Source organism: Aegilops tauschii, chromosome 6 (assembly GCF_002575655.3).
Source record: "Aegilops tauschii subsp. strangulata cultivar AL8/78 chromosome 6, Aet v6.0, whole genome shotgun sequence".
Taxonomy (NCBI): domain Eukaryota; kingdom Viridiplantae; phylum Streptophyta; class Magnoliopsida; order Poales; family Poaceae; genus Aegilops; species Aegilops tauschii.
Genome location: NC_053040.3, coordinates 79,205,542 through 79,276,039, shown reverse-complemented (window position 1 = coordinate 79,276,039; position 70,498 = coordinate 79,205,542). Strand labels below are relative to the sequence as shown.

The 70,498-nt window shown below is 46.6% G+C and overlaps 5 protein-coding genes across 8 annotated transcripts; 3 read left to right on the top strand and 2 right to left on the bottom strand.

Moving 5' to 3' along the window:
• Positions 1-29,276: 29,276 nt before the first annotated feature.
• On the top strand, positions 29,277-33,337 carry LOC109767052 (wee1-like protein kinase). The gene is made up of 9 exons (XM_020325803.4): positions 29,277-29,821; positions 29,920-29,980; positions 30,050-30,113; positions 30,266-30,529; positions 30,816-30,880; positions 30,976-31,085; positions 31,166-31,352; positions 31,619-31,972; positions 32,722-33,337. The coding sequence occupies exons 1-9, from the start codon at positions 29,478-29,480 to the stop codon at positions 32,818-32,820; spliced, it is 1,548 nt and encodes a 515-aa protein (XP_020181392.1). The 5' UTR covers positions 29,277-29,477; the 3' UTR covers positions 32,821-33,337.
• Positions 33,338-33,598: 261 nt separating this feature from the next.
• Positions 33,599-40,883, top strand: LOC120970791 (triphosphate tunnel metalloenzyme 3-like). Of its 3 annotated transcripts, XM_073501047.1 has the most exons (15): positions 33,599-34,223; positions 34,995-35,048; positions 35,150-35,176; positions 35,288-35,415; positions 35,524-35,559; positions 35,666-36,073; positions 36,394-36,519; positions 36,918-37,009; positions 37,091-37,202; positions 37,390-37,453; positions 38,345-38,532; positions 38,653-38,771; positions 39,218-39,357; positions 39,539-39,809; positions 40,795-40,883. In XM_073501047.1, the coding sequence occupies exon 1, from the start codon at positions 33,602-33,604 to the stop codon at positions 34,217-34,219; it is 618 nt and encodes a 205-aa protein (XP_073357148.1). In that variant the 5' UTR covers positions 33,599-33,601; the 3' UTR covers positions 34,220-34,223; positions 34,995-35,048; positions 35,150-35,176; positions 35,288-35,415; positions 35,524-35,559; positions 35,666-36,073; positions 36,394-36,519; positions 36,918-37,009; positions 37,091-37,202; positions 37,390-37,453; positions 38,345-38,532; positions 38,653-38,771; positions 39,218-39,357; positions 39,539-39,809; positions 40,795-40,883. The 3 variants fall into 3 exon arrangements, with proteins under 3 accessions (XP_073357148.1, XP_073357146.1, XP_073357147.1); XM_073501045.1 differs by having other exon boundaries at positions 38,351-38,771; XM_073501046.1 differs by lacking the exon at positions 38,653-38,771.
• A 3,915-nt stretch (positions 40,884-44,798) lies between these two features.
• Positions 44,799-47,108, bottom strand: LOC109767053 (zinc transporter 2). 2 transcript variants are annotated; one of them, XM_020325804.4, is made up of 4 exons: positions 46,409-47,108; positions 46,114-46,175; positions 45,840-45,984; positions 44,799-45,444 (listed from the first exon to the last, which is right to left on the bottom strand). In XM_020325804.4, the coding sequence occupies exons 1-4, from the start codon at positions 46,905-46,907 to the stop codon at positions 45,050-45,052; spliced, it is 1,101 nt and encodes a 366-aa protein (XP_020181393.1). In that variant the 5' UTR covers positions 46,908-47,108; the 3' UTR covers positions 44,799-45,049. The 2 variants fall into 2 exon arrangements, with proteins under 2 accessions (XP_020181393.1, XP_020181394.1); XM_020325805.4 differs by having other exon boundaries at positions 45,840-45,978; positions 46,409-47,103.
• A 4,099-nt stretch (positions 47,109-51,207) lies between these two features.
• On the bottom strand, positions 51,208-51,654 carry LOC109767054 (non-specific lipid-transfer protein C6-like). Its single transcript, XM_020325806.2, has one exon. It carries the CDS (start codon positions 51,652-51,654, stop codon positions 51,208-51,210), a length of 447 nt encoding a protein of 148 aa, XP_020181395.1.
• Positions 51,655-52,980: 1,326 nt separating this feature from the next.
• On the top strand, positions 52,981-53,639 carry LOC109767055 (histone H3.2). The gene has a single exon (XM_020325807.4). It carries the CDS (start codon positions 53,038-53,040, stop codon positions 53,446-53,448), a length of 411 nt encoding a protein of 136 aa, XP_020181396.1. The 5' UTR covers positions 52,981-53,037; the 3' UTR covers positions 53,449-53,639.
• The last annotated feature ends 16,859 nt before the right edge of the window (positions 53,640-70,498 follow it).

Below are 70,498 nucleotides of genomic sequence, written 5' to 3'. Positions count from 1 at the left end.
TTGCATGTGGGGCACGAGAACCTTCCATGCACACACCAACCAACGAATAGCGCATACGCCGGCAAGTCATGCGTCGAGTACATGTACCAGACACGCATTATGAAGTTCCGTTTGCTATAGGCATCGTATGTCTTGAACCCATTATCCCAGGCTTCTTGCAATTCGTCCTTAAGCGGCTGCATGTACACATTCATATTTTTCCCCGGATAGTTGGGCCCTGGAATTATCAACGTCAGGAAAATGTTCTTTCTTTGCATAATCTGTCCGGGGGGGAGATTGAGTGGAAAGACAAATACGGGCCAACAACTGTATTGGGTTGCCGTCATACCAAACACACTGAACCCATCCGTGTTGATGCCGACTCGAGGATGCCTCGGATCTGCCACTTTGTCAGCATGTAATTCATCAAACTTTTTCCACGCAACACCATCCGATGTGTGTACCATCATCAGATTCCCATCTGCATCTAGTTCGGTTCTTTTGCCTGTTTTGTGCCATGTCATCTGTCTGGCCGTCTCTTCGACCATGAAAAGACGTTCAAGTCTTGGTACGATAGGCATATACCGAAGAACACTAACGGGGATTTTGGTATGCGTCTTCTCACCCATACCGTTGTCTACCACAACATACCTGGAAGACTTGCAAATGGGACAATAGTTCAAGTCCGCATAGTCAAGCCTAAATAAGGCACATCCTTTCTCACAGGCATGTATCTTCTCATAGGGCATCTTCAATGCACGGAGGATTTTGTCCGACTGGTACAGGTTTGCAGGCATTACATGGCCTTTGGGTAGAAAGCGTCCAAATACTGTCATTATTGCGTCGTAGCATTCTCTGCCCAAGTTGAACTGAGCCTTTAAAGCCATTACTTGTGAGATGGCATCCAACTGACAAAGCTCAGTGTGCTCGTGGAGCGGACATTTTGAAGACTCCAACATTTCATTGAAGGCCTTTGCAGATTCCTCCATCTGCTCGTCTGAATCCCGAGCATCATCATAGTCTTGCACCATGTTTTCCATCCCGGTACCATGCTCGTCGGTGCGACGACGATCCACCTCAGCTCTGTCACGTTGGGCAGACTCACCATGATATGTCCACACCGTATAATCGGGCGTAAAACCACTCTTCTGCAGGTGTTTGCCCATTTCATCCTCTGTCCTCTTTTCCCAATTGCCGCACCGGAAACAGGGGCACCAGGTTTTCCTCTGGCCATTTGCAAATGCGGCTTGCACAAACTCCTTGGTTTTTGTGAACCATTCAGCGCTCCATTTGTTCAGACCAGTGTGACCGGTATACATCCACGCACGATCACTCATCTTGACTTTCAGAGCTACTGGACACACAACAAATATATATATAATTCACCATGTATATATTCATCAGTTGATCTACTTTGTCAATTTTATTATGTCCATGCAACCTACACTCTAATAGGTAATGATAGGTCCTAATCCCACCTGAGTATGTGTAGATTGGGTTCATTTTCCCATGCTATGCTCCGGATCCGACGCAAAATTTTGGCAGCACCTCCCCGCTGTTCTCCTGATACACGTCTCTGTAATAAACAGAGAGGATGTGTACCCGGAGAACAACAGGGGAGGCACTAACAAAATTTATGCGTTAGATCCGGAGCAAAGCATATGGGAAAACGAACCCAATCTACACATACTCGGGCTGTCCATGGATAGCGTTGGACAATTCGAAAGAATCAAGGTTATAAATATGCAAATGCATGCATATTTATAACTATAACGCTTTCGAACGGGAGACACATATTGGTTACGCATACTGATGATTCAAGACACATATATAGCTAGCTATCAAGTTTCATCGGCACGAACACTGGAACAGAGCAAATAATTAATGGGGGAGGAGGACATGTCATTTGTGCTCACCCACGAACGAAGGGGCAGAGCTCGTCAAACGCACGGCGAGGTCGTCGAACACCAAACCTCGCAGCGATGAAACAACTGCACATTTAAATCTACCCGATCAACACAATTATATATGATGTTTTTCATAACAAAATCGAAAAATATATGACCTAACTCATAATTCAGAAATATATGACCCCGTCGGCCTCTGGACGGCCAAAGAGCACCTTTTCGGGAGGTGTCGGGGGTCGGGGTGTCGTGTCGGGGTTGGGTGCTGTTTCGGGGTCGGGGTGTCGTGTCGGGGTCGGGGTGTGGTATCGGTGTCGGGGTGTCGGGTTCAGGGGGTCGGGGTGTCGGCGTGTCGTGTCGGGGTTGGGGTGTCGGGGTGTGGTGTCGGGGTCGGGGTGTCGGGGTGTGGTGTCGGGGTCGGGGTGTCGGGGTCAGGGGGTCAGGGGGTCGAGGTGTCGGTGTGTGGTGTCGGGGTCAGGGAGTCGAGGTGTTTCCTTCTATCCTTCTTCTTCTTTCTTTCTCTTCTTCTTCTTCTTTCCTTTCTTCTTCTTCTTCTTTCATCTTTTTTCTACTTCTTTTACTTCTTTTCGTTTCTTCTTTTCTTCTTCTTCTACTTCTTCTACTTCTTTTCTTCTTCTTCTTTTTTCATCTTTTTTCTACTTCTTTTCTTCATTTCTTCTTCTTCTACTTCTTTTCTTCTTCTTCTTTTTTCATCTTTTTTCTACTTCTTTTCTTTTCTTCTTTTCTTCTTCTTCTACTTCTTTTCTTCTTCTTCTTCTTTTCTTCTACATATTCTTTTTTCTTCTACTTCTTTTCTTCTTTTCTTCTAACACTAACACTATATAACACATATCTAGCACTAAATCTATCACTAACAATTAAACAGCAAAAAAATGAAAAAACAGAAGAAAAAAAAGAAAAGAATAACTCACCGGAGCAATGGGACGGTCGGGGCAGTGGGGCGGGTGGGCCGGCGACGTGGTGGCGCGCCGGGGCGCCGGGGCGCCGGGATGGTGGAGCGACGGGGCGTCGGCGGGTGGGGTGGGGGCGGCGGGGTGGTGGGGCGACGGGGCAAGCGGGGGCGGGGGCAGCGCCGGGCGGCGGGATGGTGGGGCAACGGGGTGTCGGCGGGTGGGGTGGGGACGGTGGGGTGGTGGGGCGACGGGGCAAGCGGGGGCGGGGGCGGCGCCGGGCGGCGGGGGGCGGCGGTGGGTGGATCTGGTGGCGTGGCGTCGGGGAGGAGAGAGGAAGAGAAACAGAGAGGAGTAACGGGCGGGGGGCTCGATCGGCCGTTAGTTAGGTTAGGTTAGTTAGCCTTTGCCGTCGGCCAAGCCTTTGTCGTCCGCTTTTTTTATCTTTGTCGTCTGCTAGCAGACGGCAAAGAGGGGGGCCGTTAAGTTTTTTTTAATCGGCTCGTTACTGGGGGCCACCTCCCTCTTTGCCGTCAGCCAGCGGACGGCAAAGAAATGACAGATGGCAAAGACCTTCTTTGTCGTCTGCCAGTTGTTTGCCGTCTGCTTTTTGGTAGCTGATGGCAAAGACCTTCTTTGCCGTCTGCTAGCGGACGACAAAGAACTAGCAGACGGCAAAATCCCTGATTCCAGTAGTGCACCAGTATATATGTGCGTACACGTTCGCGACCAGAATGACAACGCTACATACGCTTCGACCAGGTGGGTCCCGACTGTCAGGCACTTCCTTGCCTGCGAAGTTGTAGCTGGTGGGTCCCAGCAGTCAGGGGCGAATCGTTTTTTTTTTTTTGCCCGGACGCACTTCCTTGCGTCCGAAGATGTAGCTGGTGGGTCCCAGCAGTCAGGGGGAAACGTTTTTTTCACGAAATACAGTGGCCCGTCCGGTGGGTCCCAGCTGTCAGGTGGAGGAATCATTATTTTCCGCGTAATAATGAGGCACTTCCTTGCTGCGGCCGTGGACCCAGCTGTCAGCCTCTCCACGTACAGTCCACGTCCGATGGAAGTCGTTCCTTGACCACGTTGACCACGCCGCGCTGAGAGCACCAGGGCGATGGACGACGGCGAGGCCTAGGAAGGGGACGACGAGAGCTGGGGAAGACGCGGCAGTGGAAGCCCGCGCGGAGAGGAGTACGAGGGTTCACTGGTTCGGCTGCGGTGTGAGGTTGTCGTCGCCGCAGGGCCTGGCCAGCGGTGGGAATAGTAGGGGCGGTGAGGCCTCCGCGGCAGCACAGCCGGCCACGGGAGGCAGGAGCATGCGGCACGACCGGCGCTGCTTTGGGCGGCTGGAGCAAGAAGACCAGAGGTTGAAGAAGCACTACGGCCGTTGGATGGACATCGTACGGTCACTGGAGCTAGAATCGTTCATATTGACTAAAGTTGACAAAGGCCCCCGTCCCAGTCAACTTAGTAGGCCCACAAGTCAGCCTCCCACCATGGTGGGTCCCAGCTAGCAGGGGGAGTATTCATTTTTTTGTGCGTAATAAGGAGGCACTTCCTTGCGTGCGAAGATATAGCTGGTGGGTCCGAGCTATCAACGGCGGTAACCTTTTTTCGTGAAATACAGAGGCCCTTTCGGTGGGTCCCTGATGTCAGGTGGAGGAATCATTATTTTGCGCGTAATAAGGAGGCATTTCCTTGCGTGCGGCCGTGGACCCAGCTGTCGGCCTCTCCATGTATAGTCCACTTCAGATGCATGTCGGTCGTTGACCACGTTGACCAGGCCGCGCCGAGAGCACCAGGGCGGTGGACGACGGCGAGGCCTAGGAAGGGAAGGACACAGAGGCAGGGAAGACTCGGCAGTTGTTTCCCACGCGGAGGGGGGGTACGACTGTACGAGGGTTTACTGGTTCGTCTGCCGTCGCCGGAGAATAACAGCAGGTGTGGGTGAGTAGAGGGATGGCTAGGCCAGTGATGGGAGTACGATGGGGCGCTGAGGCCTGCGCGGCAGTAGAGCCGGCCGCGAGGAGGAGGGAGCAGGCCTAGACGGGGCAGCCCAAAACCACGTCCAACACTTGCCAAAACTTCGTCCCTCATTTTCTCTATGTTTCGCACACTCGACATTGTGTGGGCATTTTGACTGTGCATCATATGAAGATGTGCTATGCATGAATGTTGATCAGCATGATGTTAACTGGCTGGTAGTTCCATTTTTGACCATGAATAAAACTTCCAACATGATGTTAACCCTGTTTGAAAAGGCCGTGTTAATATAAATGCTCTGCCTCTGAAAGTTGCAGTTTCTTATCTGGAACTGAAACTTGCAGTTTCTTCTCTGAGAATCACATTGTCTACACTTTTATACTCCTATGAAACTACATTTTTTTAAGTGCTAAAAATAGATCTCTAGAATTCATAAAATACTTCATATGCTCAATACTGCAAATCTGAAATTCAAAAGACATTCATATCTGAAAGTACTCCCAAAATACACAACACAAAACACAATTCACAACCTGCAAATACTGACAACCCTAAGCTCCTCCTAACAATTCACAACCTGCCCGACTATTGGGCTGGGGGGGCAGCCCCCTCCTATTTTAGAAAAAAGTACTCCCTAGAAAACTGCCAATATAAGCTACTAGTATTTGGTTAGATGATTTGCTGCCGAGAAAGATCCGTCCACAAAGAGCGCCACACATCCCACTGGTGGTGGTGGATGCCAATGCGTGCATGCAGCATGGTTGGTGTCGGTAATTTTTACTTGGCACACCTCGCACTCTGCATATATGCCGGTTCCATACGTACATTTGTGCAGTTCCACCAAAATGCAGCTGAATAACCCTTTTTGCACAGATAATGAAAAAGCGTGATTACATTATAGTGGCACTAGTTGATGAAACACACAAAATAAATAGAAGAAAATATTGCGATAGTATCATAGTATGCCATGCTGCAAGGGCGAGATGGGCCCTGCGACGCCTCATACAGTACGCCTCATACTGGACATCATCCCAAGTCTCCCAGATACACCTTCTGCCAGTGATGAACATCAGTGTACAGCGGTAGTACAAGGAGGCGCCTTGAGACATTCAAATCTCTATTTTTGTACATATCAACTAAAATTAAGCACCCCAGTTTGCAGAAACGCTTAAACATTAACAATGGGACTAGTTGATGAAACATACATTAACAAAGAGAAGCACTTTCTTTATCTACATTGGAAATGAAATGATAGAGATGACACTCGCTCTATTTTAACTGTATTATTACTTCATTTTATCAGTGACACTAGGGTCGAGCAGGTGGCAAACGAGGTGTACCGTGCGTCGCAAGGATGGAGGCCGGGGGTGCTTAGACTGGGATGCTGAAGCTGGCTCTTTCAGTCACCAACATGGATGATTCAATTCATGGGACCTTTTGGTGCAGTTCACCTAAAATGAAGCAATGTCCCGTGAGCTAGCAGCTTCTTCTTCAACTTTTTTAAGAAAAGGGCTCCAGCCCCGGTTCCATTTCCATCAGAAAACGAAACCCACAGAGCTTCTTCTTCATTAGTTGCAATAAAATTGAGCAACATCAAGGTTGGTTGTGAAGCTCCTGGAATGCTCAACTATAATTTGGATATCATTTGTGCAGTTCAACTAAGATCGAGCGTGAAATGTATATCTCTGTTTGCACAAAAAAGGTGGAAAGGAGGGTGACTAACAAGTGATGAAACATGCATCAAATGAAAAGAAGCATGTTCCTTATCTGAATGGCAATCCTACAAGGACAGTAGCAATTTCTAAAGCACTGGCATTGCTAGATATTAGTGTGGGCATTAGGATTAACTATGACAACCGTTAAATATGACATTACTTTGGGCCCGGGAGAGTAGGCGGACCAGGACAGTTGCATTTCTAACGAAAAGAACCAACTTATCTTAATGGGAAATTTTAGCAGGACATGTAAAGAAGTGCCATTGATTCATATTACTGGAGGCATTACATTGAAAACAACATTGGTTTAACGTGTCCTTACTTTTAACAGTGCGACTGCTACATTTTACCAGTGGCATTACATAAGAGTGGCTCGGGGCAACAAACATCAGAACAGGATATCTGGTTGGTCCCATTTTTGTTCGGTATAGCCACCTTATACTGTGTGAGGCTAGCAAATCTAGTGCTGGACTTACTCTGTTGACTTGTCCCCCAGTCCCCACTTTCTTTCCTTTTTCAACCAATAGATCGGGTTTATATTGAGTTTGTACTGCGTTTCCCTTTATTTACCTATTAGACCTAGAGACCGGTTGGATAGCCAGTCTCTGCTACTTTTCGCCCCCATTATTTCCTCTTTCGACCAAGTCCTAGATTCAGGTAACAAATCCTCCCCCACCCCCACCCCCTTTCTTCCTTGTTTGAACCAAGTAGTACTAGATTCGAGTGCATGAACTAGTTTTACCTCTTAAACTAAAAAAATAGGTGGTTTTCGAACAGCCGATCGATCCTATCTACGAGGGGGCCTAAGAAATAGTAAAAGATACAAATGCAGCGACGTCAGGAGCTCGGGAAGTAGATCAAGGCCGGTTTCGAAGGAAGTTATACCTGATGGTCGCCGGGATGTCGCTAGGTGGGCGGCGGGAGGCCGGATCTGCCCACACTACGGCAGCAAGGAAGAAGGGGTCGGAGGCCCTCCCTCGCTAGCGGTGCTTGGGAGAGAACGGCAAGGCAGGCTGATCAGGACGCGCCCAGCAGTGGTAAGAGCCGTCGCCGAGGACGACCGCGTGAACGTTGCACCTTCTCACCTTCCCCGGCGGAGAGGATCCAGCTGGATCTGTGACCAGCGGTGAGCAGAGAGAGAGAGTGTGTGTGGCCACCGCTGTCGTGTTTAGATCTGGAGAGGCCGAGACAGTGTGAAGAGAGCAACACTAGCAAGCAAGCGCGGAGGCTCCTGCCTATATAGTGGAGTAGTACTAGTTTTCTTTTGTCTACCGGAGCCGGCTTGACCTCGTCAATGACTGTCAAGAAGTCTTCATGCACGTGGCCCGGAGGCGCAGTTGTCGTCATTTTGATCTGAAGCGCCGGATTATAACATATAACACGAAAAAATGCCACATGACAAGAAATCATAACCTCACTGCCCAAAGGAGACAACATGAATCCCGACGGACAAACTAGACGAGGAACAAAGCTCAAATTAAAGATAAACTCGTAGAAAAGGGGTCCGTCGATAGATGTCCTAATTAACATAGCCGGCTTGGCCTAGATGGCAGCCGAGTAGTCACTGTTCGTCCATGTGCCCCCAATGACTAGCCCAACTCAGTTGTCGCTGTTTAACCCTCGCAGTGATCCGAAGCACATGACACCTAATTTTGCGAGATGACAAGAAACCTTTTTTTAGATTTCTCACCACAACTACAGCCATGTACAACACAGCCTGCACGATATGTAGACGATAGCCAATCCAGGCGTGTCTGCTGGAGTCTAGTCACATGCATGGACGGACTGATCTTCCGTGTCTTGCAGGGATCGTCCAGGCACCAACGTAGTACAACACTTCTCTAGTACTATCGCTCGTCTCCCTCTTCTATTAAGTCACCCGACTTGCTGGGCCGGGGAGTGTGCCTATGGTCGGTTCTCAATTGCCGTCCCACATGTGTGTGAAAACGCAATATGACGCGCGTTCCATTCAGAGAGCAGCGTGCCAGACCGACCGACCGTCTGGGGTGCGACGCGAACGCGACGGGCGTGCTGTATACTCCGTACATGTGTACCGCCGTTTTCTAGACGCTTTGCTCCATGGCGCGGGCGCAATCCATGGATACAAAATTAGTATAATGTATACTATTTAAAAGTCGAGGGCAGGGCTTTTCCTGCGCGGTAGGCGGGGCAGTTCCACCTAGTCGGTTCGACAGAGACGCGAGAAGACGAGGGAGTAGGCTGCTGCAAACGTAGGGCTGTGTGATTTGACAGCGAGTTACTGCTGGACAGGTGGGGCCCCGTGATTTGACTTGCCATTATCATTTTAACTGCGGCGCTACGACCGGCGTGAGTCTCCCGATTCCTGACCACCTCCATACAGGTGCCTCTCCCAATGCTCCACCATGTAGTAGAGGCTGGCTCTTGCATGAGAGCCCACTTCTCCACTTTTTCCTTGCCTCTCTTTCCTCCACATATGCAAAAATGCCATGTAAAGCGCACTATTGTACTTACTTTTACTTGCTCCTACAGGTGCTTAAGCTTGCCACATAGGCATAAAGTCTGATGTGGCAAGTTAATCAAGAAGAGAGAGACTAGTTTGGTGACCCAAGGAAGAAACGGTGCTAAGCGCGTGTACCTAGGTGAAAAGACAATTTTGAGTCTATAGCTAATTAAATGAAGCAAACTTAGCAACACCATTTCATTGGAAGAGGTCACTCCTTGGCAAATGCAATAAATACTAGTACTCCCTGTGTCCCATAATATAAGAACGTTTTTGGCACTACACTAGTGTCAAAAACGTTCTTATATTATGGGAGGAGGGAGTACGAAGAAAGAGATAGATAGGAGTAAAAAGAATTACACTTATAGCCAACCTTATAGCCAACCTTGTTGTAGTATGAGTGACTAAGTGATGACTATGTATGACATGCCAACATTAGATAGCCTAACGCACCGTGTTAAATCTCCAAGGGCGCGACCGCGCGAGCGACGCGACGGTCGTGGTAGGCGCGACCATGATACGGGCTGCTGGCAGCCCTTGGATCTGAGATCAAACGGTCGCATGCTAAGTTGCTGAAAATTTGCAGAATAACCCTCCAGGATAGGATATTCACCCATAGGTCTAGAATCACGCCATGCAACCGTTCGATCTCAGATCCAAGGGCTCTCGGAAGCCCGTATCATGGGAGAATGGAAAGCCACTACCCTGCCGTTCGCACGCTGGCAGTTCGCTCCTACTCGTCCCCGCGCGTCCTTCAATACTACGGCGGTTCGCTCCTAATCGTCCCGTCCATTCACATTACGGCAGTTCCACTAATCCTAACCCTCCTCCCAAATCCATGGCGTCCCAAATCTCCACGATCGGCGGTGAGTACAAGGTTAGAACCATCACCGGTGATGAGTTCGACGTCATCTACACCCATTCTTCCGCGACGGTGAAAGGATGCCTTTCTCGCTTCAGACGCATGTTCGAAGACTCAGATGATGAGTGGGTCGTTGGGCTAGATGTTGAGTACACCACAGTCCTGGGACGAGAGAAGGATCTAAAGGACGAAGAGAGGAAGAAGCCCGCCGTGATCCAGGTTTGCGTGCATGACTTATGCTTGGTCTACCACATATGCCATGCCGACGTTGAGTGCCAGGATTTTAAGGACTTCCTCAAGAGCAACCTAGTCAAATTCGTTACTGTAGACTTTGGTAATGACAAAGAAGTCCTGCGTCGGATAGGTCTCGTCGTAGGCAACACCTTCGACCTCCAGAAGAATCGGCTGGTGTCCTCTCGTCAGCCTTCAATGCTGACCCTGGCAAGAGCCATGGTTCATCCTTCGTACAGTAAACTGGAGAAACCTCCATACACGTTTTTTAATTTCAAGTTTTGCTCCATGGCGCAATCCATGGATACTACTGCTGTACAAAAGCATACATTTTTAAAAGGCTAGAGGGCGGGGCAGTCTAGCTTGGTCGGTTTCACGAGAGGTGAGGGCCTTTGTGATTTGACGGCTCATTACTGCTAGAAGGCGGGGCCTTGTGATTTGACTGCTCGTATAAATGCGCCAACGACCTGATCGAGGAGGAGCAAAGAACCGTGCGGTATACTCAAGTTTTCCACTGGAGTAGTACTGCGACGGAGGAGCACGAAACATGGCAGCCCACTGCCAAATGGCGATAAAAATGATCTAATTTGCTAGTCATCTCATTGTTAGCATTGTTCTATTCATTCCCTCAAAAAAAGCATTGTTCTATTCATGCCTCGCAAAGAACGTGACACGTGCGGCGAAACACCCGAAGCAAAAGATGAAACACAGGAGCAAAAGAAGAAGGAAGATTATGACCCCAAATGATCTAATTCGCCGCGGAGTCGTAACTGCTTCTTCATCGCCTCCACGACCTCCATCTCCTTGCGCGTCTCCTCCGCCAGCTTCTTCATTCTGTCCATACGCGGGATTTCTCGACGCGAGCCTTCATCATCTGTTCCACGGCCGCATTACGTACCTTGACAGCAGCCGGGTGCTCGATGCGGAGCTTCGCCAACTCCTCCTTCTGTTCCATGACGAGGGCCTGCAGCATCTTCATCGAGGAACTACTATTCTCATGCAGCTTCTTCCAGCCGGCGTTCTTCTCCTTCAACAGGTTGATCTCGTGGCAGAGCTTCGCCTTGTCCTCCTGAAGTCGCAGGATTTTGCCGGTCGCCCTTCTTCTCTGAGGCAATGCTCTTCTTCAGCAGCATCACCAACCCGGCGGTCAACTCCCCCTGCTGATTGAGCTCAGCGGGCATGTCGTCGAGGCTCTCCTTCAGCAACTCCATCAAGCCTTGGATGAACTCCTTCTGCTTATTGAGCTGATCGGGCATGCCGTCGAGGGATAACGACTCCAGCTCCGCCGGCTCGGCATGTTCGCCTCCGCGGCTAGGGCGCTCCTGGGAGCCATCGCCTGCCCGTGAGAGATCTTTCGAGGTCTTTGCGTGGCGGTGAGCCCTCTTTTTTTTCCGAAGCCTTGGTTGCCGCTCCCTTGTTACGAGTAGTTCTTGACCTAGAGCTCTGCTCACCGGCCATGGCAACGACGGACGAAGAAGAAGCACTTATGAGGAGGAAAGGTAGAGTAATTTTCGGTTAGGTAGTTCCCCTTTTTATAACCTAAGTACTAGCACTAGTACTAATACCTGCATAGTGGGAACACGTTCAAGTTTGGTACGTAATAGTAGGTGTGAGCAGGCTTTCGAATGTGATGGGAACAAGGTAAAGATTAATTGATGGTTTTGGTTTCGAGGCCCGAAACGGCTCCCGATGAGTTTAGCGGAACATAAATTTCAAGTACTACACTGCTCAAATGCGTAAATATTATGTTACTGTCAAAAATTGGCACAAAATACGAAGGAGACCAATGGAAGTACTACTAGCAACCCATGATTTAACTACTCGCATGCGCGTAGTGGAGTAATAATGTCTTTCTTCCGCCCTCACGTCCACTCAATTTGCATGCGCTGTATTAATTGACCATCAGTGAAGTGAACGACTTTACACGCGTCAAATTATCACATGGGGTGGATCTTGGTACAAAATTGCGTCCGCCCGTGTACCCGCGTGTGCGTGCGAGGGAATGAGTGCGTGCGTGCACATCTTCGCTTCGTGCATGTACCTCCAGTATGGCTCAGGGAGGATGAGTACATTCTTCTGGAACCAGCAGCACGTCACTGTGATCAATCCACGCAAGGAGGTCGCGACAACGCCTCCACATGTGCCACATGGCTTCATGAACTGTAAGAGAGACACTGTGTAGCGTGCCATTGGTATTCTAATTTGCGTGTTTTGCACATACTCGAAGTACTAGCAAGGTACACGTGCATTGCACGCATCAGATTTTGCAACCAAATTATGAATAAATACCACACTATAGCATGTAAGCTCTGAGTCATATATGCCTGATGTAGCCCTTCGTTTAATTCTTATAGTTCATCTCATTCAAAATCAATTAGTTTTTATAAAAAAGCTAAGAACGCGGGAATAGGAAAAACATGGGATTATAGTGAAATGTCGTCTTGAATCCTACAGGATTGTACGAGTGTTTGATTGTGCATAGAAAAAACGCAGAATTCTTTCAAAGAGGTTTGAGTGGATGGGATGTTTCCTATGAAATCTAGTGCAAATGAATCATATGGAAAAATTCCTATGGTTTACAATCCTACGAATCAAACAACCAAGATAGGAAAAATTCCTAATGATTAGAATCCTCCAAAATTCCTTTGAGAATCCTTTGAATCAAAGAAGCCCTTAATCTATTTTATGATTCATGGAATTGTGCGTTGTAAAGCATAAAGTAAAAACAAATAATGGCAATTCAACTAGAAAAAAAAGTTTGGGCAATTATGATACGGAAGATTCTAGAACAAAAGAAAACCACTGTTGTTTTGAGGTTTGTGCATTATGCTTAAGTTCAACCATGGAGTCTGCTAGATTGTACATGTGGCAAAATCCGGTGGGAGGCTAGAAGATGGTGCGAGGGGCCGAGTGGAGGGAGACTATGAAGGAATGCACAAGTGCGAGATCGATATTTAGAGAGAGGGGGCGAACACGTGCGCTGTTGCGCGCAGTGGCGGAGCCATGAAAAATAAATGAGCTAGGGGGCCAAGCATTGCTAATCCTTTACGAGGAGGGTCAATTCATGAACTTAAACCATTTTTAGCAGCAATTGTCTAATGATCACATTCATATTAGCTTCGATATATAATGATGTTAGGGGGGGCAGGGCCCTTGCTGCCCCCTGTCTTCGCCATTGTGCACGCGTCTGAGAGATGAAGCGGAAGGCATGGATGATGAGAGGGGGACGTTGGATATATAATTAATGTGGGTGTATTAGCTATATATGTTAATCCTATATAGAGAGGTATAGATTGATCGATGTGGACGTGGGAAAGAGGGTGCGACCTCACTGGATATACCGATTGATCGGTTTGTGTGGAAAACTATGAAAGACCTAGCTATATACACACATACATAGAGGAACATCGATCGTTGCACATGCACGCGTGAGAGATAAAGAATGCCCGATATGATGGAGAGGGGGATGTGTGTGGGTGTGTGCCTTCATGGGAGACCGACCTGAAGAAAAAGATTGTATGCGTGCGATGGATAATGCCGACTGGTAGTGTGTGTGCATGCATGCACGAGAGAAAGTTAGTGGTACAATTATAAAGAGAAGACTACTGTGTGGGTGTAAAAGAATAGGTGAGGTCACAATCAATGTAAAGTTGAATTCAAAAATTTGAATAAGAGATCCTGATGTTTGAAACCCATGCATGCATGAATATAACGGAGATCTGCGCGGTGTGGTTTGGAAACGAGCATGTTGTAATGTATACACATTGAACAAGGTCAGACTGATTTGAATTTGAGATACCGATGGCAGACATCATTTGGCCACGTCGCATCCGTGCATGGACACACTATTCTAATTGGAGATGATGGGCGGCTTTCACATCAGAAATCTATATCTATACCCCTATATATATATATTATATATTTTTATATTGTGTGCGGGTAACTTTAACTTTGAAAGATGGTCGTTGGATGAGGTGAATCCGATGGTCCAAAGATGGCAAATCTGAGCACTACTGGCCATTGGATATCATCTAGATTCCACCAGATTTCGCCACATGTATAATCTAGAAGACTCCATGGTTGAACTTAACCATAATGCACAAACATCAAAACACAAGCACTTCTTATTTGTTCTAGAATCTTCCGTATCAGAATTTCCCAAATGTTTTTCTACATGATTTGCCATTATTTGTTTTTACTTTATGTCTTACGACGCACAATTCCATGAATCTTAAAATAGATTAGCTTTCTTATAAAAACAAGATGATTTTGAATGAAATGAACTATAAGAATTAAACGAACATCTACATCATGCATATATGACTCAAAGCTTGCATGCTATAATGTGGTATTTATTCATAATTTGGTTGCCAAATCTCATGCATGCAATGCACGTGTACCTTACTCTAGTCTAAATGGTGTTTGTGTGTGTGTTGTGCGTGTTGAGGTGCAAATTGTCTTTTTTTGGTACACGTTAAGCTTGTTCTTCCGAAATTTCAAGCCGCGCCTTGTTATGCCGAAAATTCAAGCTAGCGTCTGTGTCTATCGTGCTGCGAAACTCCCGCCTCTTCAACGCGCGCCTTGTTAGCCCGAAATATTTAAGATATATCTTTGTCTCGTTGTGCTCCGACAACTTCCTCCATCTCAACCCGGGCCTTGCTATTCCAAAATTACAACGCGCGCGAAAACTCCCACCTCCTGTGAAATCCCGACACACAAAATGCCCGTGGTACCCCTGAACCGAAAGAACCGCCTCAAATCGGTGGGGGTACTTTCATAACTTACCCCACATTTCGGACAAGCGCGTCTCTAAGCCATGGTTCCCCACTGCCATCCCATCCGCCCACCCATTCGTACACCGAGGCCGCGAAAACCCGCGACGAAACCCCACACCCTGCTCCGTCCGCCACCCAGCCGGAGCCTCTTCCCCGACAACGTCGTCCACAACAACACCTCGACGTCCCTCATCCACCGTACAGGATGAGGATTCGTCATCGATCTCATCGTCCCGCCGGTTCAGCCACCCCGTCCTCCACCTCCAAGGAGCTGCCCCGACGTTCCCCTCGTCTTTCGCGCCACCTCCATTCCCACACCGTCGTCTTCACCTGCACCACCGGAAGAGCATCATCATCACCGTTTCCTTGGATGAAGCTGCGGCCTAATCGGCGCCACCAAAGAGGTTGTACACTAATTGCCGCATTTTCTTCTTGATTCGATCTCACGGTGCTGCCGGCGCTCGGTCCCGAGCCGACACGGCGCGGCTCCATCCATGGTGGCGTCACCGGCCACTTCCTCCACGGCGTCGCTCCCTCGGCGGCGACGTCCACATCAGTAGGAGCTGCTGCTGCTTTAGCTCTCGCTCGCGCTGCTGCTCTGCTCTTGCTCTCGGTCCCCTGCCTGGTCTGCTCTTGCTATTGCTCTTGCTCGCACTGCTGCTCTCGCTCTTGCTCTTGCTTGCGATGCTGCTCCGATTTAGCTACACTTCAGTCGACTGAATCGACTTTTGGGTCAGTCGATTTTCAGGGGGTGGGGGGCTCGCCGGGGTGAAGGAAGAACCAGCCGCAGCGGGGAGGGGGCTCGCCGGAGAGGTACCCCACTATCTATCTTAGGGTTCAGGATGGGGGCGGTGGCGGGGCGGTGGCGTGGGGATCGCCAGAGAAAAAGCTCGGCACGGGGGGGCCTAGAGGGATGGTCGGGGTGGCGGCGGACCGGCGATGGGGAGTGTTTTCGGGGCGGGCGGCGGGGGGCTGCTGTTTGGCCGGTGGTGGCTGGCGGCTCAGGGGGGTGGAGGTTGAAGATGAACCGCATGCCCTTGATTTTGTATCCAGCGGCTGCAAAATCGACTGACCAGAGATGAAAAAGTCTGTCGACCGACATGTAGCCTCACCTTGCTAGTGCGTTCAGTTTCGACAGCAAAATTCAGTTTTGACAGTTAAGTTCAGTTTCGACAGTTAAATTCAGTTTTGACAGTTAAGTTCAGAGATGAGCGGCTGATGTATTTTACATCTAGCACTTTGTGGTTATGTATTTTACGTCATGTATTGGAGATGCTATTAGAATTCCACTCAGGTTAACGTTGTTCATTGTCTCTCTTGTCCTGCTTTAGCCTCGGCGTCGTACAACTCACCGGAGCTGCTCCAAGGACGAAACCCTCCATCACAGCGGAGCAGTACCTCGGGCTCCATCTCCAGATGCCTAAGATCTTCTTCCCCTCCTCCAACAGCCAAGTCAGCCGGAGCATCCTCACCGGCCAACCCAATCACGCTGAGATCGACATGGCTTCGCCAAAGAGGTTGTACACTTGTTGCATCTCTTTTTTACTCTACATGTTATATATATTGTCCACTGAGCACTCGTAGTAACGGGAAATATGGTTATTTTATCCTACTATATGACAAGCAGTGAGGTACCAGGCAACTTAGCTATCCGTGATGGACTCTCTTGAACGCCATCATTATTTATCTCTGCGCGTTTGAGCTGTGCATTTGTCGATGGGCCTGGGAGTTGAGCTAGTATGGCAGTGGCCTGGGTCCAAAGTAATAGAAGTAGCACAAAAACATTTTTTTAGTGTAGGATTTTCCTTGCTCAAGCCTGCCTACTAGAATCGCCAGTGCTTGAAAGGAAAAGTGAATGAAAAACATCAAAATTGGAAAGTTTCCTATGGTACTACTTTTCATGAATTTGGTGCAAAGGAATGGAGCAAAGGAAAACTATAGGATTTGTTCCTTTAGTGTCTCCTTGAAAGAAAAACCGTAGGAATTCTAATTTCCACTTCTCCTCCTTTTCATATTCCTATTCATCAAGCACAAGACTAAGAGATAGTAGCATAATAACATTATAACCATACATTTTCTTGTGGTTTGACTTAATCTCACCATGCTTTTTTGCATCCTGTGATCTTCCAATTGTTGTGAATCAAACACCCAGATTGGCAGAAATCCTGTGTTTTTAAATTCTCTGTTTTGCACGTGCATTCCTATCCTATTCCTGTCTATTTCCTATCCCTGCATTGTTAGAATCCTCAAATTCAAACAAGCCCTTACTCCATTACTTCTGTTACAGATATGTGTCAAAGAAAACCTTGTGTGGTTTGTCCTGCTCCTGCGGCACTGTGTTCCACCCCAGCTCAGCTGCTCCAACGACGGAAGGGTTCACCACAGCAGGGATCCGCTCTCCAGACTGTCTTTCGCCGCCTCAGATCTTCTTCCCCGCCACCGGCAGCCACGACAACTGCATTACCAGCATCAACTGAGCAGATGACCTTGAGGACTACACGGGTCCGCAAGAGAGGTCGCACTCTTCCGTGTCTGCTTACGTTATGCGTCGCTTAATATGATGACATGCTACATTATCGTCATGTTCACCTATTAGACTCCGAGTCAGGTCCAAACTAATGCTGAAACTTGAGTTTTTAAATGGTTGTGGGGTACATATTGGGGCAGCAATCAGTACTATCTGTCTACTATCTGGTTAATCTCCGGTGTCTACTATGAGTTTCATGTTGGGTGCAAACAAACATTAAAGGAGCCATTATCTGTATTTTTTAACTAAAGCTATTATCTGCCTGCTATCATTGGTTTTGGGTCTATCCACAGTTTGCTACCATCACTCTGGATTTGTGCATGCACTCCTTACATAATCTCACTATGCTTTATTCCTATGCATGCCAATTATTGTACACAATGGAACTGATCATGTAGAGCAAAAGAGACGAGCCTTGCGTGGCAATAAAATTTCATGCAGACGTCGTTCCATGGCGGGCGCAAAGGCAGCCCCTCCTCCACCCATTTCGGATCGTAATCAAGAGGAAGATTACTGTTCTGAGGGGGATTCAGAAGGAGAAGACCACTCCTATTTACCCCATGAGGTCTTCGCTCTAACTTGGCATGTTGATGTTGGTAATATCATGCATATGGTGCCTTGCATTGCTTACTGTATACATTAAAGATGTCATCTGCTTAGTTTAGACATGCTTTGTGTCAATGCCATCTGTTTAGTTTCTTTATCGTATATGTGAATCATGCAATGCCATCTTGTCTAGCCAGGCATCATATATGTGAATTTTGCAACGCCACCCTGGTTAGCCAGTCATCTTATATGTGAATTATATCATGCCATCATTTTTTTATTACGTGTTAAATTTGTCAACAATTTTAGTACATTCAATTACTCTTCCTGTGCATCAGCCATTCGGCACGGTCATGGAAAAATCTGGAGTGGAAACAAGGTCTTCAGAGCAGACAATGCTATCTGACGAAGCGCATGTCTTGCTGGTTACCAATAGCTCCTCAGAGGAGGATTCAGAGACAAATGACCAGTCATATCCCCCCCCCCCCCGAGGTGCATGCCCTAACTTGGCAGGGTTATGTTGCTCATATCGTGCGTATGGTATCTTGCATTGCTATGTCATTTGCTTAGTTTAGACATGTTTTGTGTGAATGCCACCTGTTTAGTGTCTAATTACCATATATGTGAATTATGTAATGCCATCTTGTTGCAAGACATTATATATGTGAATTATGCAATGTTATCTTGTTGCAAGGCGTTATGTATGTGAATTATGCAATGCCATGCTGTTTAGGCAAGCGTCATATATGTGAATTATATCATGCCGCCCTTTTTTTGTATTTCTCATTGCTTTTGTCGACAATGTTTGTATATTCAACTGCTCTTCCTGTGCATCAGCCATTTGAATTGGTGATGGAGAAATCTGGAGTGAAAACAAGGTCTTCAGAGCAGACAATGCTACCTGCTAAAGCAGATATCTTGCTGGTTACAGATAGCTCTTCAGAGGAGGATTCAGAGGCAGATGACCAGTCCTATTATCCCCCTGAGGTGTATGCTCAAACTTGGCAGGGTTATATTACTCATATAATGCATATGTTGTATTGCAATGCTTAGTTTTTACATCACATACACAATATTGAATGCCATCTCCTTAGTTGACACATCATATATGCGATTGCCCTCTGCTCACTTCCTTAGTATATAAATCATATATTTGAATTATGTCATGCCATGATGTTTACATAGACAGCATGTATCTGAATTATGGCATGCCAACCAATTTTCTAAAGACATAATATAGTTATATCATCTCATCCTGTTTACATAGTCATCATATTTTAAATTATGTCATTCTATCCGTGAATTATATCATGCCATCATGTTTCCATCGACCGCATGTTTGTGTTTTATGGCATGCCAACCACTTTAATAGACACATCGTATAGTTATATCATGTCATCCTGTTTACATAGTCATCATATTTTGAAGTATGTCATTCTATCCTGTTTAGTTAGCCATCATACATGTGAAATTGTGTCATGTTATCCTGTTTAATTAGCCATCATATATGTGAAATTATGTCCTGCTATTCTGTTTCCTTAGACAACATAAATGTGAATTATTTCATGCCCTGTTTTCTTCCCTACTATCCATTGCACCTGTCTATCTTACAATGTCTGTACATTCAATTACTTTTCTTGTTTATCAGCCATTTCAATTGGAGGGAGTGATGGCAGTATCTGTGGGAGTAAAAACACGGTCTTCAAAAAAGATCGTGCTACCTGTCGATGCAGATAGAACCACGGTTGTACTTGCCCAAGAACCAGCCCCACCGCACATAACCCACACTCATGCAGATTGTACCCCTACCTAGTTGGACAGAGAACCAGCTACACCCCTTCTAACCCCAACCCCAGCAGATAGACACCCAGTTCCCGTTGACACAGCACCGTCTCCACCACAGAGCACCCAAACACGAGCAGTTAGTAAGGCAACTGCAGTGCCCAAATCACGAGGACCACCACTCCGAACCCGAAGTCAACGCTTAAAGCAGAAGAAGAATTGTGCTCAGGTCAGGTTCCGTAGCTATGGTTCATACTACGTTGCTCTTGCATCACTGTATTTACTGATACCAACTAATTTCAAATTTGAAGGATGCAATTGAAACTCCAATGGCGCAACAGGTATGTTTTAAACCCGTTTCTTCAACGTGTTTGGCTGTTTGCTGTTGTAACTTGCTCTATGTTGATTTCAGTTTCAATTGAATAAACAGTTATGTTCTCATGCCATGCACATTACAAGTGTTGTTATTGCTGTGTAGTTTCCCACACTTATATTCTGTCTATGCTGCTTTGTCTTAAATAGATATGATTCGAACTGTATCTATCTTGATTTGGCAACATAAACTAGAATGATATAGACCATACAGTGACCATACTACATAGATATATGTTTGTTTCATGTTGTTATCCTGTCCACCTTACTACTGAACTGGTTTACCAAAATGAGTTTCATATACTACATTGTAAACCTGAGATGTGTTTGTTTGTTTCTCTTTTAGAACGCGGATAAAATATTGGAGAAGAGTACCCTGTTATGCAATGGTAAAGGAAGTAATGCAGATAAGGTTCAAGATAGCGAGACATCCCTGTTGGTCTCCAAGAAAGCTGATAAAAACTATATTGAAGACACTGAGACAACCCCAAAGTCCTGTCTTGATGTAGTGTTCGAGTTACTGGCTACCACTGCTGGCACCAGCTCTTCGAACTCGTTGCCTGAATCAGTTCGGCTTCTTGAGTCTCAACTTCAAGTTGAAAGACATCGATCAGATGTTATGCGACAGGAAGCCGAAGGACTGAGGAAGTCCCTGCAGAATTCAGATGCATACTTTCTGGTGCAACAGCAAGCGCTGGAGGACTTAAGCACCAAACAAGAGAAAGTTAATAAGCTTGCTAAGCATCTTGCCAGCATTATGGGTACCCAGGATATTGTTTCTTGAGCTCTTCTGAAGTGGTTTCAGTTCTGGACTTGTTTTGCTACGGCGTTTATATGCTGCTGTGTTCCCTATATTTGCACTGGTGGCGAACTTTGATGCCCAGTGGATGTAATATGTGTAATAGCCGTGATAGCCTAGTGTAAGTTGCTTGCTTATTTATTTCCTTGTTGTCTTGTTTATTTGTTTGCTTGTAGTCAGTGCAGTTCTTTTTATGCGGTTTGCTAGTGGCTGCAATAACCTATTTTTTAAAACTAGGCCACAACAACCATGGGCTAATATTTACTGTAGTAACACTGGGCCTCCTACGGGCCGTAGAAACAGTGGGCCTTCTACGGGCCGTAGAAACCGTGGGCCTTCTACGGGCCGTAGAAACAGTGGGCCTTCTACGGGCCGTAGAAACAATGGGCCTTCTACGGGCCGTATCATCAATGGGCCTTATACGGGCCATATGATCGATTGGCCAAACATGGGCCAAACAGACCGCATTCTGGCCGTAAACGGGCTAGAGTTGGAATCGTCCATTCATGGGCCGACCATAATGGGCCATTGTTAATAGGCCGTATTTGATGACGCTATGAAAACGGCCCAACGTATTAACGGACCACAAACGGCCGACTGTAACCACGGGCTGAATTTGGCCCACAAGCAGAAAATGACAGTAACGGGCCGTAAGTAAACGAATGCTGGAAAATAGCCCAAGAATAAATGGGCTCTGAGAAGGCCGAAAGATAACATGGGCTGGAAACGGCCCAACGGAATAACGGGTCGTTAATGGGTATAAAGTGATACACTGTTCTTTACGGGCCAGTTTCACCACGGGCCGTTAATGGGTGTAAAGTGATACACTGTTCATTACGGGCCAGTTTCACCACGGGTCGTTAATAGGCCAAGAGTTACATAGGGCCTCATATGGGCCGAAAGACGTCATGGGCCATACATGGGCCAGAAGTGAAAACGGGCTGGAATCATATTGGATGACCCAGATGACGCTACTGGGCCTAATTCGAATAGGGCGTAACGGGCCTTGGGTTAGCGGGCTGTAAATGGGCTATATGCGAACATGCCGTTAACAGGCTTTCCATGGGCCGGCCCGCCACCTTTTGACCAAGTCAAACGGGCCGGCCTTTTCACAGGAATGGGCCTCTGTTGGGCCGTGCCACGTGTCGACGTATCATAGGCGCCTTCTGTCCAATGAGTGGATGACATCTGTCCCAGCGATGAGCCGACACGTGTTTCCTCCAGCCAATGATGATTTTACACGTGGAAAATCCCCATTGGTCGGGGCTGTTAACGGGTTATCGGGTCCAAAACCCGACCCGATAGCTTAACGGCGTTCCGTTACGGTGGATGCCACGTGCCGGTCACCCTTGACGAAAGCACTTCTGTGACGCGCGATTTATCGTCATGGAAGTGGACACTTCTGTGATGATAATTTTGGTAATGTCATGGAACACTTCTACGACAGCACAAGTATGACTATCTTGATTCTGTCATAAATTTGTCATGGATGTACATGCATGACAAAAAACGCGACCTACTATGACAAACACGTATCATCACGGAAGTGTATTTTTTTTGTAGTGAGGGGGGCACCGCACACGGCTAAAAGATCAATGATCAACTTGTGTGTCTATGGGGTGCCCCCTCCCCCATATATAAAGGAGTGGAGGAGGGGGAGGGCAGGCCCTCCTATGGCACGCCCCATGGGGAGTCCTACTCCCACCGGGAGTAGGATCCCCCCCTTCCATGTAGTAGGAGTAGGAGAGAAGGAAGGAGGAAAGAGGGAGAAGGAAAGGGGGGCGCCACCCCCCTTCCTAGTCCAATTCGGACCAGAGGGGGAGGGGGCGCGCGGCCTGCCCTGGCCGCCCCTCTCTCTCTCCACTAAGGCCCATAAGGCCCATTAAACTCCCCGGGGGGTTCCGGTAACCCCCCGGTACTCCGGTATATGCCCGAACTCACTCGGAACCCTTCCGATGTCCAAACATAGTCATCCAATATATCGATATTTATGTCTCGACCATTTCGAGACTCCTCATCATGTTCGTGATCATATCCGGGACTCCGAACTACCTTCGGTACATCAAAACACATAAACTCATAATACCGATCTTCACCGAACGTTAAGCGTGCGGACCCTACGGGTTCGAGTACTATGTAGACATGACCGAGACACGTCTCCTGTCAATAACCAGTAGCGGAACCTGGATGCTCATATTGGCTCCTACATATTCTACGAAGATCTTTATCGGTCAAACCGCATAACAACATACATTGTTCCCTTTGTCATCGGTATGTTACTTGCTCGAGATTCGATCGTCGGTATCCTCATACCTAGTTCATCTCGTTACCGTCAAGTCTCTTTACTCGTTCTGTAATGCATCATCTCGCAACTAACTCATTAGTCACATTGCTTGCAAGGCTTATAGTGATGTGCATTACCGAGAGGGCCCAGAGATACCTCTCCGACAATCAGAGTGACAAATCCTAATCTCGATCTATGCCAACTCAACAAGTACCATCGGAGACACCTGTAGAGCACCTTTATAATCACCTAGTTACGTTGTGACGTTTGGTAGCACACAAAGTGTTCCTCCGATATTCGGGAGTTGCATAATCTCATAGTCATAGGAACATGTATAAGTCATGACGAAAGCAATAACAACATACTAAACGATCAAGTGCTAAGCTAACGGAATGGGTCAAGTCAATCACATCATTCTATAATGATGTGATCCCGTTAATCAAATGACAACTCATGTCTATGGCTAGGAAACTTAACCATCTTTGATTCAACCAGCTAGTCAAGTAGAGGCATACTAGTGACACTTTGTTTGTCTATGTATTCACACATGTACTAGGTTTCTGGTTAATACAATTCTAGCATGAATAATAAACATTTATCATGATATAAGGAAATATAAATAACAACTTTATTATTGCCTCTAGGGCATATTTCCTTCACAATCAACCTACACATGCAATTCTAAGAGTATAGCAGCGGAATGTAAAACATTGCATATGAAGGTAAAGGGAAGGGTTTGGAGAAGGCAAACGCAATGTAGGCACGGAGATTTTTGGCGTGGTTTCGATAGGTGGTGCTATCGTACATTCACGTTGATGGAGACTTCAACCCACGAAGGGTAACGGGCGCGAGTCCACGGAGGGCTCCACCCATGAAGGGTCCATGAAGAAGCAACCTTGTCTATCCCATCATGACCATCGCCCACGAAGGACTTGCCTCACTCGAGTAGATCTTCACGAAGTAGGCGATCTCCTTGCCCTTACAAACTCCTTGGTTCAACTCCACAATTTTGTCGAAGGCTCCCAAGTGACACCTAACCAATCTAGGAGACGCCACTCTCCAAAAGGTAATTGATGGTCTGATGATGATGAACTCCTTGCTCTTGTGCTTCAAATGATAGTCTCCCCAACACTCAACTCTCTCTCACAGATTTGGCTATGGTGAAAAGATGATTTGAGTGGAAAACAACTCGGGGAAGGCTAGAGATCAAGATTCTTGTGGTTGGATTGGAATGTCTTGGTCTCAACACATGAGTAGGTGGTTCTCTCTCGGAAAATGAGTAGTGGAAGTGTAGGCACGTTCAGATGGATCTCTCTCAAATGGAGAAGGGGGTGGATGGGTATATATAGCCTCCACACAAAATCCAACCGTTACACACATTTGACCCAACTCGGTCAGACTGAATAAAAGAACTCGGTGAGTCCGATTTAGTTCAAAATGTGAACGCGAGGAATCTCGATGGGACCGACTGGATCAACTCGGTGGGACCGATGTGCTAGGGCTAGGGCAAAACCTCATCTCGGTGAGACCGATTGCCTGAACTCGGTGAGACCGCTTTCAGCAACGAGCAAACAGAGAGTTGGTCAAGCAAACTCGGTGGGACCGATTGCTCATTTCGGTGAGACCAAAATGTTACAAAGGGAAACAGAGAGTTTGCAAGGTCATCTGGATGATACCGAGATTCGTATCGGTGTGACCGAATTCTCTAGGGTTTCTGGCAGTGGCTATGTCGACTGAACTCGGTGGCGCCGGATAGATCAAATCGGTGGGCCGATTTCGACTTTGGGTTTTGGACATATGTGGAAATGAGAAAGTAGCTAGGGTTTTGGAGCAATATCACTAATCACTTTGAGCAAGTAGACCATTAAGCAACACCTCATCCCCTTTTAATAGTATTGGCTTTCCTATAAACTCAATGTGATCTTGGATCACTAAAATGAAAATGAAGAGTCTTGAGCTTTTGCCAATCTTTGTCCTTAGCATTTTGAAGGGTCCACATCTAGTCCATGCCATGCCAATCATTGAACTTTCTGAAATATTCAACTTGAATGGATATTAGTTCAATGAGCTATATGTTGTTATGAATACCAAAACCACCCGGGGATTAGTTGCACTTTCAGTGGACACCAATAAGATTGGCACTTTGATGGCTTTTGAATATGTCATGGTAAGAAAAGCGTCGAGGGGACTTGGTCATCGACGTGGCCACAACGGCGAGGCCAGCCTAAAGTATCTGTGGGGTCAATGGTATTTTTTGGATTTTTTTTCATTATGAACAGTAACTGAACAGTGTATTTAGGCTTATTTTCAAAAAAAGTTGTGGGGTCAGTTGACCCCACAGCTAACACGTAGCTTCACCGCTGCCTGGCCATATGAGGCTTTCCAAGGTTCACTTCAAACTTCTTTTCTTCAACATCGGTTCAAGTCGTACAGGACTTTCCAAATCAGAGACTAGAACTCCCGGTAGGGTCATGGCGCTCTAGCCTCCCCCTTGAGTTTGTTTAAGTTGGAGAAATGAGACTCCAGCCCTTGTCGGGCCTATATATAAGTAGGAGCGCTTGATAATAACTAATTCTACCCTTGGAGGTGTGATGTGTGAGGGGTACATATATAAATGTTGGTCCACAAGTCTATGAAAGAATAAGAAGCATGAGTAGGTGGTGCATGGTCCATGGTGGACGTGGGCTAGACCACCACCCCTTGGCCTAAATGGGTTTGTTTATTCATGGGTCTTCTCCTTTGTCATTGTTTTTTATTTCCTTCACCAATAGATGACTTATTGACTTGGACTTTCATTGACTTAACTTGGCTTTTACCCATGTGTTGGACATGTAGGACTGGGTACACATTAGTTCACTTCCTAAAGAAAACCTCGACTACCATTGTTTAATGATAGGCATGCTCTTCTTTGTTAAGTACCAAGGGAGGACCCAAGTACAAGTTAGTGTTTTTTTTTGAAATTTATTAATTCCACTCATACTTAAAGAAAAAAAATCAAATCCCGCAAATTTATACAAGAAGTGCATTAGTCATATGATTTGCCTTCGCTAAAAGTTAGGTCTACCCCTGCAAAGGGACTACAGTTCATAGGTGAATAGTCACCAAATGTGTGCCGGGGGGGGGGGGGGCCACAATTCCATGTACTTTAGCAATTTGAGTGAGAGTGGGTAGGCGCTGTGTAGTAGGTAGAGGGTCATGGTCTATCTGGTGTCTCGCGATGACATTTTTGTGGTTTCAATTTAGATACATATAATTCTACCGTATTGACTGTATCGGTAAAAAATATTTGGAACAGATGGTTGCTAGTTTTGCCTACTAGTTACTCCAACTAAAAATGGATTGCACTACCAACTGCAAAATCTTTTTGTTTGGACATTACCTACCACAAAATATGTAACTCGGATTTGGGTAACATGCTACAAAATTAGGAAAAAAATATGTAGCAGAGTGACCTTGGAAGGGGAGTTAGTGCTCCCATGAGAACACATCGTCCACATACTCCCACCCCCTGTCCCACGCAGGAGGTCGTGTCTTCGATTTTCTCTTTTCCTTTTTGTGTTTCTATGTGTTCTCCCGTTCTTCTAGTTTTACACATTTTCCTTTTTAGGTTTGCTCCTGTAATTCGGTGCAGTGCATGGGTACTTCCTAATGGGCATGTACACTACTGTGGAGAGATATGTGCACTTTCTCCGCGAGATGTGTAGTTCCATAAGAGCATATGTACCGCCCTATGCATTTACATGTGTATTTTCTTTAATTTGAGGCATGTGCACACCCCATGTTCGTACACACCACTAACATGGGAAGTAAGCACACCAGCATTGGAAGACCACACACTAATAGTAGAAGTACGCACGCTAGCGTGAAAATTGCACTTACACATCAATTTTTTCAAAACCTAACAACTGGAATAAAGTTTGAACGATATCGACACAAGAAACACAAAGGCGAAACCGTTTGTGATTCAGATGAATGGTTTAGAAGATATTTTCTTGTTTTGATTTTTGCATGTATCTCCACATAGAAATTAGGAAACGCGAAACCGTTTGTGATCCCGGGTCCCGACCCCCCCCCCCCCCCCCCCGCGCGCCCCTCCCCACTTTGTTCATTTTTATTGGGGGGAGGCCTTCCCACTTTCTTCCTAATCACGCCACTGGTCGAGCAAAGGGGTTGTGGGAAAACTAACAATTTCCAAGAGAATTAGGGAAGTTAACTTCTTTCTAGGATGATGATGTCTCGTGGTTACTTTTTTTTGAGGGGTTGATGATGTCTCGTGGTGATGTGATTGTGAGTGTAAATACCAACCAAAATGCCATTACCAATCTGGGCCTAGGGCAACAAAGCAGACATGTCCAGCCCAACAGCCTAACTGAGAGACGGCAACACATCCCCACCGGGCTAGCCCAACATCCGGATCCGGATAAAAACGGACACGAACAAAACAACGTCCCATTTCCCACCGAAATGGTTTTCTTATTTATTATCTCTCCCGCCACAGCCAGCCAGAGCTCCCTCCAATTTCAGATTTCTCAATCTAAAAAATCATTTCTTTCCTCCCTTCCCCGCCCCGCGCCTCTCCCCACCCCCCCAGCCAAACCCCAACCCCCACCCCGGACTCAACAGCCTCTCGCCACCCCTCCCGGCTTGGGGGGGGGGCAAGTTTCCTAGGGGTGGGGGCGCCCAAACCCATCTAGGGTTTCCCTTGTGGCCGCCGCCCCTCCCCTAGGGAAACCCTAGGGCGCCTCCTCCTCCCCCCTTCCCCCTATATATAGTGAGGGAGAGAGAGGGCAGCCGCACCCCTTCCCCTGGCGCAGCCCTCTCCTCCTCCAACACCTCCTCCTCCTCCATAGTGCTTGGCGAAGCCCTGCCGGAGAACCACGAGCTCCACCACCACCACCACGCCGTCGTGCTGCCAGAGCTTTCCCTCAACTTCTCCTATCCCCTTGCTGGATCAAGAAGGAGGAGACGTCCCCGGGCTGTACGTGTGTTGAACGCGGAGGCGCCGTCCGTTCGGCGCTAGATCGGATCTTCCGCGATTTGAATCGCCGCGAGTACGACTCCATCAACCGCGTTCTTGTAACGCTTCCGCTTAGCGATCTTCAAGGGTATGAAGATGCACTCCCTCTCTCTCGTTGCTAGCATCTCCTAGATTGATCTTGGTGACACGTAGGAAATTTTTGAATTATTACTACGTTCCCCAACAAACATCTATGGCGATCACAAAGAGCATGGGAGAGACAGGGTCCCCTTGTCTCAGCCCTTCGCATGATGAATCGTGCGTCCCGGGACGCCATTCACAATAACCTTAGTGCTAGCAGAGGCAAGGACTGTGGCAATCCAGGTTAGCCAGCGCGAGCCAAACCCTCTAGCTCTCATGACTTCAAAGAGGAAGGGCCATGAAAGTGAACCAAAAGCTCGGGAAATGTCAAGCTTCAAGAACAGCCCTTTCTCTTTGCTACTGTAAACTTTGCGCGCCACCTGCCTCACAAGCAGATAATTGTCATGAATGCATCGTCCTCTGATAAACGCTGATTGGTTGATACTGACAATCTCCGGCATTCGTGCACGAGCTCTCGTTGCGAGCACTTTGGAGAAGCTGTGAGGAAGGCTGATGGGGCGAAAGTCCCCTACGGCTTTGGCATTCGCCTTCTTAGGAATAAGCACAATGTGTGCCTTGTTAAGTTTACCAAAGCCTTTGGTGTCTCCCACGTATAGCTTAATCATAGCCGCCATGATGTCTGGCTTGATCACCGTCCACGCCTTGTGGTAGAAAGCTCCGATAAAGCCATCCGGACCCGGTGCTCTATCCGGGGGAATCTCCTTAATAACATTGCAAACCTCCTCCTCCGTGAAAATCTCCTCTAATTGCGTGAGGTCAGCGGCTTCCAAATCCAGTGCCTCTAAGTCGGTCTCGTGGTGATGTGATTGTGAGTGTAAATACCAACCAAAATGCCATTACCAATCTGGGCCTAGGGCAACAAAGCAGACATGTCCAGCCCAACAGCCTAACCCAACATTATGGTCTGGCAACACCCACCGGGCCAGCCCAACATCCGGATCCGGATAGAAACGGACACGAACAAAACGACGTCCCATTTCCCACCGAAACGTTTTTCTTATTTATCATCTCTCCCGCCACAGCCAGCCAGAGCTCCCTCCAATTTCAGATTTCTCGATCTAAAAAATCATTTCTTTCCTCCCTTCCACGCCCCGCGCCTCCCCCACCCCCACGGCCAAACCCCAGCCCCGCCGCGGACTCGAATCCGGCATTCCGCCGCCGCGCCGGGAAGGAACGGAGGGAGGCCTCGCTCGCGAGCGGACGGCGGCGATGCTGCGGACCAAGACCCCGGGCCCGCGCGGCGGGAGCAAGTCCCGCCGCCGCTTCACGCCCCCCGCGACCAAGGCGCAGGCGCAGATGGCGGCGGCGGCGGCCGGCAGCTCGCCGTCGGGGGAGCTCTCGCAGAAGCTCGAGCACGTCACCCTCTTCCCCCTCTTCGCCGACGGCCCCTTCGCCTCGCCCAAGCCCTTCGGGGAGCTCCTCGAGGAGCCCCGCCCGGCCCCGGCTCCCGCCCCCGCCCCCGCCCCCGCTCCGCCGCAGCAGGCCGCGCCCGTGGACGCGGACGTGCCCATGGAGGACAGGGACGCCTGCATCCTCAGCCAGGATTTCTTCTGGTAGATCTCTGATTCGATCCGAGCTGCAGTCTGTGTCCAGTGTGCGTCCGCATCTCGGGCTAACCCTATCCCCCTTCTTGCCGCTCGCTGTTTTGCAGTACCCCGGATTACCTCACGCCCGATGCGCCGCAGATGGCGAGCAGCTTCGACGCCGATAAGGTGAGAAAAACGACGTATTTTCTTCTGTGGGATTACATTGCTCAGCTGATCTGTTTGGGTTATCTGCAGGAGAACATCCTTTGCCCCCAATCCCCAGAGAAGTCAGTGGCCCGGAGCAAGAGGTACAAAAGAGGTGAGACTGCAAATGCTCAAATTTGGTTCCTTATTGATCTGAAATCATCATTATGGTCTTGCCTCAAGATCCAGTTGCCTAATTTTCAGAGTTTGATATGCTTGCTCTGGCTGGATGTCTTTGTATTAATAAAGAAATGCCATTGCTTGCAGATTCTTCCCCCAAAGGCCGAACGACAGACCTTTTGGAGGCGGATAGCCAGGAGATTACTCCGGTCCGATTTTCTCTAAGTCAAGACGATCCAGAGGAGGAAAAGATGGCGCAACCTAGTTCGCAAAAGAGAGGTAGCTATGTCCCACATTCAGCAAGAGTTCTGCGCTCCCAGGTGACGCCTCCACCGTGCATCAAGAACCCATATAATATGGACCCTCGAATAGATGATAATGTTTTCTGCGTGAGGAAATGCAAATCATCAGGTAACATTTATGTGCTTGATGTTATTGAAACATGTTCATTTCACATCCCTTCAAAATATGTGTACATGTTCATTTTACATCCCTTCAAATTATGTGTACATGTTCATTTTACATCCCTTCAAATTATGTGTACATGTTCATTTCACATCCCTTCAAATTATGTGTACATGTTTTAAGGTTAATAATACGCAATCACTGCGTGTGATTTTTGATCTCAATAAGAAACATTCATAGCAGCATCTTTCTCACACAAAAAATAGTTAACAGACAAAATATCTGTATTTAGGGTCTTCTCCCTCCATTGGTGCTGACGGTCTTTCACGTTACCGTACCGATTTCCATGAAATTGAGGTATGCTCTCATTAGATATTGCTTATGTGTTCATGTTCAGGTTTTAGTTTTACATTTTGTGGAGGTTTGGGTCATGACAATTGTTTTTTTCCCAGCAAATTGGATGTGGAAACTTCAGTGTCGTGTTTAAAGTTCTGAGGAGGATAGAGGGCTGCTTGTACGCAGTAAAACGGAGCATCAAGCAGTTGCATAATGACATGGACAGGTAGTTTCATGGAAGCCCTCTTGCTTCAGTAGTTAGACCATGATTAACTAATCCCGTTTGTTTTGTATATTTATTTACAGGAGGCAAGCACTGAAGGAAGTTCATACTTTAGTGGCCTTGGGTAACCATGAGAACATAGTTGGATATTTCACCTCTTGGTTCGAGACCGAAAAACTTTTTATCCAGATGGAACTGTGTGACCGCTCGTTATCTGTGAATGGGGACAAGCCGTTGGAGTTTGGGGATGCCCTGGAACTGTTGTATCAGGTTGGTTTACTAATCCATTTTGTTTTTTGTTGGTCAATGGTCAGTATTTGAAGCAAAATGGATTCAATGTCATAACGTGACTAGTATACCATTGTAATAGTTGTTCTAACAAGTTTCTCAAAATTATGTAAAGTACTCTTGGATTCATCATCTGCCGTTAACCACCCATGCATTATTCGTTCGTGTACACCTCACCTATTAATATAACCATTCTTTCATGTGCACCTCACCTACTAACGTTGAAAGTAAATTTTGTGAAATGCAAGATCTGCAAAGGTTTGGACTTCATTCACGGGCGGGGCGTAGCACACCTTGACGTGAAACCAGATAACATATATGTCAGGAATGGTATTTATAAGCTTGGAGATTTCGGTTGTGCTACACTTATTGATCGAAGTTTGGCAATCGAAGAAGGAGATTCTCGTTATATGCCTCCAGAAATGTTGAATGAAAAGCACGAGCATCTTGACAAGGTAGACATCTTTTCTCTCGGGGCAGCTGTCTATGAGCTTATAAGAGGCACTCCACTTCCTGTTTCTGGACACCAGTTTGCAAGTCTCAGAGAGGGCAAAATTTCATTGCTGCCAGGACACCCAATGCAGTTCCAGAGTTTAATCAAGGTATGGCATCATCACCATGTGGCTTTTTCCTTTCCAGCTGTTTACTTACATTTGCCCTGCATTTCTGTATGCAGATTGACAATCAATTGATACTATTCTACTATAGTTTCCCCTTGTGTATCTAAATGCCTTGCATTAAAAAATCAAAATGACGGCTACACTCCTTAATCTAATCCTCATGCTCGATAATGTTCATGATCGCCCAAGTAACTCAGCAAAACATAATGTTTTTTTACTTCTGTGGCTAAAAGCTTAAAGTTTGCTGCTATGCTGCTAAAATTTATGCAGAAGCAAGTGTCTTTCGTGTAACCATGTTGCGTATTTCTTCCAGCTGATGAAGCAGTAGCATAATATACTAGTACCTTGCTATGCTGCTAAAATTTATTGCCACTCTGTATGCCGACTGTTTACGCGCATGCACAATCCTAACACTTCCGGTGGTGCTTGTGCATCCTTTTTATAACGCTAACACGATCTATATGGTACCCATTGGTGCATGTTACTCATGACCATCATATAAAGAAAGTATCACATGAATGAACTTATTTCACCTTTAGCTTTGTTCCATCAGTCGATTCTTTCTTTGGGTCAAGGGCGTCACCATTACAGCTATGACCTATCTACAGAGCTGCAATTTGCAGTTGCTTGGCACCTTAAAGAACTCTAGCATTTAAGTCCCAGAAAGATTTTTCTGCCTTATGACAGGTATTTCACATGCTTGCTCACTCCCACTTTCTGCTCACTTTCAGTCGATGATGGACCCTGATCCTGTGAGGCGGCCGTCTGCGAAAGAGATCCTGGGGCACCCCATCTTTGAGAAGCTGCGTAATGCCTCGGCAAAGAAGTAGGATGCCACATCCGTCATTCAGATCCTGCAGTAGGAGAGCGGGCAAGCGCAACATCGGCTGCTGCCAAATTTTGTCTGTCTGAAAGAAGGCTCTCCAAAAATGCGCCACGGGTCATTTCCCCCCCTGATCTATTGTTTCTGTATAGCTACCGAGGATTCTCAAGCTGTGAAGCCATTTCTGCGCTGGGAACTTGAGCAATATCTGTAAGTTATGGGCTTATGGCCGCGTTGGTGCTGGTTTGGGCTTGTGCATCTTCTGTTCGAGCAATATCTGTAAGTTATGGGCTTATGGCCGCATTGGTGGCTGGTTTGGGCTTGTGCATCTTCCGTTGAATTCCTGGAGAGCCAGGAATTCTTCATTTGTTTGCTGGTGTATTGGTGATGCTGTGGGCAGTCTGCTTGACTGCCATTTGGTGTTGTGATCGGTTGTGTGGGGGGAACTAAATGAAGGACATTGATGTCCTTTTTTCAGTTGGACTTGTGGCATGCTCCCAGCGTAAATCTCTACTTTTAATGGACGAGTTGGTTGAATAGTCCCCCCACTTTCGTCTGGTTTTTTTTCGACTGGTTTTTTTTCAACTGGTTTTTTTCCATCCCCACGCCCATGCCCACCCACCGAACCCCACCCACGCACAGTCCAAAAACCAGCACCCTTCCACTGGTTTTTTTTCGTAGGTTTTTTCGTCCGCTCCTCTCGATCCCTAGAACTCCCAGAGTAGACGCCGCCGCCGCCCGCCCCTTCCAGGCCCCGCCCCCCCAGCCCTAGCCGCAACCCCAACCCCATGGAGGTCGAGATCAAGCTCCGTCTCCCTGACGCGGCTGCACACCGGCGCCTCTCCTCCTTCCTCGCGCCCCGCCTGCTCCGCACCGACGCCCCAGCGCGGCCCCTCGCCGCCGCCGCCGCCGCCCAGCGGGACGTCCGCCTCTACGGCACCGACGACCGCGACCCCTCCCGCGCCGCCCTCACGCTCAAGCGCCGCCCGCGCATCGACGCCGGCGTCAGCCGCGTTGAGGAGGTCGTGGAGCCCCTCGACCCCGCCCTCGCCCTCACCTGCGTCGACAACCCCGCTCGTCTCGACGCGGTCGACTCCCCCATCGTCCGGCTCGTCTCCGACGAGTACGGCGTCGGCGGGGACAAAGCGCCGTTCGTCTGCCTCGGCGGCTTCCGGAACACCCGCGGTGTGTATGAGCTCGAGGAGGGCGAGGGGCAGGGGCTCGTGCTAGAGCTCGACGAGACACACTTCGATTTCGGCACAAACTACGAGCTGGAGTGCGAGACCGCGGAGCCCGACCAGGCCAAGGAGGTCCTGGAGCGGCTGCTCACCGTGGCTGGGGTGCCATATGAGTACTCCCGGAGCAATAAGTTCGCGTGCTTCATGGCCGGGAAGCTGCTTCCGTGACTAGGTTTGTGGTTGGTCTTTACCGTGTCCCAAATGATGATTAAACCGTGGTTGCTATAAAACTTGTGTTTCATTAGCACTTTCTTGCGACGATAGGCTTGTTCTGTGGTGAGTGATTTCAAATCTCACAAATGTAATGTTTAGTTCTGTTACATTCTGGTATTTGATAACTTTCATCCAAGAATACTATCTTGGGTGGCAGCATAGCAACACAAGGGTTTGCATTTCAATCCTCGTAAAAAAACTTGTCCTGGAGCATGATCCGACAACCGCTGGGAAGAAGCCGGGGCTGGTATGTCTGGTTGGGGAGAGGACTAAATTTCATCTCTCGGGTCCATTTATATACAGGACATAAAATCTACTCCCTTTGTTTCAAAATATAAACCTTTTTTTAGAGATTTCAATACGGACTACATTCGGATGTATATAGACGTATTTTAGAGTGTAGTTTCACTCATTTTGCTTTGTATGTAGTCCACATTAGAATATCTAAAAGGGCTTATATTTAGGAACGGAGGGAGTAGCTAGGAACAAACTGAATTTCGTATGTCCGCCACACGGTTATGGGCAATGAGCCTGTTATTGCAGTCTCACCACACCACATCTTGTTCTGCTCCCTGGTGCAGATGGGCATCCTTAGATTCACCACCTCCCTGATGAGTTGCTTCTTGTCTTAACCCACCTCCCTGATGAGCTGCTTGTTGGTCTCAGGCATACACGGTCATCGTTGGTATCTAAGTTGCCACCTGACAAATCTGTTCTTATTTCTTATTAGGTACCTGAAAGGCTGAACCTGATCTTTGATGAACTAGAAGGCCAAGATACCAAGGTATGCCTGAGTTCATAGCTTGATTCCTTACCATATAATTGCTGAAACATGCAGCGACACATGATTAACCTTTGTACTTTATACTTTGCTAAAACATTTAGGACTCGAGTGGGCGACTCCAAGAATGGGTACTCCTGAAACTTTAGCCAGTGGCCATGTTGATGGTATTTTTTGGGAACAGGGGAGGGCGTGTGTTATTGTTCAAACCAGGCGCCTGAATTTTTTTAATCTTTATCCAGTGACCACATTGCTGCCCTAAGCGATGAACAGGGCAGGGCGTGTGGTATTGCAGTTAACTATGTGTCATCTGGTCATCATAGTGATTGGTAGATTAAAACCGTTAGCCACCTCTGAATTCATATCGAAGGTAGTTCACCAAGATCTACGGTTTTTATTTGCATTTTATAAGTTTTAGTGTTTCATGTTACTGCTTTAAATACCTAATTATGGTTTCATCTTCCCTTTTTGGTGCCAGTCATGCGAGCTGGTCTTTTTCTGCTTGGATCTCCAGGTTGTGGGAAAACACTAATGACAATTTATTTTGAGATTGCCATATTCTTTCTACCTAATTTGTGTTCTGTATAAACTGTACAATGTTTCCTTTTCTGGAACTTTAGGGGCCTGATCAATTGAACAAGTATATTGGGGAGAGCGAATCAGAGGTAAGGAAAATATGAACCCGTGCAAGCACTAACTCACCATACATCCTATTTTTTTGAGGTAAATTTTTATGTTTAGCTGATTGCGTGTGTGGATTTATTCTTTCGGGAACACTTGGTAGTTACTTTGTACAATTATGAATGCATGGTACATCTGTCATGTGATTTATGAATGTGCAACGCGTGGAATTAAATTGTTTGACCATGCCTTCCTTGTTTAGGTAAAACTAAGTAGTTGTGGCCGCTTTGGATGAGAGAACCCAATTCTTGGTAAATTGGACACCATCAATGAGTTCGTCGAGTTTGATTGAACTCTCACACTTTGAACATGCTCTATTTAAAGCAAGGCCATCCCTGTCATAACAGGTACAGTAAAATGCCAACACATATATGATTGATGTTATGGCACTATACTTGACTTTGGGGATGACGAGATCGACGGAAGCAACAGGAGCCAACGACTCATGAATTCAGCGGCGTCTACACGCCCTACATGTAGTTGTGCACCTCCTCCTCCTGTTTTCTTGCATGTGATCAATGGTTTCAGATCTCTATTTATCACGGATTAGAATATATATTCTGTAACAATGCTTTCCTACATTTGGTGGATTATTGCACTTGTATTTTTTATTGTTATCATCTAGAAGATTATATTCTGTATGAATGCTTTTAAAATGCTTCGCCAGGCTGTTCCCGCCGATGCTGCTGTTCATGCCGTCCCCCCAGTGCCTAGCATCACCGGCAACAAGTTCAGCGCTGTCCGACAAGGTGTCCTGCAGGGACAACCTCCGTCGACCTGTCATCGAACTTCAGTATGCGTGCTTTGTTCTTTGAAACTGAATTCAGACTTTGAGTACTACTTTTATTTGAAAGAAAATATGTGCGTGATTCCACAACTTATGCCAAAATGCATAGCATAGCTTGGTATACACGAATTGCAATCTGAACGTTTTTCTCTGTGTCGTCGTCCTGCTTTCTGGTTCTATGTTATCTGTCATCTTATATCTCGGCTTTCTGCTTTCTGGTGCCTAAACCGAACCGTCGAATCTGTAAATATGTACCAGTACCAGTTTGAACCAGGGGATGGTTGGTTGTTTATGTGTGCTGTTAATGAGTTCATTCTGCTCTCTAACTCATTGAATTTTTGGATGTCAATCAACAAGCTTCCCCTCACTGACTGATTGATTGATTGATTTTTGGCCGGTGCTAGCTTGTGTGTCTTGTGTCGGGCGAGGGAGAGGGACGATGTGCATACGGGGTTGCTGCAGAGGCGCCGGTGGTTTCAAGTTGCAGGGCCGGGAGGTGAGGGAGCACAATGACAACAATACTACGTCTCCCTTCTCTCTGTTATCTCTGTACTGAATTGTCCCCTCTTTGTTGCAGAAATTTCACGGCAACCAGGAGTAACAATATTTTTGGTTACTTGGGAATACGATGATGTTCTGGTGACGTGGAACATGCTGAGATTTGGACTTCAATCCTTGATTGTGCACGCGTATGCATGCTTCACACCCATGCTGCAAATAGATTTTCATTTTCGAAGAAAGTAATAATACTATAACTACAAAATTCATGTTGCAGGTTTATGCTCCATGTAGTATACTGGCCCATTATAGCTTTATTCAGTTCACCATTTGCACCATCATGTTCTGGAGTTTGAAATGTACTCCCTTTTTCTGTAGGGATTTCCGAAACGAGTAGAAGACTAATAACTTCTACAACATCAAAGATCTCTGAGATTTTAGAGTATGCACCATATTGATTTACTTATTGATTTATTCACACATATATTGAGTTCATGATGGAAATATATACAAGTATTTTCATTGTATGGAATTTTTTAATTACCACCAGATGGAATTTGGGAATTAGTCTTACAAAGCTTCCAAAATCACTAAAGTTATATAGCTACTACAGAACTGGTTAAAATTAGTGATGTTCTATAATATCTACATGACTGATTACAACACTGCTCATGTGATTTGGTACTTTACTATATGGTAGCTTGTTTTACCCCTGAGGCGAGCTAATGATTGGGAACTTATAGTGCCAAACTGACCTGCATATTCTGTCAAACATTTTGTTGCAGTATTTAGGATCAGCATGGAAGCTGAATTTGTCACCTGATGTTGTTTAATTGTGTGCTACTAAATTCATTGGTTGCCAAGCCTTAAAACTATCTGTAATAGCATACCTTGTTTTCAACATCATTGGCTTGTTTAGAATGCTAAACTGAAGAACTGAAGTACTGAACAAAACAATACAGAAGTCAGTAAAAAGTGTTTAAGAGGAATTTTTGGTCTGCAGTCTGTACCAATAAAATCTTGTGGTCATTCGTTTTGACCTGATTCAAGGCAAGGTCTATCAGTGTTAACTCCCAGGCTGTAAAAATTGAATTGATGATTGCATACTCTCGTGTGGATTTTTTATGTGCATGCACGACAACCATTCATTTGTGCCTTTCATCATCAGATCAAACGGCAAGTTTATTGTCTGATTAATTAGAGGTTTCTATTTTAGAATGAATTTTTCTGAATTTTTGCTATCCCGCTGGTCCTTACTAATTCAGTATATACTAGAATTTGAAGTTGTGATCATCCATTGTTCTACTATGGAGACTAGGATAAATGATTGCAGTTGCAGGGCCGCCGCCGTTGCTGAACACAAACGGGGCTCGAAGCAGGCCAATCTCTGAGGTGGACCGGGCAACGGATCGTGGAGAGGCGCCCAAGGATTTTTTTTTTTGCTTCTGTTGATTGTGCCATCCAATTGGTTTAGACTTTTCACCATTGCTAATTACTAGGGGCGTATGGGTGCCGGACCTGGTAAGTGGCCTGCACGCTACGCTCTTGCCAAATAATTTGCAACCATGCTTGCACTGAATTTTTATTTATTTCCCGATGTACCTTACAACAACTTCATGATGTAGCACTACTTTGCACTAGCATGCACCTGCAGATATAATATGGAAAATGACTGTCATTTAGAATTACTTCCAAGCTGCATCGTCTATCTGAATGTCAGCCCGAAACCACTGGTTGGCACACATAAAATTTTGGAAGTTGTATGTAGTCCTCCTTCTTTGAGCCAAACTTTATGTCTATGATTGATGAATCAATATAATTTTTTTGTTCAAGCTGGATCCAATAGAACATGGCTTTGGTGGTAGTTCCCAGTACATGTAGAATTTCTATCCTTCTATATGTGTACTGAAACAATTTAAGGTCACTATGTAGTAAATTCATCATACTATATGTCCACGGAAACCACTTAAGGTCAAAAGTGACAAGTAGAACCACATGCATCGTTTTGGGTAGTCTAACTTGACTCTATTACTTTTATCTCATAAATCTATGATCGGTGCGTTTTTTACGTGGAATATATTCCGGAGCGGTTGCTGGTGTTAGGGATGCATTTATATATGGGATAATTGCATTAGCTATTTCATACGATTGGCATGCAAGGATTTTTCTTCTTTAGTATAACTCTCTGTATTTTTATTGTTTCCAGAATGCATTTCCACAATAGAGATGGGAAATGGATACATCGTTGTCGTCCTTCAGTGAGCAGCCGAGGAGGAGCTCCTCCATGCTGATGATGTGGAAGACAGATACCCTGTCCGCGACGCCTGGTTCTGGCCTCATATACATGTAAGTACCCGTTCGTTCATTAATAGATAGCATATAAGGAAGTGTGTCGTCTGAATTTGGATCATGCCATGCACAAGACTATTCAGATTGTTTTCTTGAGGAAAGTGAGTATTCAAGTTGGTTAGATGAAAGTGTATCATCATTTTTTCATGAAAAATAATTTCATAATACCATATTGCAGTGACTTCCTATGTCATCAGCAAATGCAGTGGAGAAGAAGCCGGTTCACCACATGATCATTTAATTTGTTATTGTTTTTTAACTATTCCCTGTTGCATGTATAATCAGAAAAAATAAAACTCCTCCTTTCGGCCCATACTAGGAGTCTGGAAGTGATACTTTTGTGAGGAGTGCTGGAACATGACTGGATCAAGCGAGACAGAGAACAATGGATGAAAGAAAGAGATCAGAAAAGGGATTCACTCCTGACCACCTCATACATATATACATGTGTAAGAGCTTGTCACCTCATACATATCTCTTGTAGCTATATAGGGCTCTTTTCGTATTCTAGGAAATTTTAAAATTATATTTTACTAGGGATGTAAGTATCGGATGCTAGATATGTGATCTAGAGATTTTAGACTTTCAGGATTCAACCATCAGTTGTCTTCCTTGAATATTTATTTATTTTTGTAGGGCAATATGTTTTTTTAATCCTTGAAGAGCCATTCAGAACTTATGATCGTGGTTGTCAAATTCCTGTGAAATATATACCTTTGATCTCAGTTTTATAGGGAAATTAACATGATCTCATTTTTATCATGCTGACAATATATTATGTTATACCTTTGATTTTGGTAATGGTATGTTTTCCCATGATTGCTGTCATTTTTTTGTCCTACATGTGTCCGTGCGTTGGGATAGTATGAAGAAAAGTTGCAGCTATCCATACATCATTATTTATGGCAGAAGGGAAATCTACTGAATCACAGTCACATTTCCTAAAACTCTCGAATTCCAACTTAACGGTGTTGATGACCATGATGAAACTGTGAAATATTAAGCGGTACTTTTCCATTGATTTTTTCATTCTCATCGTATCATTGATGTGACTGTGTGACTCAAGTTTTGATTTCTCCCTCACCTTTTAAGTTCAAAGTAGTATTCAGCAAGTTGTTGTGTCGAATATAAATCTCTGAAACACTTGCTACATAAAGGTTCAGTTATATCATCAATAATGCCAATGCTTCTGGCTGCTGTTGCTGGCTCCTAACAGCAAAATCAAGTCTGGAAACACGTATGGTAATGGTGTAAAAAAAATCGAGAGAGGTTTTGAGTATGCTTTCTTAGCTATGACACTTTGATTTAGCTTACTTTGCTAGGATACCAGAACTAGCACTCTACGAGTGAAATAATTTATTTATTTAGCACCATTGTCAAATTATTACTTTGTATTCCTGAAATTTTAATATAACTGAATGTGGTGAAATGCAGTGAAAATATTGTTGATTTTGATTTAAAAATGGCTAAATTGGAGGAAAGCATTTCTGCTACATTCATCAGCAATACTGCACCATATACTAGAGAAGCTTGGGCCACTAAATCAGCTGTTTCTAATGGATCTTCTTGGACTCAACAGTATCAATCTACTTCCCAGGCATGTGGTTTATTTTATTCTTCAGCTCAATGGAAAACCATGGCAAGTTCTGTTTTACCTTTAGGGTGTTGTCAAAATGATTTCATTGAGACCAATTAAGTGAATAGCCTATGGAAAAATGATGACCTGTTGTTAAAATTAAATAAAAACAGATAAACAGAAAAATGATGATCTATTGTTGATTGTCTTCAACAGAAACAAACCTGTTCATAGTTTTCTTGTGTTTTTTCTTCGATGTGACTCTTTGCCTGACATGTTGATGTTACTATGTATCCCATATTGGATTTCACATAAGGAATGTCCATCCCTGAAGCACAACCTCGCGTACATGGTTAAGTGGACCAGACTAAGTCCGGAAGAAGATTGAAAATTTCAAACGTGAGAATGACAACTACAGGAAGACTATAAGACTTTATATTGATTCTTCTTGTAAAATCACTAGAAACGCCTAGGGCCAACTTTATAATGATTTTTTTTCTAACAGGAGCGCCAAGTGATTGAGTCATTCATCGCTATGGACGTGAATAGCTGACAAGGGCCACCTTGATCAGAATCGCTCGATAAACCAGTCCTTCCAGAAAGACAAGCAAATCCTGCCAGCAAAATCATATTACAAATAGACAGGACACAAGGCATCCCAGACCACACAAGCAAGTAAATGATCGATATAGAGGTTTGAATGATTGAGCCATACAATATGGGAATACATGCTACATGCTAAACAAGTTAGACGGATCAAAGTAATGATGGTCAATAAAGACGGAAAAATCATGGCACGCAACAGACGAGTGACCGAGTATAATGAACTTTTTATAGTCATGGATTAGTCATGTGTTAAACAAGTTCTGTTCATGGATTAGTTATTATCAAGCCTGCTGTTCTTTCTATAGTCATGTGCTATTTTTTCAATTGAACACATTGAAGTTCCTATAGATTTTCATGGTTTATGCAAAAGAGCTGAGCCTGGTTGTTTTATTCATACATATTCAGGATTGTTAGAGTCTAGAATTCATCGGTTTATGTCGTGGAGAGAGCAGTAGTGTTGTTCATCTTCAGGTTTTGATATAATTACTAACATTTATTCATTTTAAAGATTAGTGGATTAGTGCATGCTAACAGACCCTGTACTGTCAAAGCATTGTTCCAATGTCTCTTAAAATATATATTTTCATAGAGGGTCGTTCTGACAAGTGTGGTAGCATGCTGATCCAATAAAAGACCGACGAAGACAAGATCAAGTTCCGCCACTTCTGCTTTGAAGAGATTGCTACCAAGCTGTACCTCAGCCTCAAGGACAAGAATGACTCCAGTTTGGGGTTCAACATGCTGCTCGCAAATCCTAATACAATATTTGAGTCTCACCATGTTGCTTCCATTATAAAATGTGGCTTCGTGATGGCAGTATTGCCAACATTGACCTCATCGAGTCCACCAAGATTAATAAGCCTGGGATCAAGGATGCAGGTCCCTATCACATTCAGGCACATATATCCTCATATGCAGTCTGATATATTCAATGGTAGATCCACCAGGTATACCATCATGGTTAAAATCAACATGAATAACTCCTTTGTGTAGGGATAATAACTTCAGGTTCAGTGGGAGGGAAACAATTGTGTAGAATGCCCTATCGTTTGATGTGATATATGCCCAAGAGATTAGGAGTCCTTGATTGTAATATGTGCCAATTCTTAAAGAAAGCAAGGAGTGAAGTAGAAGCTTCACCATTTGAGCACCAAGGACGTATCATTGACTACAATGTTCATCAGGTTGCTTAGAAGAGATATGAGCAAAAGTATTATCATTTGTAAATATTCTTTTCAAGTGAGATGAGCAGCAGTACCAAGATAGATAACAATGTTAAAGTATCTTTAGATTTTTTTTCCATTTTTTTGATAGAGCTGGCATTTATTTGGATATGATTTTCCATGGTGGGGAGAGATGGCAACGGCGCGGGGTGAGTAGGTTGGGGGAATGAGATATGAGTGTGAGCAATGTGTTGTGGGCTGAGAGAGTGAATCGCCTTTTTTAGATAAGAAGAAAATGAGTTGTTGATTGCTTTTTTAAGGGAAAAGCCACTGTTTGCTTTGAAAGAAATGTCACACATTTTTTATATAGTGAATAATATCACGTATCCTAATAAGTCATTTCTATGGAATAATTACCAACAAGTGATTCAAAGGTGAGCCATATCGAAATTGGATGTGACCCGCTCTAATAGAAGGCACGATGCCACTCACTTCGACTAAAAATGTCACATGCTATTATCTAGCAGCTAATCGATGAATATATTTTGTAGGAGGATATGAAACATTTTCGAAAAAAATTATCTGTCATTTTGCTCGATTCAGAGCTGAATAAGCTAAAAGGAGATCCCATATACCATCAACCTGACGATGAAGAAACTTTAGCTAATTCTGATATCGAGATCCTGGAGAATCCATCTGACGTAGTCAAAGACAAACGTCCTGCCCCAATCACTACAATACCCACGGACCAACATGAATTACTTGCCGGCCTCTGCAACTACATCATGCCTATCGATGATGCCGGGTGTTTGGAGTAAGTATCATGTATCAATATTTAATGTGCGGATTTATAATAGTATTCTTCTTATCATCCAATTTATAGGAAGGTATGGGTCCGGACCTCGACACCCGATCCAATGGGCTTAAGTCTTAAGAAACTTCAGTGCATACTTAACATGGAGCAGACCATGGACAATGACTGCTTCAACACAGCCGTGCGTATGCTGGCATGTGACGAGGGAGTATTGTTCACAGACCCTCCTGTGCACTACATGGATCTACGATTTTGTGTAAATCATCTTAACTCTTAATTCTATGTGTCATTACTATCAACATGTTGAAAAAATATTTGTTTTTTTATTTAGTTCATGATGCTAGAGTCAACACGAGGTCAGAAGTTTTGCGAGAAGGAAACTATCCAGAGGTTGGCAACATTATTTGATAGCTGGCCTGAGATGGACAACGACATCTCATCGTGCAACAAGGTAAGTAAAGTATTTTGTCCATTGTTATCATGGTTTATTGTTGTTTCTAATACCTCCACTTGTAGATTTATCTTCCCTATGCATCCATCGGCCGATACATCTTGTACGTCATCGACAAAGAGGCACGTCGTCTATATATTATGGATCCTATTCAAACATCACAATCGTTAGAGGAGAAAAAATTGAGGCATGCACTTTTGCAAGGGATTTCAAAGAAGCACTCGAAATAAAGCTGCCTGGTTGGAATTATGATCTATCTAAATGGCAACGTTTATTTCCGTCCGGTGTTCCAACGAGTATAGATGGGTAATGAATTCATAACAAAAACATTTACTTTTGTTATTACTATATTCTTTACATTGTTAATTTAAAGTTTTACAGGAATTTGTCTGGCTATTTTGTTTTTAATTTTATGCTCTAGTGGAACGGTGAAGATTTGGTCAAGCCGATTTGCGCGGTGAGTATTATCCGTTACATGTTTTAAGACCTTCAGCGTGAAATTTTCATACTAACTACATGTATGCGTTTATGCAGGATGGGTATGAATTGAGGAATCAGTTTTTGTTATACTTGCTAAAACATCGTGGGAATGAAGCTAAAGGAAACTTACCGGATATTGTGAAAGAATTTCTTAAGCGCATCATCTAGATATTATTAGTTTTGTAATAGATGTTTAGTTGGAACATCGCTCAGTTTGTTACATGGATATGTCGTTAATTTTTCTTATATTATCAATTTACATTGTAAAAATGGACTTCAGTTATTAAATAATTATGTTTCTGTTATATTGTTTGTACGTGTGGAATTTAACATGTAACTCCTGCAAACTTTTTCAAGAGCCCGTGGCAACGCACGGGCACTCTACTAGTAAACGATAATTTCACAATTTTGTTGCGTGTTTTCGCCTGTATTTAAGAGACTCGGCGAAATTTACTAATCTATGTAAACAGCTCTTATCACAGCACATGTACTATGAGGCAATAGCCTACATTAAAGCTACCAGTATACTTCCACTATGAAATAGGAGTACTACTATGAACCAACCAGCCCACGTACAATGCAAGTTCACAGGATCAGGCTCAGGTGTCCCATATCATGACGACGGCGATGACCCCGACGCCGAGCACGACGGCGAGCCAGCGGCCGAGGGGCGTGTCGGCGGCGACGGGCCGCTGGGGCTTGTACCCCTTGGAGAGGAGGTGGTTGACGGAGACGTAGATGAAGATGCCGGTGGCGAGGCCCATGGAGACGGCGAAGATCCAGTCGGCCACGGCGCCCTGCGTGGTGGCGTCGATGGCGATGCCGACGGCGACGCCGATGGGGCTGGAGACGGCGAAGGCGAAGGCGTAGGCGAAGCAGGAGAGCAGCGGCCGGTTGGGCAGCATCCGGAGCAGCGCGATGCCCATGGCCACCGCCGCGAACACCTTGTGCAGGCTGATCGTCCACAGCGCCTTCCACGCGTCCGCCTTCGTCTCTGCAATGCCAATGTTGATCAGTGCTGTAGGAAGATTCAAGATTGATTATCCAGGACTTTATATTTTTCTGGTTAATTTTGACGGAATCTGAAATGCTGATTGAAGTGGACGTCGACGGACGAAAGAGGAAGCTGCGAGCATCTGTTGATTCAAAGGCTGGAACGAGGAAAAGTATGCGTGACAATGACTGGACTGAGACGAAGCTGGATATGAACTAGAGCATGTCAGTTTCAGAGTTGATTGATGCTTGCAACTTGCAAGCATCTACAATTCTACGCTACTAATCCTACTAAACCAGTGGTCGAGACATGAGATGCAGATATCTTCTTCTCATGGAAGATGGAAGTCAAAGTTTTAGACGATTCAAGGACGTCCTATCCCACTTGTCTCTTACCGGCGACTCCGATGGCGATGCCCTCGAAGACGGAGTGGAAGCAGAGCGCTGCGATGAGCAGTATGCTGTCGCCGAGGGTGCTGGCGTTCCGCAGCATCGACGCCGTCGAGTGGCCCGTCGCCGACGGCCCGTGCGCGTCCTGCTCCTGCGCGACACCACCAAGTTACACAAGTGTACGAAATAGTAGTATATGTAGTACAGAAAGCAATTTGGTAGCCTGACTGTCACAAAGCAAAAGAAAACTAAGACTGAATCCGGAGGCTGAGCTACTTACAGCTGCTTGTTGATCCGAGCCGTTGCCATTCGTGCTGCTCAGCTTGCCCTCCTCCAGCTCCCCTGGAAATTGTTAACAGCGGATTATGATCATTAGGTATGTCATCAAGATCATCAGGAATTAAGTAATAGGTGCAAATTTCTTCATGACAAACAGTAGCATAGGACGCAGATTTGCATTTAACCCAACGCCCAGCCGCCTCCTTTATGCCGCCGGGCGCCAGCACGGACATAGTAAAAAGTAAAGTATAGTTTCAGCGGAGAGCACGTGAGCTGCCGGGCCGCTCACGACTCACCTGCGCTTGTTGCCGGGGCGGCGGCGGCGGCGGGCGCGGTGCGGCCGCGCGCGACGACGGAGGAGATGGCGCACTCGGCGAGCATGGTGAGGACGTAGCCGGCGCAGGCGAGCATGAAGGCGAACGGGTACTCGCTGTGGGGGAGGAGGTCCCCGAAGGTCTCGTTGGCGTCGCTGAGGAAGTGCATCATGGCGGTGCTGAGGAAGACCCCGCCGGCGAACTGCGTGCCCAGCGCCAGGAACGCCTCGTTCCACCGCATGAAGTAGGGCGACACGCCCCCCGCCAGCGTGCCCGCGAACACCAGCGCCAGGCACCACAGCTTCGTCGCCACCAGCCCCCGCGCCCGCAGGTCCGGCTTCGCCTCGCCGCCGCCGTCCGCGTCTCCGGAGTCGGCGTCCCCGCCGCCTCCATGCGCCCAGGCCGTGCTGGCGGCCGCGCAGAGCCAGAGGAACAGGAGGAGGAGGAGGTGGCGGGGGCTGGTGGCCGGGGCCATGGCCATGCCGGTGCCGCGCTCTGGCGCTCTGGTGTGGCGCGCTGGGAACCGTTGGGGCGGGCGGGGCGGCCGAGAGGGGGGCCGAGGAGGGAGGGGATTTATACCGCGGCGGGAAGCTGGAAGGGGCTGACGTGTGGGCCCGTGCGGCGCGGGTAGATCATATTGCCCACGGTTGGTCGCGCTGGCCGGAGTACAACTTTTTTTTCCCTCTCGTGGGGCAGAGTACTACTCTCACTTTGTACTGGCACGAGGATTCACGAGACCATTCTCACAGGTGAGTCGTGTGCACACGGTCGCCGACAGGTGGGTCATCCTTTTCGTGGGGTAAGGATCGCAGTGGGTGGTGTGGCGCTTGTACATCGTCCTAGTGGAAGTAGCCGGGGACGCGGGAGGCGGGCGGTAGTACGACGGAGACGGCGTATCGGAAAAAATCCGTTTCCCAACAAAAAGACGTGGAAAATCTCGTGTCTCCGACGACTCGGCCTTGGACCTGTGCTGTGTGTGTAGTAACCCCGGATCATGCACACTTGGCGAAGCTCGACACTTTTGCATCGGTTTCTGTATGTCATTTTCCTCCTGGTGGCTGGCTGGTGCCCCAATATAAATAAGCCACACTCACAGAATTGCTTAAGATTGATAAATCCGACGCACGTCCGTGACCGTGGGGCCGCCGCTGTACCGCGTCTCCATTAACAAACTCGAATCAACGCCGTGAGCAAATAGAGAAGAGGTGCAGCATTTTGGTCCCATGCTTCCGTCTCAATCCATGAGAATAGGAAATTATTAGGATGACGAGATGGTAGAGCCGGGCTCATGTTTTTTGTTTTTGAAATGGAGTTCGTCGATTTATAATGCCATTGTATATGGCTGGCAGGCGCGCATCAATCTGGTTCGGATGTGCTGCTTGCTTGCCTTGCGTGCGTGCCTTTCCCGGCCGGCCAGCAATGGACGGGCTAATAATCCGAGGTCCGACCGCGACGTCAGGACAAGCAATCAACCTTTTCGTTGTGGTAGCTTAAGGGCAACTCCAATGGGGAGGCGCTTAGTGCAAAAAAAATACATTTAGCGCCCATGCTGGAGTCTCAGGATTGCCACTTCATATTTTTTTACAATTCCTAGCTAGTTAAGGTCTAATTAGCTAGGAATTATAAAAAAAATATCAAGTGGCAATTCTGGGAGAAGCTGCGGAGGGGGTCAATTCTGGGAGAATTGCCCAAAAGAACTGGCCCTCATTCTCCAACGCTAGCAGCAGCGTACGGCTGCTACTCCAACTAAAAAATTAACGTAAAGGTCTGCTAGCACCCGGTGCCTACCTTTGCTCCGGCGCTAGCACAAATCAGGGAATCGGGCAGGATTTTGTTATAACGGCCAGGAATCAGATCCTAGCGCCTGCGTTGGCGCCCGGCGTTGTAAATGCCCTAACGATGCTAAACCAAGCTGTTCTGTTTTTTGTTTATAACTGAAAAAAGAACCCAAGCTGTTTATTGTTAGCGGTCCTACCGCTGAAACGAGACCTCCTATCTTACGCTCGCTGCGTCAGATAAGAGAGGAAACGCACATGCCCTTGCATTATACATCGGCCTGTCCAGTGTCCAGTCGGCATCTTTGAGCGCTATTCTGCTTTGCTTTTTTCCTTTTTGCATTCCTCCATTTTTCATGTTGGTTTTCTTTTATTTTCCATAAAAAACGCATTTTAAAAGATGATTGTTTCTTCGTAATTACATAAATATATTTCACTACTTTTTTAATATTTATTTTACTTCATTGTTTTCTAAAATTCTCATTTTTCATAACCACATAAATATATTTTTAATAATACAGCTACATTATAAAAAACTATTATTTTTTCTATAAAATGTCATAATAAATAAAATTACATGAATAATGTTAAATACATGATTCTAAAAAATATGTTCATGTATTCAAAGAATGCTGATCGCATATTAAAAAAAATCACCATATGTCAGGAAAAGGTTCACTGTGTGTATTAAAAATGTTCATCATGTTCGTGAAGAAATGCTCATTGTGTATTTTGAGGAAATTTTCTTATCACTCAAGGAATGTGCCTTTTCTAATGTCTAATAATATTTTTTTAAAGTCTAGAAGAAAAATAAAATGAAACTGGGAAGAACAATTAAAAGGAAGAAAAACCTACCAAGACCAAATAAAAAGGAAGAAAACAAAAAAATAAAAAACTATGAAAGAAACTAGAAAAAAAACAGGTGACTGATGGAATCGGAACTAAAGAAAAAGAAAAACCTAAAAAAAGATCCAAATAAACACCATATATGGACCGACCGATCATGCGCTAGATTGGCTAACAAATAACAAATTAGTCCCAAAACAAGTGATTTCTGGTCTCTTCGGGAGCTTGAGTGCATAAGTTGCTGGAACAGTCATTTTATAAATAAGCCTTTCCTTTTTACAAAGCTCTAGCATTTAATCTATCATGTAGAGCCAGAAAAATATTTTGTGCTTGAGTTTTCTTTTGCTCTTCAATAAATTCCTGAAGAGTCAGGGGGGTCTGATATTTGCACATAAGGTGTTTGTACATGCTGACGGGAGAATAAGCACAACTACTTGAAGGACATTTCTAGATATCTTTGTCAGGGCCATTTTGTTCATGGTCCACTGGGATTGCAGCTCAATATATTGCTCAAAGGCTTGATTTGAAAAGGATAAGTGAAAATTACCAGCCCAGTCCCCATCAGCAAAAAAATCATCAACTTATTCTGTTTCATTTATGGCAGAAGAATGAAGCTCGGGAAATTTCTGAGCAAGAGGAAGCTCAAGCCATTTAACAAGCAAAGTTTTGAAGTGCCCATAGGGAGACCTAGGTAAGTGAAAGGAAAAAATTCCTTGTTGACAACCTAGAGAAGAAATCATCATATATTTCATTAGGGACATGATTAGGAACCAAAATAGATTTACAGTAGTTGTCTTTCACACCATTGTGAGCAGCAAAGTGGATAAACGATTGTTTTTTTACTTGCATCGGCTACATTTATTCAGCGGGCATGACCAAAATGGTGCCATCAACATATTGAATGGTTGGAAATGTAGGACATGAGTTGGTCAACATGGGATCTTGAATGATTTTGTGTTGCATGGCTTCATTGAGCACAGATTTTAGTAAGTCAATATCAAGGACAAAAAGGAGAGTGGATGGAGGGTCCCACTGCCTTACACCTCTCTTGAAAAAAAAAACGTTTCCCTGGGACTCCATTCAAGAAAACAGTAGAAGTGTAAGAGAAAATCGTTCTCACCTAGAGGATCCATGTGTGACCAAAAGTCTTTTTCAATGTCAAGCTTAAGCACCATGGCTTGAGTTTTAGAGTGATGGCTTTGATATATACAAATATTCAAAGGTCTAGGCCACGCAACCCTTAGAAGTCCCACTGTTAATAAAATCATATTGATTCAAATGCACTAGCTTGAGGATGACATGCTGCAGTTTGTTAGCTAAAGCTTTCTGATTATCTTGATGGAGCAATTCAACCGAGAAATAGTGCTGAAGTCATTGGCAGTGAGGGGACTGTCCTTTTTAGGAATCAAAATAATCTATGAGACTTTTTTTTTTCATGAATACACAAAGATTGCTTATCTTTTCATTGATAGGTAGGAGAGAAAACAACAACCACAAGAGAGGATGGGAAAAGGCCACCACCGTTACACGACCACTACTGAAGACCTGATTGAATCAAGGTACCCCCACCTTAAGCGCCTAAAAAGGATCGGCAAGTGGGTTGCAGGACTAGACCATGCCGTAGGTAGAAGCCATGTCGGAAGCGTCGACGATGACGTACATTGCGCCCTGGATCCATGCGGGTATTTTTTTGTTTTCGTTTTTATGTTTGATTGAGTCACATAGTCTAGACAAACCCATCTTTTTCTATTTATTTATCGTTATATGCGCGGAGAGAGACGCTGTACATACATCTGTAGCCACAGTGTGCCATAATGCCATTCCTATTTGTATCCGTTCCATGTGTTGTTAATCCGAAAATCTAACTGGTAACATGGAGTATCTATAAGTTGCATCCGTATGCATCCTTCTTCAACTTCCAATTCGAAGAGGGGCTGCAGCTGATCGATGATCTTCGGCCGTTAGGAGCCTTCTCATGTGGTCTCGATCATTATTTTACTCACGCATCTCCTCCTGCACCTGCACGATATTATGATGAGAAAAAACAGTGAATTAACTAGAACCCTAGCTACACGTAAGAGTAAAACTGTAAAAGCACGCGTAGCCGAAGCTCCCAGTGATCATACGGCCGGTTTGGTCACCTGGATAGATCGATAGATATCAGGCCGACGGCGCCGGGCACATGTACAGCGGCGGCACGGCGACGCCGTCGCAGCTGGTCATGAGGTCCTCCGGCGGTGTGAGGCCGCAGACGTTGCTGAGGAGGCCGAGCGCGCGGTCGACGGGGATGTCGACGCCGATGGCCCGCTCCAGGGTGCGGTTGAAGATGTGGCACAGGCACGCCGGCTGGTCTTGGACGATGCCGCCCAGGCCCTCGCAGCACCCCGCCGGCGCCTCCGACGTGCCCGCGTCCCTGAAGAAGGGCAGGCACGGGCTCAGCGCCAGCAGCGACCCCATGCACGTCGCCGACACGTCCACCTCCGCCGGCCACGGGGTGACGGTGGGCTCCGACGCGATGATGTCCTTCGCCGCGTCGGTCTCCGTGGCGACGACGGTGGCCAGCAGCAGGAGGAGGGCCGCGGCGCAGACCTTGTTGGACGACGCCATTGTAGCTTGAGCTTCGATCGGGAGGACTAAGCACGTAGTACGTAGGATTAGTGAGCTTGGCTTGAGAGTCTTGGGTGGGGCTTAGAGACGCTCGGCGGTGATCATCTATTTATGGTCGAGGCTGGTCGCTGTGCAACCATCTGTGAGTTTGTTCCATGGTTAGTTCGATGCACGGGTCTTGCGCACGACACGAAGATGGTATGGATTGACTGAGATCAAAGCATTTTTTACTCTGGCCATCTTACCTACAACATATACTACTAGTAGTACTCAAAGCTAGAAGGCTAATAATAGTAGTTGTGCGAACAATATGTAGAGCAACATGTTTCTAAGCAGATGAATGCAATTTTTATCTATGGATCGCATCGTACTTCGATTTTTTGCACACACACGAGTCGTATTGCTGTTTAATTTTGTTTCTTTCCTGGAGTTCTGGACACGTAGTTGTAAACCGAGCTTAAAAATATCTTTTCGTGCGTATCAGACGAATTATATTACTGTAGTTTGTTTTTGAGATAGCTCACCACTCATGCCGAATAATGAAATTATATTAGTTTGTTACTCCTTGTTAAAAGTTATTTTTTGGTTCAATTAATGTTACAAAAAAATCGGTCTAATGTTTGTACAGACATGTTGTTGTGTGAGTAGTACGCCTTTGAGTTGCTTGTAACGGTTTTCGTCCGGTTTTCTAAAAATTAACTGGGCAATTCTCTTTTTCTTAATTAATCGATGAGGCAAATATTTTGCCTTCGTTTAAAAAAAACATATGTGTACAGGTAAATAGGCTTCTAGAGAGAAAATGCACGCGGTATGCATGCATGCTGTTTCAAGGGATTGTTTCAGGGGGGCATGAGACAAGTGATGATCGATGGTATGGTGCCGTTGCACAGAAACCAGTTCACCTGGTTGGGCATGCGCTTTGGTTTTAGCTCAAGATTGCCCCGGTAAAATACTAAGAGCGTGTTTGGTTCCTTGTGTCGCATCTTACTCACATTCAGCATGCAAAATCTAGCACGTTTGGTTTTCTTGGGTCGCATCCGCCTTCATCCAAGGACGTTTGAGTCCATGTCGGGCGCGCGCTAGTGGCGCCAGCAGGAACACACACGCCTCCATCCACCATCCGGCTGACGCCTCTCCAGCCAGTCAGAGCACGCGACCCCCCTTCCCACGGATCACCCCTCAAACCCAGATCCCAGCCGTCCACGCACCACACATCCAACGCTCCACGCCCGCCATCCCTCCCGAAAAACCAAAACCCACCCGCTCGCTCGGTGCTCCCTCCTATTTAAGGCCGCCCCCTTCCCTTCTTCTTCCTCGCTCCAATCCTCCCAGCCCCCAAGCACCAGAGCCTCCTCAACCTCCCGGCGCCGGCGCATCGACGACATGGCCCGCACCAAGCAGACGGCGAGGAAGTCCACCGGCGGCAAGGCGCCGAGGAAGCAGCTGGCGACCAAGGCCGCCCGCAAGTCCGCCCCGGCCACCGGCGGCGTGAAGAAGCCCCACCGCTTCCGCCCCGGCACCGTCGCTCTCCGGGAGATCCGCAAGTACCAGAAGAGCACCGAGCTGCTCATCCGCAAGCTGCCCTTCCAGCGGCTGGTGAGGGAGATCGCGCAGGACTTCAAGACCGATCTCCGCTTCCAGAGCTCCGCCGTCTCCGCGCTGCAGGAGGCCGCCGAGGCCTACCTCGTGGGCCTCTTCGAGGACACCAACCTCTGCGCCATCCACGCCAAGCGCGTCACCATCATGCCCAAGGACATCCAGCTCGCCCGCCGCATCCGTGGCGAGAGGGCCTAGCCTGCTGCCGCAATCCATATCCATGCGTCGTGTCAGATAGATCCCTGTTAGGCCGAGTTCATCGGTGGAAAATACTAGTGGTGTTTCAGAATGTGCGCCGTCTTAGATCCATGTTAGATCCTTTTTCCTCTGAACTGAAGATGCATATTAGCGGCTCTGAACTGCAAACATACTGATATTACTACGAGTTACTTGGTGTCTTGCCTTCATATTTTACAGGTTTAGAAAAGGCTGCAGGCTTCCACATCGTGCCTGCGATATTATTGGTTGCATGCATCACCCGCAATGCCTAAATAACGCACCAGAACATTTTGTGTTTCATGCTATTCCTGGTTCTGCCACTGCCGAAACTGCAGAGTGGATCGGCCATTGCTTGCGTAGAGTATCCTGAAACATTGGACACAATCAGGAGTGTAAAGAGAGGATGTGTCCTATCTCAAACATGTGAAATGACCTGCCGGTTTTAGCCAGCTTAGTAGCTTAAATGATACCGTGTCAAAGTTTGAAATCAGTATTCTGGTTGGTTGCCATTGCCCCTGATAAGCACGAGATGGTGGACTCAGGGATCTCATGTTAATAAGCACGAGATGGTATACCACCACCAGTTACACAAACAGTACACGAGTGCCGGAAGTGCTCGTTCAGTTAAGCTTCTAGCACCAATTACCTGACCGCTAAGTTATTATAATAACGTGTTATCGAATGTTTGAATCTTAAGAAAGTGAACTCCAGTAAGCGATGAAAAATGAGAATAGCACCTGAGTGATGCATTGCATTCGAGCCAATGTTTTAAATAGCGGGCTATTGCCAAATAGCGGCGGACCTCAAAATCAGCTATAGCGGAGCTATAGCGGGCTATTTGTACATGAGACTATTTAGCGGCACCCTGTTGAAAAGGCTATATAGCGGGCTATAACGGAGCTATAGCCGGATATTTAAAACATTGATTCGAGCAAGTTTCCTATAGATTATCTTCAGATCTCCAAAACAGTTTTCCCCACAGAAATAAAGGATCTCCAAAACAGTTCAGATGAAGGAATAATAATCTGTCATTGGAGGACATGCTACAGCAATGGTTTTTTTTTTTTGAAACTATCATGTTTTTTTATAGCAAATTCAGAAACTATATGACAAAACACATAAAAATCAGAACTATGCCCCCGTCGGCCTAAAGTTGGCCGAAGAGGAGCTTTTCGGTCAACTCTTGGCCAAAGAAGAGTCTTTCGTCTACTTTTGGCCGAAGAGAGGTGGAACATGGCCGAAGAGCTCTTTTCGGCTTCGATTAGGCCGAAGAGCTCTCTTTGTTCATCTGTAGGCCGAAGAGTCCTCCGGGACCCACCTCTTCGCGTAAACGGTAGGCCGAAGTTGCATGGGAGATCTCTTCGACTTATGTTAGGCCGAAGTGTTTTTTTGCAATCCCGCAAATTGTTTTTTGCCGTTCTTACCCTTTCCCGCCAACGCTTTCCCGCCGACCTTTTCCCGCCAACTCTTTCCTGCCAACCTTTTCCCGCTGTTGTTTCCCGCCAACCTTTTGCCGCCGTTTTTTCCCGCCATATTCTCTTCTCTGCCTCTAAACCCCCCTTCACACTAAGGTGGGTAAGCAGTCGGGCTTCTAGCCGGCGCCGTCTCCCCCTCCTTCACAAAAAATAGGGTTTTTGCCTCCCACCGACGCTGTCGCGGGTCCGCCTCCTCTCCTATGGCCCTAGGGCCATAGGGGCACGGTGGATCTCGGCAAGGGTCGGCGGGAGGGCTCCATTTTTAGTCGTTTGTGTCCTGCTCAGGAAGACGAGACGGCGGCGGCTCCCTGAAGATGGAATAAAGGTCTCCCCGCCTAGCCCCCGTTCCGGCGGTGCGTCTAGCACCGTTGGTGGGCGTGTGGAGGTGTGTCTCCGGTGGATCTATCTCTGGTGGATTTGCTCGGATCTCGTCGTTGTTCGTCTACGTTCGTGTGTCTTCAGATTGGATGTTTCTGATCTAAGTTATTCTTCATCTGCGGCGGTTGCTGTTCTGGTGCGCTGATCCTACGGGGCCTTAGCACGACGACTTCCCGACTGTCTACTACAATAAGTTGTGCCCGACTACGGCGATGGAGGGGCGATGACGGCAGCGCGTCTTCGGCTCGCTTCAGTGCTGGTCGTCGTCGCTAGGTGGTCTATGGATCTGAATGTAGTTTCTACTATTTCTGGTATTCGTTGTACTGGCATGATAGATGAATAGATCAGATATTTTCTCACAAAAAAGGTGGGTAAGTAGTCCAGTGTAGTCTCGTCAAGATGTCCGGCTATCCTTTTTTATCTTAGTTTTCATCCTAGGATGAGCCAATGTCTTCTGATGTTAGCCAGCGATTTCAAGATAGACAATAGGCTAGTTCAATGGGGCGAACTCCTCAGTAGTGACACCTTACTGAATGAGTTGAGTCACACGTTAAGTAGGTGTGGGTGGCTTCTCTTCAAAACGCCTCAACCATGAGAGGCGCTCTCGCTGTGGGGTAGTATCTCCCCTCTCAACCCGTTGCATTAAAGCGGAAACCTCCTCTCGCGCCTCGCTTCTCAAGTCACCCTGTACACGAAGAGTTAACCAATTAGATCCCCGTTGTAAGGCAGACAACATGACTAATTAACCAATTGTATATGTTCAGGTTATGAAAAAACTTAACATGTGAGAACCATGGCACGTACCGCGTGGTGCCCGGTTCCCACAACAGAGGCAGTTGGGTACATATCACTGATGAGAGGGGCTTCTATCGGACTAGGAGCAGCTGATGGAACCAAGTAGATCCTCGTTGTATGCCGGTAACGCTGTAGATACAATCCAAACTTGTCCCAGTCAAAGGGCCGAACCTCATCGCAAATATTTGTCGGCGCAGTAATTCATTCGCCAACATAAGGGCTAATGCTCTGAGGCCAATAATCCATGGACTTGTTTCCACCTACGCGACTGGACCTAAGATTGACATGCGCGTTACATGATTAGTTATATTCTTAATGCAGAGCTGAGAACTAAAATAGTATTACTTACATGCGCACGTGTCCTGGTATGTGTGGAATAACTGGAATTTCAGGCTCTTACATAGACCAATCTGTCTCATCACCCTATAAAGAGCCATCTCCTCAACTGTCATGTCAAACACCAACTTGGCCTTGGTCATCCAATAGTGCCGATCTCTAGTGCACAATCCAGAAATCCCAACTGGGCACCTCACGGAGTACTTGCACCACCGGACAACACCACCGCTGCCCCTTCGACGAACGGAGGTTCAAGTGCAGATACCCCCCAAACCGCACCTCCTCCTCCTCCACAGCCGCTCCTCCTCCTCCCCAACCGCACTTCCTCCACCCCACACTAGTAGAAAACAGGGCTTTGGTCACAGGGCAGTATTCACATTAGTCCCGGTTCAGTCACCAACCGGGACTAATGTGAGCATTCGTCCCGGTTCGTGCGGCTAAGGCATTAGTCCTGGTTCACCTGGGCCCTTTAGTCCCGGTTGGTGCCACGAATCGGGACTAAAGGGTGCGATGCCCATTAGTCCCGGTTGGTGGCACCAACCGGGACTAAAGGTTAGACCTTTAGTCCCGGTTGGTGCCACCAACCGGTACTAATGGGCTTTGAGGCATTAGTACCGGTTCATGGCACGAACCGGTACTAAAGGTCCCATTTTCAAACTCTACCCCTCTGGACCGCCTTTTCAGTTTTAGAAAAAACAAAAGAAAATGATGGAAATGTCAAAAAAAAAGTTTCCCATGTGATATGTGGTCTAGTTGTTGGGAAAATTAACAAATATGAATTTCGACTTTATTTGCAAAATCTCTCTGGAATTTCATAAAATGGGCATAACTTTCGCATACGAACTCGGATGAAAAAGTTTTTTATATGAAAAATCATCTACTCGAAAAGTTACATCCGAATTTAACGAGGGAACCACGTTAAACATTTTCAAAATCCTCAAAAACCTAACAGAAAAAAGTTACGGGGCTTTTAAGATCTGGAGAGGCAAAAAAATGCAAACTATGGTCAAACAATGGTCAAACTAATTATTCTATAATATTAGTGTTACTAAATAATTATTTCAGTTTTTTTGAATTTTGGTCAAATCTGGTCAAACTGTGGTCAAATAGTGGTCAAACAATGGTCAAACTAATTATTCCAGAAATATTAGTGTTACAAAATAATTATTGTTTTTTAAAACAATAGTTTCAAACTCAAACAGTGAAATGTGTCACTTCATGCTCAAGCTAAATTCCTGAGGGTTAATAGGATTGACATCTTGTTGGGGGTCGTAGCAGAATTTTAAAATTTCCTACGCATCACCAATATCCATCTATGGAGTATACTAGCAACGAGGGGAAAGGAGTGCATCTACATACCCTTGTAGATCGCGAGCGGAAGCGTTCCAATGAACGGGGTTGATGGAGTCGTACTCGCCGTGATCCAAATCACCGATGACCGAGTGCCGAACGGATGGCACCTCCGTGTTCAACACACGTACGGAGCAGCGACGTCTCCTCCTTCTTGATCCGGCAAGGGGGAAGGAGAGGTTGATGGAGATCCAGCAGCACGACGGCGTGGTGGTGGATATAGCGGGATCTCGGCAGGGCTTCGCCGAGCTTCTGCGAGAGGGAGAGGTGTAGCAAGGGAGGAGGGAGGCGCCCAAGGCTGTAATGTTGCTGCCCTCCCTCCCCCCTTTTATATAGGCCCCCTGGGAGGGGGGCGCCGGCCAAGACCCATCTACATGGGGGGGGGCGGCCAAGGGGAAGGGGGGTGGCTTCCCCCCCAAGTCAAGTGGGGTGCCCCCCCACCCTAGGGTTTCCAACCCTAGGCGCAGGGGGGAGGCCCATGGGGGCGCCCTAGCCCACTAAGGGCTGGTTCCCTTCCCACTTCAGCCCATGGGCCCCCCCGGGATAGGTGGCCCCACCCGATGGACCCCCGGGACCCTTCCGGTGGTCCCGGTACAATACCGATAACCCCCGAAACTTTCCCGGTGGCCGAAACTGGACTTCCTATATATAATTCTTGACCTCCGGACCATTCCGGAACTCCTCGTGACGTCCGGGATCTCATCCGGGACTCCGAACAACTTTTGGGTTTCCGCATACACATATCTCTACAACCCTAGCGTCACCGAACCTTAAGTGTGTAGACCCTACGGGTTCGGGAGACATGCAGACATGACCGAGACGCCTCTCCGGTCAATAACCAACAGCGGGATCTGGATACCCATGTTGGCTCCCACATGTTCCACGATGATCTCATCGGATGAACCACGATGTCGAGGATTCAATCAATCCCGTATACAATTCCCTTTGTCAATCGGTATGTTACATTGCCCGAGATTCGATCGTCGGTATCCCAATACCTTGTTCAATCTCGTTACCGTCAAGTCTCTTTACTCGTACCGCAATGCATGATCCCGCGACTAACGCCTTAGTCACATAGAGCTCATTATGATGATGCATTACCGAGTGGGCCCAGAGATACCTCTCCGTCACACGGAGTGACAAATCCCAGTCTCGATCCGTGCCAACCCAACAGACACTTTCGGAGATACCCGTAGTGCACCTTTATAGTCACCCAGTTATGTTGTGACGTTTGGCACACCCAAAGCACTCCTACGGTACCGGGGAGTTGCACGATCTCATGGTCTATGGAAAAATACTTGACATTGGAAAAGCTCTAGCAAACGAAACTACACGATCTTTTATGCTATGCTTAGGATTGGGTCTTGTCCATCACATCATTCTCCTAATGATGTGATCCCGTTATCAATGACATCCAATGTCCATAGTCAGGAAACCATGACTATCTGTTGATCAACGAGCTAGTCAATTAGAGGCTTACTAGGGACACGTTGTGGTCTATGTATTCACACATGTATTACGATTTCCGGACAATACAATTATAGCATGAACAATAGACAATTACCATGAACAAAGAAATATAATAATAACCATTTATTATTGCCTCTAGGGCATATTTCCAACAGTCTCCCACTTGCACTAGAGTCAATAATCTAGTTACATTGTGATGAATCGAACACCCATTGCGTCCTGGTGTTGATCATGTTTTGCTCTAGGGAGAGGTTTAGTCAACGGATCTGCTACATTTAGGTCCGTATGTACTATACAAATATCTATGTCTCCATTTTGAACACTTTCACGAATGGAGTGAAGCGACGCTTGATATGTCTGGTTTTCCTGTAAAACCTGGGCTCCTTCGCAAGTGCAATAGCTCCAGTGTTGTCACATAAGAGAGTCATCGGGCCCGACGCATTGGGAATCACCCCTAGGTCGGTAATGAACTCCTTCATCCAGACTGCTTCCTGTGCTGCCTCCGAGGCTGCCATGTACTCCGCTTCGCATGTAGATCCCGCCACGACGCTTTGCTTGCAACTGCACCAGCTTACTGCTCCTCCATTCAAAATATACACGTATCCGGTTTGTGACTTCGAGTCATCCAGATCTGTGTCGAAGCTAGCGTCGACGTAACCCTTTACGACGAGCTCTTCGTCACCTCCATAAACGAGAAACATATCCTTAGTCCTTTTCAGGTACTTTAGGATATTCTTGACCGCTGTCTAGTGTTCCATGCCGGGATTACTTTGGTACCTTCCTACCAAACTTACGGCAAGGTTTACATCAGGTCTGGTACACAGCATGGCATACATAATAGACCCTATGGCTGAGGCATAGGGGATGACACTCATCTTTTCTCTATCTTCTGCCGTGGTCGGGCATTGAGCCGTGCTCAATTGCACACCTTGCAATACAGGCAAGAACCCCTTCTTGGACTGATCCATATTGAACTTCTTCAATATCTTGTCAAGGTACGTACTCTGTGAAAGACCTATGAGGCGTCTTGATCTATCTCTATAGATCTTGATGCCTAATATATAAGCAGCTTCTCCAAGGTCCTTCATTGAAAAACACTTATTCAAATAGGCCTTTATACTTTCCAAGAATTCTATATCATTTCCCATCAATAGTATGTCATCCACATATAATATGAGAAATGCTACAGAGCTCCCACTCACTTTCTTGTAAACACAGGCTTATCCATAAGTCTGTGTAAACCCAAACGCTTTGATCATCTCATCAAAGCGAATGTTCCAACTCCGAGATGCTTGCACCAGCCCATAGATTGAGCGCTGGAGCTTGCATACTTTGTCAGCATTCTTAGGATCGACAAAACCTTCCGGCTGCATCATATACAATTCTTCCTTAAGGAAGCCATTAAGGAATGCCGTTTTGACGTCCATCTGCCATATCTCATAATCATAGTATGCGGCAATTGCTAACATGATTCGGACGGACTTCAGCTTCGCTACGGGTGAGAAAGTCTCATCGTAGTCAACCCCTTGAACTTGTCGATAACCCTTAGCGACAAGTCGAGCCTTATAGATGGTCACATTACCATCCGCGTCTGTCTTCTTCTTAAAGATCCATTTATTTTCTATGGCTCGCCGATCATCGGGAAAGTCAGTCAAAGTCCATACTTCGTTTTCATACATGGATCCTATCTCGGATTTCATGGCTTCTAGCCATTTGTCGGAATCCGGGCCCGCCATCGCTTCTTCATAGTTCGAAAGTTCGCCGTTGTCTAACAACATGATTTCCAGGACAGGGTTGCCGTACCACTCTGGTGCGGTACGTGTCCTTGAGGACCTACGAAGTTCAGCAGTAACTTGATCCGAAGCTTCATGATCATCATCATTAACTTCCTCCTCAGTCGGTGTAGGCACCACAGGAACATCTTCCCGCGCTGCGCTACTTTCCGGTTCGGAAGGGGTGACTATCACCTCATCAAGTTCCACTTTCCTCCCACTCAATTCTTTTGAGAGAAACTCCTTCTCCAGAAAGGACCCATTCTTGGCAACGAAGATCTTGCCTTCGGATCTGAGGTAGAAGTTATACCCAATTGTTTCCTTAGGGTATCCTATGAAGACGCATTTTTCCGACTTGGGTTCGAGCTTTTCAGGTTGAAGTTTCTTGACATAAGCATCGCATCCCCAAACTTTTAGAAACGACAGCTTAGGTTTCTTCCCAAACCATAATTCATACGGTGTCGTCTCAATGGATTTCGACGGAGCCCTATTTAAAGTGAATGCGGCAGTCTCTAAAGCATAGCCCCAAAATGAGAGCGGTAAATCGGTAAGAGACATCATAGATCGCACCATATCCAATAGAGTGCGATTACGACGTTCGGACACACCGTTTCTCTGAGGTGTTCCAGGCGGCGTGAGTTGTGAAACTATTCCACATTTCCTTAAGTGTGTACCAAACTCGTGACTTAAATATTCTCCACCATGATCTGATCGTAAGAATTTTATTTTTCTGTCACGATGATTCTCAACCTCACTCTGAAATTCCTTGAACTTTTCAAAGGTTTCAGACTTGTGTTTCATTAGGTAGACATACCCATATCTACTTAAGTCATCAGTGAGAGTGAGAACATAACGATATCCTCCGCGAGCCTCAACACTTATTGGACCGCACACATCGGTATGTATGATTTCCAATAAGTTGGTTGCTCGCTCCATTGTTCCGGAGAACAGAGTCTTGGTCATCTTACCCATGAGGCATGGTTCGCACGTGTCAAATGATTCGTAATCAAGAGACTCCAAAAGTCCATCTGCATGGAGCTTCTTCATGCGTTTGACACCAATGTGACCAAGGCGGCAGTGCCACAAGTATGTGGGACTATCGTTATCAACTTTACACCTTTTGGTATTCACACTATGAATATGTGTAACATCACGTTCGAGATTCATCAAAAATAAACCATTGACCAGCGGGGCATGACCATAAAACATATCTCTCAAATAAATAGAACAACCATTATTCTCGGATTTAAATGAGTAGCCATCTCGAATCAAACGAGATCCAGATACAATGTTCATGCTCAAAGCTGGCACTAAATAACAATTATTGAGGTTTAAAACTAATCCCGTGGGTAGATGCAGAGGTAGCGTGCCGACGGCGATCACATCAACCTTGGAACCATTCCCGACGCGCATCGTCACCTCGTCCTTCGCCAGTCTCCGTTTATTCCGTAGTTCCTGTTTTGAGTTACAAATATGAGCAACCGCACCGGTATCAAATACCCAGGAGCTACTACGAGTACTGGTAAGGTACACATCAATTACATGTATATCACATATACCTTTGGCGTTGCCGGCCTTCTTGTCCGCTAAGTATTTGGGGCAGTTCCGCTTCCAGTGACCACTTCCCTTGCAATAAAAGCACTCAGTTTCAGGCTTGGGTCCATTCTTTGACTTCTTCCCGGTAACTGGCTTACCGGGCGCGGCAACTCCCTTGCCGTCCTTCTTGAAGTTCTTCTTACCCTTGCCCTTCTTGAACTTAGTGGTTTTATTCACCATCAACACTTGATGTTCATTTCTGATCTCCACCTCCGCTGATTTCAGCATTGAATATACCTCGAGAATGGTCTTTTCCATCCCCTGCATATTGAAGTTCATCACAAAGCTCTTGTAGCTTGGTGGAAGCGACTGAAGGATTCTGTCAATGACCGCATCATCCGGGAGATTAACTCCCAGCTGAGACAAGCGGTTGTGCAACCCAGACATTCTGAGTATGTGCTCACTAACAGAACTATTCTCCTCCATTTTACAGCTGAAGAACTTGTCGGAGACTTCATATCTCTCGACCCGGGCATGAGCTTGGAAAACCATTTTCAGCTCCTCGAACATCTCATATGCTCCATGTTTCTCAGAACGCTTTTGGAGACCCGGTTCTAAGCTGTAAAGCATGCCGCATTGAACGAGGGAGTAATCATCAGCATGCTGCTGCCAAGCGTTCATAACGTCTTGGTTCTCTGGGATTGGTGCTTCACCTAGCGGTGCTTCTAAGACATAATCTTTCTTGGCTGCTATGAGGATGATCCTCAGGTTCCGGACCCAGTCCGTATAGTTGCTGCCATCATCTTTCAGCTTGGTTTTCTCTAGGAACGTGTTGAAATTGAGGACAACGTGGGCCATTTGATCTACAAGACATAGTGTAAAGATTTTAGACTAAGTTCATGATAATTAAGTTCATCTAATCAAATTACTCAATGAACTCCCACTCAGATAGACATCCCTCTAGTCATCTAAGTGAAACATGATCCGAGTTAACTAGGTCGTGTCCGATCATCACGTGAGACGGACTAGTCAAGATCGGTGAACATCTCCATGTTGATCGTATCTTCTATACGACTCATGCTCGACCTTTCGGTCCTCCGTGTTCCGAGGCCATGTCTGTACATGCTAGGCTTGTCAAGTCAACCTAAGTGTATTGCGTGTGTTCCGAGGCCATGTCTGTACATGCTAGGCTCGTCAACACCCGTTGTATTCGAACGTTAGAATCTATCACACCCGATCATCACGTGGTGCTTCGAAACAACGAACCTTCGCAACGGTGCACAGTTAGGGGGAACACTTTTCTTGAAATTATCATAAGGGATCATCTTACTTACTACCGTCGTTCTAAGCAAATAAGATGCAATAATATGATAAACATCACATGCAATCAAATAGTGACATGATATGGCCAATATCATTTTGCTCCTTTGATCTCCATCTTCGGGGCACCATGATCATCTTCGTCACCGGCATGACACCATGATCTCCATCATTGTGTCTTCATGAAGTCGTCACGCCAACAATTACTTCTACTTCTATGGCTAACGCGTTTAGCAACAAAGTAAAGTAATTTACATGGCGTTATTCAATGACACGCAGGTCATGCAAAATAATAAAGACAACTCCTATGGCTCCTGCCGGTTGTCATACTCATCGACATGCAAGTCGCGATTCCTATTACAAGAATATGATCAATCTCATACATCACATATATCATTCATCACATCTTCTGGCCATATCACATCACATAACACATGCTGCAAAAACAAGTTAGACGTCCTCTAATTGTTGTTGCAAGTTTTTACGTGGTTTGTAGGTTTCTAGCAAGAACGTTTCTTACCTACGTATGACCACAACGTGATTTGCCAATTTCTATTTACCCTTCATAAGGACCCTTTTCATCGAATCCGTTCCGACTAAAGTAGGAGAGACAGACACCCACTAGCCACCTTATGCAACTAGTGCATGTCAGTCGGTGGAACCTGTCTCACGTAAGCGTACGTGTAAGGTCGGTCCGGGCCGCTTCATCCTACAATGCCGCCGAAACAAGAAACGACTAGTAGCGGCAAGAAGAATTGGCAACATCAACGCCCACAACTTCTTTGTGTTCTACTCGTGCATAGTAACTACGCATAGGCCTGGCTCATGATGCCACTGTTGGGAATCGTAGCATAATTTTAAAATTTTCCTACGCTCACCAAGATGCATCTATGGAGTATACTAGCAACGAGGGGAAAGGAGTGCATCTACATACCCTTGTAGATCGCGAGCGGAAGCGTTCCAATGAACGTGGATGACGGAGTCGTACTCGCCGTGATTCAAAGCACCGATGACCGAGTGCCGAACGGACGGCACCTCCGCGTTCAACACACGTACGGTGCAGCGACGTCTCCTCCTTCTTGATCCAGCAAGGGGAAGGAGAGGTTGATGGAGATCCAGCAGCACGACGGCGTGGTGGTGGATGTAGCGGGTCTCGGCAGGGCTTCGCCGAGCTTCTGCGAGAGGGAGAGGTGTAGCAGGGGAGGAGGGAGGCGCCCAAGGCTGAGATATTGCTGCCCTCCCTCCCCCCTTTATATAGGCCCCCTGGGAGGGGGGGGGGCGCCGGCCAGAACCCATCTAGGGTGGGGGGCGGCGGCCAGGGGGGTGCCTTGCCCCCCAAGGCAAGTGGGAAGCCCCCCACCCTAGGGTTCCCAACCCTAGGCGCATGGGGGGAGGCCCATGGGGGGCGCCCAGCCCACTAGGGGCTGGTTCCCTTCCCACTTCAGCCCACGGGGCCCTCCGGGATAGGTGGCCCCACCCGGTGGACCCCCGGGACCCTTCCGGTGGTCCCGGTACAATACCGGTAACCCCCGAAACTTTCCCGGTGGCCGAAACTTGACTTCCTATATATAATTCTTCACCTCCGGACCATTCCGGAACTCCTCGTGACGTCCGGGATCTCATCCGGGACTCTGAACAACTTTTGGGTTTCCGCATACACATATCTCTACAACCCTAGCGTCACCGAACCTTAAGTGTGTAGACCCTACGGGTTCGGGAGACATACAGACATGACCGAGACGCCTCTCCGATCAATAACCAACAGCGTGATCTGGATACCCATGTTGGCTCCCACATGTTCCACGATGATCTCATCGGATGAACCACGATGTCGAGGATTCAATCAATCCCGTATACAATTCCCTTTGTCAATCGGTATGTTACATTGCCCGAGATTCGATCGTCGGTATCCCAATACCTTGTTCAATCTCGTTACCGGCAAGTCTCTTTACTCGCACCGCAATGCATGATCCCGTGACTAACGCCTTAGTCACATAGAGCTCATTATGATGATGCATTACCGAGTGGGCCCAGAGATACCTCTCCGTCACACGGAGTGACAAATCCCAGTCTCGATCCGTGCCAACCCAACAGACACTTTCGGAGATACCCGTAGTGCACCTTTATAGTCACCCAGTTACGTTGTGATGTTTGGCACACCCAAAGCACTCCTACGGTATCCGGGAGTTGCACGATCTCATGGTCTAAGGAAAAATACTTGACATTGGAAAAGCTCTAGCAAACGAAACTACACGATCTTTTATGCTATGCTTAGGATTGGGTCTTGTCCATCACATCATTCTCCTAATGATGTGATCCCGTTATCAATGACATCCAATGTCCATAGTCAGGAAACCATGACTATCTGTTGATCAACGAACTAGTCAATTAGAGGCTTACTAGGGACACGTTGTGGTCTATGTATTCACACATGTATTACGATTTCCGGATAACACAATTATAGCATGAACAATAGACAATTACCATGAACAAAGAAATATAATAATAACCATTTATTATTGCCTCTAGGGCATATTTCCAACAAATAGACCCTATGGCTGAGGCATAGGGGATGACACTCATCTTTTCTCTATCTTCTGCCGTGGTCGGGCATTGAGCCGTGCTCAATTGCACACCTTGCAATACAGGCAAGAACCCCTTCTTGGACTGATCCATATTGAACTTCTTCAATATCTTGTCAAGGTACGTACTCTGTGAAAGACCTATGAGGCGTCTTGATCTATCTCTATAGATCTTGATGCCTAATATATAAGCAGCTTCTCCAAGGTCCTTCATTGAAAAACACTTATTCAAATAGGCCTTTATACTTTCCAAGAATTCTATATCATTTCCCATCAATAGTATGTCATCCACATATAATATGAGAAATGCTACAGAGCTCCCACTCACTTTCTTGTAAACACAGGCTTATCCATAAGTCTGTGTAAACCCAAACGCTTTGATCATCTCATCAAAGCGAATGTTCCAACTCCGAGATGCTTGCACCAGCCCATAGATTGAGCGCTGGAGCTTGCATACTTTGTCAGCATTCTTAGGATCGACAAAACCTTCCGGCTGCATCATATACAATTCTTCCTTAAGGAAGCCATTAAGGAATGCCGTTTTGACGTCCATCTGCCATATCTCATAATCATAGTATGCGGCAATTGCTAACATGATTCGGACGGACTTCAGCTTCGCTACGGGTGAGAAAGTCTCATCGTAGTCAACCCCTTGAACTTGTCGATAACCCTTAGCGACAAGTCGAGCCTTATATATGGTCACATTACCATCCGCGTCTATCTTCTTCTTAAAGATCCATTTATTTTCTATGGCTCGCCGATCATCGGGAAAGTCAGTCAAAGTCCATACTTCGTTTTCATACATGGATCCTATCTCGGATTTCATGGCTTCTAGCCATTTGTTGGAATCCGGGCCCGCCATCGCTTCTTCATAGTTCGAAGGTTCGCCGTTGTCTAACAACATGATTTTCAGGACAGGGTTGCCGTACCACTCTGGTGCGGTATGTGTCCTTGAGGACCTACGAAGTTCAGCAGTAACTTGATCCGAAGCTTCATGATCATCATCATTAACTTCCTCCTCAGTCGGTGTAGGCACCACAGGAACATCTTCCCGCGCTGCGCTACTTTCTGGTTCGGAAGGGGTGACTATCACCTCATCAAGTTCCACTTTCCTCCCACTCAATTCTTTCGAGAGAAACTCCTTCTCTAGAAAGGACCCATTCTTGGCAACGAAGATCTTGCCTTCGGATCTGAGGTAGAAGGTATACCCAATTGTTTCCTTAGGGTATCCTATGAAGACGCATTTTTCCGACTTGGGTTCGAGCTTTTCAGGTTGAAGTTTCTTGACATAAGCATCGCATCCCCAAACTTTTAGAAACGACAGCTTAGGTTTCTTCCCAAACCATAATTCATACGGTGTCGTCTCAACGGATTTCGACGGAGCCCTATTTAAAGTGAATGCGGCAGTCTCTAAAGCATAGCCCCAAAATGAGAGCGGTAGATCGGTAAGAGACATCATAGATCGCACCATATCCAATAGAGTGCGATTACGACGTTCGGACACACCATTTCGCTGAGGTGTTCCAGGCGGCGTGAGTTGTGAAACGATTCCACATTTCTTTAAGTGTGTACCAAATTCGTGACTTAAATATTCTCCACCACGATCTGATCGTAAGAACTTTATTTTTCCTGTCACGTTGATTCTCAACCTCACTCTGAAATTCCTTGAACTTTTCAAAGGTTTCAGACTTGTGTTTCATTAGGTAGACATACCCATATCTACTTAAGTCATCAGTGAGAGTGAGAACATAATGATATCCTCCGCGAGCCTCAACACTCACTGGACCGCACACATCGGTATGTATGATTTCCAATAAGTTGGTTGCTCGCTCCATTGTTCCAGAGAACGGAGTCTTGGTCATCTTACCCATGAGGCATGGTTCGCACGTGTCAAATGATTCGTAATCAAGAGACTCCAAAAGTCCATCTGCATGGAGCTTCTTCATGCATTTGACACCAATGTGACCAAGGCGGCAGTGCCACAAGTATGTGGGACTATCGTTATCAACTTTACATCTTTTGGTATTCACACTATGAATATGTGTAACATCACGTTCGAGATTCATCAAGAATAAACCATTGATTAGCAGGGCATGACCATAAAACATATCTCTCATATAAATAGAACAACCATTATTCTCAGATTTAAATGAGTAGCCATCTCGAATGAAACGAGATCCAGATACAATGTTCATGCTCAAAGCTGGCACTAAATAACAATTATTGAGGTTTAAAACTAATCCCGTAGTGTTGAGGATATAGACCTGGGAGTCACCCGCCAGGAGGGCCGGGTTACACTAAGGGTCATTGCCAGAAGCCCGGAGCTAAGTTTCAAGATAATGGGCCAGAGATGGGCTGAGACCCGGCGATGGCTTATTGCCCATAGTTATCATCATTGTTATAGTAGACTTGTAGTGTAAGGCAAGTATTGTTTAGAGTCCGAGCCGGACACTCTTATGAGCCGGCCGGGACTCTAAGGGCTACTGGGTGCCAACCTCCCTATAGAAAGGGACGACCCGGCAGCGGTTTAGGGGCGACAACAATCTGATCGAGAGCTGGGCATAGCTGTTTAGCTCCCTGGTTATCGAAACCCTGATTAATACCACCTCAACTGGACGTAGGCTTTTACCTTCACCGTAAGGGGCCGAACCAGTATAAACCCTCGTGTTCCTTGTCCCACTTAACCCCTTCAAGCTTCCCAATTGCGATGGCTCCACGACTAAGTCCTAACCCGAGGACATCTGCCGTGACAATTCCACGACAGTTGGCGCCCACCGTGGGGCTGGCGCACGGTGGATTTGAGTTCTTGAAGGGCAGCTTAGAAGGGCTCAAGGGATACGCTGTGGGCCGGATGACTAAGAGTCGTCGCGGCAAGCTCTACATCGACGATGCGGACTGGGGCCCCGACGCCGGCTCAGTGGAGTACGGGTACCGGGTCCCCTTCGGTGGAATTCATGTCTTCATCGGCAAGATTGGAGAGCCGGGCCCCGAGCCGGATCTCCGCGCCGGTCTCATCGAAACGGCTCAGCGCGCACGACCCGCCCGGGCCCGGCCTGCCTTAAAGCGCGCTTTTGTGGGATGCATCCACGGAGGGCCCTCTGATCCATCTGGGTCTGGGGATGAGGCGGCCGCCGGCTCTGACGGCGAGTCGGCCGCTGATGAGTCAAACTCGTTGTACCAACTTCAAGATGGAAGGCTCATGAGTTATTCCGATGACAGCAGTATTCCGGACCTTTTTGAGCCGCCAAGTCAGGTTGGAGTTTTTATGGCTGGTGCGCAGCCTGTTCAGAACCCCGCTTCCGGATCGGAAAATCCGGTGCCTTCCCCGGCTCAGGTGCTGATGGATCTCACGAATAAGATGACGGCCCTGTTAACCGCAACGGTCGACCCGGCGGATCAAGTTCAGCATGATGCGGCGGTGGCACAGCTAAAATTGGATCTGATAAAAGCTAAAGAGGACCTTGCAGCGGAAGGGATCAGACTGGCTGCGGAGCGGGCGGCTCTCGATGCCCGGACTCAGCTGATTCAGGCGCAGTCCTTCCAACTCACGATGGATCAGAACGCGGCCAATGAGGTCATGAGAAGGAGGCATCAAAAGGCTCAATCTCGACTCCCGCCGGTTTACGATCCGCGCAACCTCTTCAACACACCGGGTGCAGGGTCTAGTCACCCGCCGGGGGTCGTAGCACCCGGATCTGGACCCCTTATTCAACCACGAGTGATGGGGCCTCCCCAGGGGCCCCTCGCCCCGCCTCAGTATGTGCCAATACCCCCGGGCCATTATAATAACCCGCTGGAGAACATGGTCGCCGCAGCGGCACGGCTGGCGGCTCTGCCCGTTGATGGCGACTCTCCGACGGCTATTGAGACCCGCCGGGTCAGAGAACTCCTCCAGATAGCGCTGGCGCAGCAAGAGGCATACTCCTACAGCCGGGATAGGATCCATTCAACTCCTCGTCCAGGGCAGAGCCCGAGTTACAGCCGGCACATGGTCTCGGCGACCGGCTCAAGTAAT

What these genes read in the sequence shown, in the direction of transcription:
- LOC109767052 (XM_020325803.4), top strand. Translation starts at nt 29,478, where the DNA reads ATGCTGCGGACCAAGACCCCGGGCCCGCGCGGCGGGAGCAAGTCCCGC. An exon ending in GAGCAAGAGGTACAAAAGAG is followed by an intron (nt 30,114 to 30,265) that starts GTGAGACTGCAA and finishes CATTGCTTGCAG; the next exon opens with ATTCTTCCCCCAAAGGCCGA. An exon ending in CCGATTTCCATGAAATTGAG is followed by an intron (nt 30,881 to 30,975) that starts GTATGCTCTCAT and finishes TTTTTTTCCCAG; the next exon opens with CAAATTGGATGTGGAAACTT.
- LOC120970791 (XM_073501045.1), top strand. Translation starts at nt 33,602, where the DNA reads ATGGAGGTCGAGATCAAGCTCCGTCTCCCTGACGCGGCTGCACACCGG.
- LOC109767053 (XM_020325804.4), bottom strand. Translation starts at nt 46,907, where the DNA reads ATGGCCATGGCCCCGGCCACCAGCCCCCGCCACCTCCTCCTCCTCCTG. An exon ending in CGCCCCGGCAACAAGCGCAG is followed by an intron (nt 46,176 to 46,408) that starts GTGAGTCGTGAG and finishes AACAATTTCCAG; the next exon opens with GGGAGCTGGAGGAGGGCAAG. An exon ending in GCTCGGATCAACAAGCAGCT is followed by an intron (nt 45,985 to 46,113) that starts GTAAGTAGCTCA and finishes GGTGTCGCGCAG; the next exon opens with GAGCAGGACGCGCACGGGCC.
- LOC109767054 (XM_020325806.2), bottom strand. Translation starts at nt 51,654, where the DNA reads ATGGCGTCGTCCAACAAGGTCTGCGCCGCGGCCCTCCTCCTGCTGCTG.
- LOC109767055 (XM_020325807.4), top strand. Translation starts at nt 53,038, where the DNA reads ATGGCCCGCACCAAGCAGACGGCGAGGAAGTCCACCGGCGGCAAGGCG.